This window comes from Neodiprion fabricii, chromosome 4 (assembly GCF_021155785.1).
Source record: "Neodiprion fabricii isolate iyNeoFabr1 chromosome 4, iyNeoFabr1.1, whole genome shotgun sequence".
NCBI lineage: Eukaryota > Metazoa > Arthropoda > Insecta > Hymenoptera > Diprionidae > Neodiprion > Neodiprion fabricii.
This window is the reverse complement of record NC_060242.1, coordinates 19938189-20009014: the sequence shown is the minus strand read 5'-3', so window position 1 is coordinate 20009014 and position 70826 is coordinate 19938189. Positions and strand designations below refer to the sequence as shown.

At 39.9% G+C, this 70826-nt stretch overlaps 4 protein-coding genes and 2 long non-coding RNA genes across 18 annotated transcripts; 2 read left to right on the top strand and 4 right to left on the bottom strand.

Moving 5' to 3' along the window:
* Nucleotides 1–13768: 13768 nt before the first annotated feature.
* LOC124180530 (pyridoxal kinase) lies at nucleotides 13769–17852 on the bottom strand. The gene is made up of 7 exons (XM_046566171.1): nucleotides 17493–17852; nucleotides 16873–16972; nucleotides 16436–16579; nucleotides 16228–16348; nucleotides 15975–16117; nucleotides 15698–15877; nucleotides 13769–15606 (listed from the first exon to the last, which is right to left on the bottom strand). The coding sequence occupies exons 1-7, from the start codon at nucleotides 17583–17585 to the stop codon at nucleotides 15497–15499; spliced, it is 891 nt and encodes a 296-aa protein (XP_046422127.1). The 5' UTR covers nucleotides 17586–17852; the 3' UTR covers nucleotides 13769–15496.
* Nucleotides 17853–21908: 4056 nt separating this feature from the next.
* LOC124180509 (protein still life, isoforms C/SIF type 2) lies at nucleotides 21909–42462 on the top strand. 7 transcript variants are annotated; one of them, XM_046566123.1, is made up of 30 exons: nucleotides 21909–21987; nucleotides 24938–25552; nucleotides 27566–27750; nucleotides 27847–27965; nucleotides 28044–28251; nucleotides 28391–28647; nucleotides 28722–29289; nucleotides 30149–30505; nucleotides 30645–30701; nucleotides 30835–31006; nucleotides 31598–31822; nucleotides 32895–33027; nucleotides 35920–36065; nucleotides 36173–36440; nucleotides 36555–36698; nucleotides 36797–36979; nucleotides 37056–37310; nucleotides 37376–37546; nucleotides 37630–37816; nucleotides 37889–38155; nucleotides 38239–38519; nucleotides 38597–38791; nucleotides 38880–38988; nucleotides 39061–39240; nucleotides 39321–39439; nucleotides 39510–39686; nucleotides 39754–39941; nucleotides 40113–40489; nucleotides 40609–40857; nucleotides 42196–42462. In XM_046566123.1, exons 2-30 carry the CDS (start codon nucleotides 25386–25388, stop codon nucleotides 42372–42374), a joined length of 6123 nt encoding a protein of 2040 aa, XP_046422079.1. In that variant the 5' UTR covers nucleotides 21909–21987; nucleotides 24938–25385; the 3' UTR covers nucleotides 42375–42462. The 7 variants fall into 7 exon arrangements, with proteins under 7 accessions (XP_046422079.1, XP_046422080.1, XP_046422081.1 ...); XM_046566124.1 differs by lacking the exon at nucleotides 21909–21987 and adding an exon at nucleotides 22017–22843 and having other exon boundaries at nucleotides 40636–40857; XM_046566125.1 differs by lacking the exon at nucleotides 21909–21987 and adding an exon at nucleotides 22018–22843 and having other exon boundaries at nucleotides 24938–25525.
* On the bottom strand, nucleotides 31641–32931 carry LOC124180539. 2 transcript variants are annotated; one of them, XR_006870279.1, is made up of 4 exons: nucleotides 32849–32931; nucleotides 32516–32642; nucleotides 32031–32451; nucleotides 31641–31772 (listed from the first exon to the last, which is right to left on the bottom strand). It is a non-coding gene; the product is annotated as an uncharacterized LOC124180539 (long non-coding RNA). The 2 variants fall into 2 exon arrangements; XR_006870278.1 differs by having other exon boundaries at nucleotides 32516–32902.
* LOC124180542 lies at nucleotides 35133–37716 on the bottom strand. The gene is made up of 4 exons (XR_006870282.1): nucleotides 37590–37716; nucleotides 35860–36093; nucleotides 35477–35700; nucleotides 35133–35420 (listed from the first exon to the last, which is right to left on the bottom strand). It is a non-coding gene; the product is annotated as an uncharacterized LOC124180542 (long non-coding RNA).
* A 7074-nt stretch (nucleotides 42463–49536) lies between the features above and the next one.
* Nucleotides 49537–56564, top strand: LOC124180514 (NPC intracellular cholesterol transporter 1 homolog 1b-like). The gene is made up of 24 exons (XM_046566137.1): nucleotides 49537–49715; nucleotides 49815–50032; nucleotides 50140–50363; nucleotides 50708–50838; nucleotides 51500–51638; nucleotides 51730–51922; nucleotides 51991–52080; nucleotides 52176–52393; nucleotides 52475–52573; nucleotides 52662–52864; nucleotides 52987–53187; nucleotides 53297–53498; nucleotides 53580–53696; nucleotides 53770–53950; nucleotides 54030–54157; nucleotides 54264–54518; nucleotides 54607–54770; nucleotides 54902–55017; nucleotides 55130–55278; nucleotides 55334–55530; nucleotides 55668–55899; nucleotides 55969–56082; nucleotides 56217–56379; nucleotides 56454–56564. Exons 2-24 carry the CDS (start codon nucleotides 49816–49818, stop codon nucleotides 56471–56473), a joined length of 3753 nt encoding a protein of 1250 aa, XP_046422093.1. The 5' UTR covers nucleotides 49537–49715; nucleotide 49815; the 3' UTR covers nucleotides 56474–56564.
* Nucleotides 56532–69951, bottom strand: LOC124180524 (sialin). 6 transcript variants are annotated; one of them, XM_046566162.1, is made up of 11 exons: nucleotides 69894–69951; nucleotides 65583–65662; nucleotides 64721–64776; nucleotides 63680–63863; nucleotides 59946–60179; nucleotides 58890–59192; nucleotides 58149–58272; nucleotides 57657–57790; nucleotides 57437–57579; nucleotides 57199–57319; nucleotides 56532–57032 (listed from the first exon to the last, which is right to left on the bottom strand). In XM_046566162.1, exons 3-11 carry the CDS (start codon nucleotides 64768–64770, stop codon nucleotides 56856–56858), a joined length of 1470 nt encoding a protein of 489 aa, XP_046422118.1. In that variant the 5' UTR covers nucleotides 64771–64776; nucleotides 65583–65662; nucleotides 69894–69951; the 3' UTR covers nucleotides 56532–56855. The 6 variants fall into 6 exon arrangements, with proteins under 6 accessions (XP_046422118.1, XP_046422116.1, XP_046422113.1 ...); XM_046566160.1 differs by lacking the exons at nucleotides 65583–65662; nucleotides 69894–69951 and adding an exon at nucleotides 69532–69665; XM_046566157.1 differs by lacking the exons at nucleotides 65583–65662; nucleotides 69894–69951 and adding an exon at nucleotides 67642–68108.
* Between the last annotated feature and the right edge of the window lie 875 nt (nucleotides 69952–70826).

Here is a 70826-nt window from a genome sequence, read left to right as displayed (position 1 = left end):
GTACTTTTATCGATTATAATTTGGAATCAATCAAAAACTATTCAATGTTGAATTTCTGAGTCGATCACAAAAATACTTCCACAGCGGTTCATTTCGGTAAATTTTGACTCATTTCAACGGTGTATTCGTTTGCATTCTCTTCCAGTCCATCACCGATCTCACGTCGTCGTGAGGTGTCAGTGCGACCGTGAAAAAGTGACACTGAAAATCGAATTTGAATCACGAGTGTTCAGTGCCGGCTAGTCGGACGAAATTCGGGCTGGTCCAGGCTCGGCGTCTGAGTTTTGTCGGCAGGCGGAAGGCGCTCATAGTGGCGAGTAGGTACTGTTAGCCGGTCGAAAAGTAGGCGCAGAGCGCGGTTCTATCCCCCGTGACAGACACTTCAGTGCTTATTACTGGGGGCCATGGTTACGGGTTTGGACTCGGGTACTCAGGGCCCTCGCTCGCCCTCGTTGGTGGGCCGGTGCCCCCGAGGGGGAAATGAAACGCTGCCCCTCTCACTCGGCGAGTCAGTCACCAGCAAGAGCCTAAGAAGACCTCGGGACAGCCTCTGCGACGTCCGAAGTGGCACGAAGTGTAAGAGTGTGAGAGTATTTTCAGGGGGCATCGACCGCTCTGCTTATCGGTACTCCGACGTCGACGGCGTTCCTGGTCCTCAACCGAGTTCCGGAATGACGGAGCGATTGGTTGAACGAAGGGAATCGGTCCACGACGATACGATATTGGTTCGATTTTCCCCTCCTGCGGGAGCAAAATCCGAGGTGTAATTTCGTCGACGGCGAACGGCTCGCGGGAGGAGTCGCCATAGTCATCGGTGCACGATGGGTCTTCTATTCCAGCGATGCGCGGACTTAGCCTAGTTTTAACTCGAGACGTACACCGTGTAACGCGGGACTAGGTCACGCGGTTCCTGCATGCAACGCGCATACGCAACTTATGCTGGTGCACACGTGGCCTCGCTGGTTCTTCTTACGTTGACCGTTACCATCACAATGGCGGACCCACCGAATAATCGGAATCCTATTTTACCGGGGGTCCGAAGGCCCCCGAGTTTCCGCAAAGTTTTTCGGTTTCACTTCGGCGGACGGTTCCGACGATCGCAAGTTGAGAACACCTAGTTACGGTTTCTTTCTACCTCTTCTGTATACATATTGACGAGCTTCATACGTGAGGCACGAGCTTCTAGGATCCAGGATTCTTCACCCGCAGCACAGAAACTTCTTCTCGACGATGAAACGCGAGTAAGAGTATACAGAGAACGCCGCGGTTCGATTGAGAACAGTTATGTTTGCGATTCATCGACACATCCGAGTCTTATGCCTGTAATTGCTCGCCGTGAGAAACTATGCTGTATGTAATACACGCCTAGACTTAATTACTCCTTGTACTAACTAACCAGGACGCCGGTTTCCACTTCTCGAGCCGTATACTCGACGGTCGTTTATCTATATACGGATCCGAAACGAGGGCTACAGGGAAGAAGGTTCGAGACGTCACCGCGGAGAATGGAAGAACGGGAGAAAGAAAGAAAGAAAGGGCGAGTAGTCTCGGAAGCTGAATAACCGAAGCGAGTTTGGGACCGCTCGTAGTACACACCGACGGGGATGGCAGCGAGCACACTTCGAAGCCCATGACCTAGCTGCATCGTGGCTGTGAATAATATTTCCGCGTGTCGGCGATCGTTGAACCCGGGTTGAAGAGAACAACAAAACTGTTTACCGTGATACTTTCTTGTAAAGCCGTGACGTTGCGGCAGGTAGCGAGTCAATCGGCAGCAGTTGATGCAGTGACGCACTGTTTTGCGGTGTGCGCTTTTCAACCTGACTCTTATTATCCTTTTCTCTTTGCCACCATCCGCCGTGGGTTCGAAATCCTTCGTCCGGACAAAGAGCGGAAATACCGAGAAGGGAGCATCGTGGTGCACACAGGCCCATCGACGAAAGGCCACAACTAGTATTTCTCTCTCTCTCTCTCTCTCTCTCTCTCACAAGGCCCGAGAGGATGCCCTCTTGGGTACTACGTCTGGTATGGTAAGTGTGTTATAAGAACGCAATCAGGGTGAACGCCCTGGGCAGACCTAGACCCGAACGAACCGCTTGCTGGACACTGGGTTAAGCCGGAGTTACGTGGCGTGACTTCGGTCGTCGAGCCTATTCGTTTGTGTGCAAGGGCCCTTGGTCCAACACGAGAGTCTGCCACCCCGTGTCGGTGCCGGATCCTCTCCAGAGTCCAAACTCGTCCGTAACTCGTAAGGACCGTTCTGTCCTTCTATCCTCCTATCCTCATTCCGCCCGACGAACGCCCGCAAAGCAACTAGTCTCGGATCACTTCTTGGAATGATAATAAATCCTCTGGGTCGCGAGGCCGTTCGGTTATGAGTTCAGGAATTACCATTCCAAGGACCAGTAGCTCAGTTCCTCGTAATCGTTGATCTTTCCGATAATGATGTGGATTTTTGATACCCTTGATGTAGAAGTGCACGACAGTTTTCACTGCAGCTGGACCTTGTTATACCCTTCGAGGTTCCGGAATAGTCTAGACTTCGGACCACCAATCGTGGATGCGTCAACTTCGCTGTCCTATATTTGAGAAACGGGACAGTTGGGTGTGAACACGTGACCTTGACGTGCCTAGAACCTTAAGTGACGCGAGAGGAACCAGAAAAGTCTGTCTTGAGTCTCGTACCGTGTTGCGTACGCTCCGTGGCCGTGGGTAGCGGCAACACGTTTATACTCTCCTTCTAGAGAGTGTATACTATGCGCGTTCATTTAACTGATAACGATTCTCCTCGGGAGTAGGTCAGGAAAATCGAATCCGGACACCTAACGGTCTCCTTGTTTGTTTGCTTCCTCTATACGAGCTGAGCATCGTTACCGTCTCGTTTTGCATTGTCGCAATTGCAGAATAGCAGTTGTCGCACACTGGGATTTGAGAAACGTCATAGTCTAGTTGTGGGTTCTTTGACCTCGTGGCAGAACGGATGTTGGAAAAAAGCCGATCGTTCTCATTCAGTGAAGAGGTCTCCATCCGAGATTCTCTTTTCTCGGTATCCATTAACGCTGTCCATATCTTGCACGGGAATCTAGAATTCGGAGTGGCTGTTCGGTTTTGTTGCGAAATTGTCTCCTCTTTCAATTTGGTCATGCAAGTTCGCTTGGCATTCCTTCAAACGCAATAAAATATTGGATGCACGGTTAAAAGCGCGCATCCAAAATTGAAATATCAGATTAGACTGTAGCTAAGGTTTCTCAAATTCAAACGTTATGTTCAATCACATAAATAGAAAATTACTTTCCAGACATCATAATTTCGTTCGGAAATATGAAAAAATCACCCTTAAATCTTATTTGGCGTTTAACGAAGTCCAAACTCTGTTCATTTCTAGTTCAACAACTCTGCAAATCAGATTTCAAGCCAATGGTTCCTTACATAAGTTTTTCCTTTGGGTTTTTATCTGCTTCGGTGTTCTACAAGAGTATATATATATACAAGCGATCCTGAAATGATGAAATTCCGTTTAGTTATACTTGATAATATTCGGTAATATTCGTAATCCACATTTCTTATCACTCTAAAAAGCGGCACGGGTAAATCGATTCAGCTACTATACAGTGTCCTCGCGGAGGAATTCACTTTTCATAGTTGACCGCGTTAAGTGAAGCCCAGGGTACCGTAAGCCAACTACACGTACACAGAAAAACACGCACACGCGTGCCAGCGGCTAGTGTGCACGAATATACCGAGTGTAAAGCTGGTTGTAAACAAGTCGGTGGAAACATACATGCACACACATGCAAACACATCTACGTACGTAGGATGTCAGAACTCTAGATTATTCTTACGCATTTGAATTCTAGCAACAGGGCCGAGTTGCGATTAGCTCTCTCTGACGTCACGATTCAGTTATTTTAGAAGTGGTCGCACCGCCGTTTCCCCCTCTCTCTTTCACCGGAAATAAGGAAACTGCAAAGTGTCACTCTCGACCGCAGCGATTCGCGATCATTGTGTGTGCTAGAAAGAGCTTAGGGATTAGGAGTATTAATTCCGTCAGGTTTCTTCGTGGTTCGTTCCACTCGAAATTTGTGTATCAGGTGTACCCGGTACAACGGTAAAGCGAATGGAAGTGGGAAAATCTGGATGAAATGCGTTATGATGGGACTTGCAGGAGTCACGATATCCCGTCGCGGGAAAATTCAGGCCTGTAACAGTGATTGGGGACGATGTTCTCTGACGGCAGTTGCCGCTTGCTGCTGGGAGCTCATGGAGTCCATCCTTGATGGAAGGTTACCTCAGGTCAATGTCCCACATCTTTCACCGACTCGCCACGAAGTCGCGCATCTTCGTTCGTTCGTTCGTTCGTTCGACTTGGCTCGCTTCGGAGTTCAGTTCTTCCTCCCATAATCCTCCCCCACCCCGTTCCTGTACACCGCGATACTTTTTTAATCCTTCTCGCTTCTCTTTACCGTCTCGCGTTCCTTGGTGTCTCCGAATTGCCTACGAGTTCGCCCTCACGATCAGCGTTTGTTCGCGAATCGACTCCATTTTTTCCAGAGGAGCTATGTACGGGTACGGGGTTGAAGAACTGGACAAGTTTTTGAGAATTTATATCTCGACAGCCAATCATTCAATTCAGAATTACGTAGACCGACCCTTGTGTACGTATTCATTTAATTGGAATTAACTTATTGCAAACACAGTTATTAATAATCAGGTCAACCATTCCCTTGGCGACGCGTTTTACGGTACCTAGGACATCACAAAAACGGTTCAACCAGTTAACTTAAAATTTGGAGCTAGTATTCTTGGATACTTCAGCTTATTTGACACGATCTCATTTTCCTTCAAATTAACTTATTTATTAGTCGGTTAAATATAAAAAGTCGTATATTTGGGACTAAAAAATCGATTGTCAACATCGAACGGTCGCACTTAGTTGTAAGAGAAGAAAAAAACATTTCAAATCGTGGCAAGGAGGATAAACTATCCGAAAATACTGTCTACAAATTTGACGTAAATCGGTTGAGCCGTTTTTGAGTTACCGTGGGTACGGCAAAACATGTAATCGAGCGAAATGGTTGATGTTATTATCGATAACGATACTTCTTACGTATTCATTATAATAAAAAAAAATAGGCAATCAAAGTTCGATCTACATACTTTGGAGTCAAAAAAACTCCAATCGAATCGAACGGTTGCTCGTCGAGATATAAATTCCCAAAACTTTTGCCAACGACTGAGTCTCTCTACCGGGGAGGGGGCGACAATTTTTTCGATATCCTTAATTTCGCATGAAAGATTGTGGAAATTATTCCACCGACTACCCAGCGGCAACCCGGATAGCCGACAGATACTCGCTCGTCCTTTGCTCGCCGGCGGTGTCTCAGGGTCAAGGCACTCTTGAAGTCCGTCGTCGCGTCGCGACGCTACGTTACTTTGATCACCGAAGTGTGCGTGCGCATCGCTGCGACCGAAGCGGTATAGAAGCCTCCTGACGCCGGTGGCGCCCTCGTCTCATCGTTACGATATGCGTGCGCATACATATACATGCATGTACTCCTTTTACTCAACCGGCGACGAGCTGCTCTCTGTTACAAAACGATATACAATGGGAAGTTACCGTTGCCCCTTTTTAGATCATCCAGGTTACACCGCATCGGCGATCCGCTTCTGTGTTGGTGTATCCACTGAAGAAATTTTAGAAATAGGTGGCTCACATCGCTCACCTTATACCTCTATATATTCTGACCTGCACACGTTACGGATTAAAATCTTAACGGAGGAATTATTTCAGCTTTTTGTAGAAAAAAAAAATAAATAAATAAATAAAAATAACTAATAAAAATAATCATTTCACTCGTTTCGTTCTAATGTTTCTTACTGTACATTTCTTCGGGAATATTCTTAAATTGATTCTATTTCTCATACGAATCGCCGAGTGCACTGGAAATAGTCAATCTTATATATACGTTTTCTATTCAATTGATAAGTAATGCGCGATAGTTCGGTTTGAAAAGATACGATTCTTACCAAGACTGTACGGACAAGGTGGCTGAAGAAATTGATATAAAATTAACAATATTCGCCTCATTAGCTGCGGCGATTGAGCGCCAAATTTTTTTTCCCCAAATACCGTAACTGAAACGCGAAGTGTGTAATTGTAGCGTGGAGGGAAAAAAAGGAAAGGAAAAAAAGTGCGCTTACTTTTGTACGGATACTTTTCTTTTTCTCATCCCCTCTCCTTCTGTCGAAAAAACGACCGCGTACCTAAATTCGTTTCGCAAATATCCGTTCTACCGCAACTTGCGTTCCTTCAAACTCGTAGGTTTATGGCCCGCATTGATTCCGTTAGTTGAACGAAAGCCTCTGTATATGTTCCAGAAATCCCGTAACGACGAACCGCCGCCTTTTGACCAGGTTATTTTTAGCCAGACTGCAGCGTTTCCCTATGACGAGAGAATTTAGCACGAGGCGGCAACCGATCAACCAGTATTTGGAAGTCGAAACAAAAATTTGAAATTTATCGACCTCGCAAACTGTTTTCAGGAATCGGAATTCCAATATCTTTTGAATGATATAACGGTAAGAATTGATCGGTAGTTGTAAAATAAATTAGGGGAGTTTAATGTTTCACAATTCCTAAGATCTTAGGTTTTCATATTTCTCGTTATTTATACTTTCATGAAGGTCAATAATATTTTACATTCCTGAAATGTCAAATTGGCCATGGCTGGATTCGGTTTGCAAAGTTTTCTTAGCCATGAAATTCTTTGATTGTTACAGACAATGAAAATCTCAAGTATAACCTTTTAAACAATTAGGGAGATTTATGACTGCAGAAAGTCATGAATTTACTGGAAATTTCGGTTTACAGTAAGTTATACAGGTGGTTATTTTAGTCAAAACCTGTTCACCGAGTCTGATCCCCAGTGAAAATTATGAATTTACGATACCGGTAATTCGCCTTTTGTTGTAGGTATACCTCGAGTAAACAGCTACCACGAGGGTTTCGGGTTAACGGACCGAAGATTTATACGCTTTTCAAACCTGGTCATAAACCGCTGGATAGGACAAGAAAGGAAGGGAAAGGAAAGGTAAAACCAGGGCTTGCTGTTCTTTTCTCTGGTAATAGGTGAAGCCTAACAGTCGCAGAATTTGTAGGGTCGTTCGTGTCTATTTTACTATACTGTGAAAAGGGAAAAGAAAGAAAAATGAATTGATAAATAGATAAAACCTTAAGCCAATGAAATAACCGTTGAATCAACGTTTCATTCAATAACACGAATGCAAATCGAGAGAAGCTCAAATTAACTCGATGAATTAATTTAGAATAAAATTTCAATCAATTCAAGTCCACGAAGTAATTTCGATTTGAATCAGCCTGGTTTTTTCTTGCCTCGAATTCTTTAGCTTGCCTAATATGCTTGATTAAATACAAGATAAGTTTGATTCATTAAAAAGTTTATGATTCGAGGTATGATGATTAATTTAAGAAACTATGGATTCGGAATGAAAATAAATTAGCGATATATAGTCGCCTAAAATTAGATGTACCTCATATAAAAATTGAAGACCTAATGATTCAACAAAATTTTTAGTTGTTCAGCGAAAATGCCTCATCAATTATGATTTCGAAATTCCATGACTCTTTTCCTTTTCCTAGTCATAAGTATAATCGCTTTTCTTTAGACCGAAGTGAAAAAGGGTACTGACATTGATGATATTGACTCAAGAATAATCCGAGATGCAAAATTAAATCATACAAAATTTCAGGTATAAGACATTACGTTTTATTCACTACATGAAATTCCGTGACTTTTTGACATCCAACAAAAATCCTTGACATTTAATGATTTCGCTTAAGGAAGTTACAACGTGACTGACTCACTCCATGAAAATAAAAACATTGAAAAATTAGTTAGAAACTGGTATTGACATTTCAATTTTTGCGTATCTCAAGTCTTACAGACTAATATATTCATCTCCTCTTTCGGTGATAATTTCAAAGTAAAAATTCTATTCAAAATGTGACGATTGCACTGATCTCTATTTTCGAAGGCTCCAAGGCGTCAATTATTTTGTTTTCTTCCAGTGTATCGCATCAAATTTAGTCACTAATTGTTTCGTACGGTTGGTCGAGTAATTACAGAATAACGATTTAAATAAATTTCGTAAAAGTCGACCAGTTGCTTTTCGTACAAATTTGAGTGGGAAGCTTGTGTTATTTCCCCTGTACACTGAGAAAGATTTCATTTGTTACAGTAACTCGAAAAATTCAGTAAAACAGGTATCGTTAAAAAAACAGTTTGAATATTTTCGGAATTACGAAAAACGAGGTACGCCTAACCATTTTGCGCTATTGTCGATCCTTTTTTGGTAATTGCAACGAAAAATCAATTTGTTAGGTTTACTCAAATTTTTTTTAGCTAAACAAGGCTTCAACATCAATTTATTGTTGCACAAGCATTAAATTTTCGCAATGAGAATCGTAATGAGAAAGAACAGTAACGTATACCAGACTTTCCGGTAACAATTAAAAAACTAATTTTCATTTTCTACCTAGAACTACATTTTTCAATTGTGGTAAGAAATGAAAATAGTCAAAGACCGAGCGGTAACCGTAACTAAAAATTTCTCTCAGTGTATAATTTCCCCCATCTTCTCCTCGTTCGCGATTGTCAATAATTTTTTCAAATCCTTCAAATTAGGAGGGAATCCTCCTGTTCCGTGGCTAATGTGTAATACAGCTACTCGTTTCGCATTCTCTCGTTGTGCATAGGCGCAAAAGTTCATCGTCCAAAACACGCAGGCATAACCGATCGGTATCGAGGACGACATACGAGGCAGTGCAAGTGAGCGGACGAGTCCCCCCCCCCCCCCCCCTCTTTTACGGCTACTACTGCATGTGTATATATGCATACACGCATGCACGTACATACTATACGACTTTGGATTCTCCCGAGCCCTTGAACGATAAGCCTAAGTCGGTCACGGGTGAGAATGACGTCACGGTCGTGGACTCGGGTCTGTCCCCTTTGACGAAGCTGCGTTGGCATGACCGCGATGTAGCGCGCGAGGGGATCGACCCCGGGTTCTTATGACGTAACGATGAGAATCCTCCTCCTTCCCCCTCCCCTAATTTCGGTACGGCACTCGCAAGTGTAGTGGCGAAATGCGAAATATTCGCAACGTGAAACGGAGCTGTGGAAATTAATTTAAAACGAATCGAATGTATCGCGATGTTTGAATTTTTACAAAAGTTTTTGTATAAGGAGGATTTCACACAGCTTCGCTCGATATGACGACGAAGTTTTCGAAAATACGAAACAAAGTTTAATGAAAAATGCTGATTGATTAGTTTTAAGAGGGATTTTCGAGGAGTCTGCGTGTATATCTAAAATCATTGTGCCACGTTCGAAGAAGCTACTTGATTGGAGACATCTTTTCGTCTGCTTAGATTGAATTTTTATTTCTTTTATTTTTAACCGAATGAATTGGAAGAGCAAGACACTTCGCAGATGACGAAGCCTTTTATCAACTACATCACGAGATAGTCCTACATTTTATCAGTTTAGTCCTTATATTTTCCAGAAGACCTGTTTGAAATTAAAAAAATATAAAATACTGGAATTATAAATAAGTTTGTATATCGATAAATGGTTTCAAATCATTTATAAATTTTTAAAAATCTCATCACAGATTCGCTCAATTCCTCTCTATGATAGCTCATTTTATTCCACACCCTGTTTCTTGTAAATTCATTGAAATAATTTTTATTATCATGCTGGCATCGTTAAATAATCAGTTTGATAACGCTACACCGATACTGATTATGATTAACAAAACTACAGTAAATATTGAATTTGACTTTGAGAAAAAAAAAAGAAAATGTGCTTCGGTAAATTTGCAAAAATATAGGCTTCTGAAGATAAAAAGACATCGTCGAGTAAAATCTAATGATTCTATTGGGGTTTTAGTAATTTTTGATAGATTTGAAATGAAGCATTTATGTCTGAGCTTCTGTTTATAAATCCGGCATTTTCTATTTTACTATTTTGAAAGAAATATTTGGAACTCAGGAATATAATAATTTAACTCTTCGTGGATCCCGTTTTTTTACTGCTTTCGCGAAATCCCTGGGTTTGTTATGTCCCGTTTGTTTTTCTTGTCATAGACTTTTTAAAATCTGAAAAAATTCATGGATAATTCCTAGGGTCTCTGCTGCATGCTCCAACCGTTTTTAGAATCAAATGTATTAGGATTTTTGCAATAATAGTCGGAATTTACACAATAATTGGCAAAAAAATTGAAATCCGTTAAAAAAATTTATATCTGCAGTAAATAAATATTAAGTAAAAATACTGTATGGTTTTAAAACTTCAGACAAAGACGTTTCACCTTCGAGGAAAATCTAGTCTTATTTGCCACGGCTCAAAAATGTGTATTTATTTGAAAATTTGAAGATGGGGTAATCTTTATCGGCATCCTGACTCTCGGAAATATACTCTTCAACTTCCATCCCGTCCTCTTCACTTTTAGAAGCCTTACCAAAGTTTTGAGGCTCTAGTTCACGTAAATAATAACGTACTTCCTTTGCGCTCCTTTCTGCCGTACCTTACATTTCGAAGTAAATGTTCATAAATGACACCGTATTTATATAAGTAAGTCGAGATATCTTCATATTATTGCAACAGACTTGAAAGTAGTCCAAAAAATGGAACGAATAAAATTTACTTACTGCTGCAAAACACTAACGCCGCCGAACTCCTGAGTCTTTCAGGGCACACAATCAATTTGCACTCTCTACTATTTACCAACAAATTACCGGACTTGGTCGTTTCTTGGCTTTTGAGTCCCCACTACCGATAAATTTTTTTAATGAGGGGTGCCAGGTTTCGCTCTTCCTGCGATTCGAAGATGTTTTAGGAGAAAATTTGGGTTGTGCCTCAAACGATACAGGGATACCGTGGGGGCTTAAATGTACTATTTCGTAATAAAATCCGCTTGGAAAAATTTTCAAACATTTTTTCTGCAGTATTCAAAATAAGAGGCGAGAAGCTTTGACTTGATGATAAAAAAAAGAAAGTCCGTAAAACAGTTTTTTACGATATTTTTCATCACCATGAAAAGGGAAGAGTCGTTTGGTCTGTTCGACAAACCTCCACCATGATTTCAAAAATGGCTGAGGGAAAAATTTGAAACTGATAGGACTTGGCAGTCAAATGAAAAAGTTTTTAAAAAACAAAAACCTGGAGAACAAAACACTAATAAAATTTTTGTAAAATAAATATACGAACTGGGAAAAACATAATTGTTTATTTGAAAAAGTAATAAGGAGGACGAAGTATAGGTTTATCGGTACAAGATTGAAAATCGATTTATTTTCGGTCGAACCGGAAGTTCAAATTGAACTGGACGTGGCAATTTTTTATGCCCATTATTTAATTGTAAAATTCAGTAAGTTTAAAAATTTTTCATCGAGCCGTTTCCGAAATCACCGCGGGAGTTTGTTCAGACCGACAGATTGACATTTTCGACAAATCCATGTTTCGGATTCTAGAAATTAAAAAAAGTAATTTTCGACCGAAACCAATAACTTTCTTATATCACCAAAGGTAATGAAAAGTAATAAAATTCCGTTAGTAATACCGAAGATACGATTCGATTTGATTCGACCACTCTTCGCGCACTCTTAAAATAAGGTACGGATATATTTTTTTTTTTTGTGAAAATACGTTTTGGTTCCCGAATCAGATCAAAATTTTGATAAATTTGTGGTAATCAGAACTACTCGGAGTTCTTCTACTAACTAAGTACTTCAGCTGTACTGTTGCCGTTATTCTCTTGTAGAAAAAAAAAAGAGAGAAACAATAAACGATGAAACGAAAATTTAAATTAATAATTATGGTGCATCTGTAGTCAAACGTGCTGAATTCTATTAAATTAAATTCTCAAAACTCATTAAAAAAACAAATTTTAATCATTATGTTCAATGAGTAATGCCCAATTATTGACAATTCGTGGGGGATCAAATTATCGGCGCGGTTTTTAAATCTTAAAATCGTATTCGAATTCGATGACTAACAACGTACACCACTCGTTTCGTTACTTAACCCTTTCGGTCATAGTGGGACCGCTACGGTCCCACCTTTTAAAAAATCACCTCAGAGCTCTAGTATTGAACCAAGGCCTCTGAAAATACGTATCTAGGGGTTTTTTGAGTCGCTGATCACGAATATGAGGTCAGATTTTGAAAATTAAAAATGGTGGATCCGCTATAGTCGATCCAATTGTGCAATGTGACAATAAAAATTTCAATCACGTAAAATCTTACTTTATCAGGAATATTCATTCAAATATACATTAGAAATAAATAATTTCACTCAATTTGAGATGAAATTTGAGATAATTAAAGTCCGTGGTTCCTTATCATTATCATTGATATGTTTATGTGCGTGCGTGCGTCATAATAGGGATATTGAAAAAAAAAAACAAGTAGAAGAAAAAAACAATAAAAAAAAACACAAAAAACAGAAAAAAGCAACAAAAAACACACAAAAAAACAAACAAAAAAGTGGAACTAGATGCTCTCCACATCCTCATCATTAGTTCCGGGTAGGGCTAAGAGAGAGACACGAATATAGACAAAGAAAGATAAGATGGCATTTGCCATCTTGGATTTAGAAATTATGAAGTTACGACTTCAGATTCGTGATCAGCCATTCCAAAATCCCCCAAATGACTAAATTCAGGCCAAAATATTGAGCAGAAAGATATAAGATATAAAACTTGACGTTCACCATATCGGATCCACCATTTTGAATTTTGAAAATCTAATGCTAGATTCGTAATCAGCGACCCCGAAAACCCCTGACTACAAAGTTTTAGAATAATTAATAAGTATTTGGAATTTCACGTCCGCCATTTTGAATTTTGAAAATCTAATGCCGGATTCGTAATCAGCGACCCCGAAAATCCCCGAGTACCAATTTTCATCGAAATCGGTGCAGATGAAAAATGCATGACTGAAAGGGTTAATGGTCGGAAAAGCATTTTCAATAACAACAATGATCTTCGTAATAAAGAACAAGTTTATCGTTTCGGATCCGAAAAACATCTGGAATGACTGGAAATATAAAGAAAAATGTCTTCTAATTACAGCGTTGTCGATTAATTCCTTGCGTACTTATAATCGGTCTGTTAACAAAAATTGTACGAAAAACGGATTTGCGAATATTGTTTCCATATCGAAAAATAAGAAAATAAAATCGAAGAAGGGGAATTTCGATCAATATAAATTTGATATAATTTCGATCTATAAGGACCCCTGTAAATTAATATTTGTAAAAAATTGAAACAAAATCGAATTTGAAAGTGTTTATTTCATTGACAGAAATGCATATTTCGTGGTTATGCGGAAACTTCCCGAACGTAGAAATTAAAAAACCGATCGATTAACTGAACTTACGGGACATACTAGAATATCGTTGAAAATTTCCCGGAACACGCGGTCACTAAGAAATTATTAGAGGAACGGGGTTGAAGTTTATTGCTCTTTAAACGCACCGCGGCGTTGTGCTATATGCGGTTTACAGTATTCACAGTTACTCGAAAGAAAAAACAGAGCCCCGCGCGTATAATACAGATATATACAGTAGATACATAGGTAGGTGGGTATGTACATATATATATATATATATACATATATATACATATATACGTACTTATATATATATATATATATATATATAACGGTAATACCGCGCACAAGCCTTTTTTCATCATTTTATTCATTTACTTCTCTCTCTCTCTCTCTCTCTCTCTGTCTTTCTGTTGCTCTCTTCAACATAATTTTACACTCAGATCACGTTTAGACTCTCGACCGACCTTTCAGCGTTTCGTGTACATACTTTTGTTTTCCGAATGAGAGGTCGGACGACGCGTATCGCACGATATAAGTAGTATTCGTATAGATGCCTGTCCTTGGCTTTCGATTTTGTCATTTATGTACGTTATTTCCGAAAATTGACAAACACTTTTGGAATTATACGATAAATTTTCACTTCATTCATTTATTTGTGACCTTCCTCATAGGAGACGATATATTATACATTCTATATTCTCTTAAAGACACGGAAAATGTGTACGCTTTGAGTGGTTTCGGCAAGTTAATGCGAATAAACAATCGTTATTCGGTGTTTTACATCTTTTATATTTCTGCGATCACAATGGGTTTTGTGAAATAAGTTCTTCAATTTTTATTTTCTTCTTTTAGGTAGGGTAATTCAAGGTGAAATGGCCATAGCCAAGATATGGTTAACAGTATAGTTTCTTTTGTACTTTACCGTATTGGACTCTACCGTGGACCATCTCAACGGGAATTACTCTACTTGTGAATAGAGTGAAGGACTGTTTTAAAAGATCCATTGTCTCCTCCGATTCGATTTTTACACCGTAAAATTTATCAGTCGTTAAAACTTAACGAAATATAAATATATATAATCTGGACAAAATAAAAAAAAAAAAAAATAAAAATAAAGATAAAAATATCACTATCAACGTCATTTGCTAACAATAATAAATAGAACCTATACCAAGAATCGAATGACGTCATTCGAAACAAGTTGGGAAAAACCCGCCCGAATATACATATATTTATAATCTATATACACATATGTATAGATATGTATATTTTAATTAAGGTATTATGGACCCTTATAGAAAGTTGAAACGCTTCTGAAATTGTAATGTATTGTCCCTCACACAAATATGTACTTCATTAAGTACTAAAAAATAATTTTTTTGTGCCCCGTAGCTAGTTGCAAAGAAGCGATTTATCTCTCGCGAATGGAAGACTGGTACGTTGGTCATTGTTCAGATCGATAGCGTATGTATATAACAATGAAATACAATTATTTTCTAAGACCTTAAAGAACACCAATACTTAGGCTACTACTACTGATAATACCCCTACCCTTGTTCTACTATCTCCATAAAATACGTAAGATGTAAATCTCTGCAGCGTGTTTGTTAATTTTTTTGTCAACCTGATAAACTCTGAATTAATTATCTGTTTGTTCACTCATCGTTTTCTCTTTGTTAAACATCAATTTTTACTATCTTTAGTGAGTCTTTATTGCGTGCGTTCCTACGGCAAATGAAATCACCTAATAATGACTTGAGCGACAAACAGTCACGATAAGATATAATAAACATTAAACGCTACGACGGTTCTACCTAAACGCGGTGATTACAATGCGCAAACACAACGATTTTATCAACATTATTATTGACGATTATATTGGATTTGAAAATCTTGGATTGTTTCGAGGGGGTAGAAGGCGGAAAAATTTTACGTGAAATTCGTTAAAACGCTTTGCAACGACCATGATTTAAATATTCACAGTAGCTGGAAATTAAGCAATGCCAAACACGTTGATGCGCTTACCATAGTTGTAATACGGCTTGCATAATTCTACCTAATTCAATTTTCGGGTGCTCATAAAATCTCAGCCACTAACTCGGTACCTGGATTTTCAATGACTTTTTTACTCTCGATCAAGCGCAGTTCAATCTTCTTAGCAGATTGCGCTGAATCCTCGTGTGGACCTGAATAAAAATCCCGGAAATAATCGAACGTTGAATCAGGTAAAAAAATTCATAGTCGACACCTGAGTACTGATGGCAAATTATTCTCTACCTTTGGAATATTCGTGAGTTTTCTTCAACACCTCGTACAAAGTATTGACTGTCTTTTCTAGGGCTGGTTTGATACTGCCTTGAAGATGAGAATGGGCCAGGAAAAGCGCAGCGAATAAATCACCAGACCCAGTAAAAGCTGCCGGTAGTCGTGGAATTTCCAGCTTTATCATGACTCCATCTGGAATCGCAAAGAATTTCAATTAGTATTAAGTACCAATTGAACGAACACTTTTATTTCAATAAGTATAATTAAGGTCTTGGAGAAGTTTAGTCACCTTTCAGTGTGCTGGCAACGGTGGTTAAATTCTTATCAATTTCTGTAGAAGAAATGACAACAGTTTGAGGTCCCTTTGCGTGCAATTCTTTTATCGCCTCTTGAACATTCGATATGTTATTAACTTTTCTTCCTGTCAAAAGTCTGAAATAGAGAATTATTGTGGTATAGATCAGCAAAAGACAGCGAGGCTTAGGACATGGGTGAATTAAGTGAGATCAAAACTGAGCCTTTTTACAGTCTCATCAACTAACTCTAATTCAAACTGATTCGGCGTGACAATATCAGCAAGCGGAATAATGTCGTCCCTGTAAATTTCCAGCAATTCGTTAGGCACATACATTTTGCCATTGTCGCCCATAACAGGATCGCAAACTGTTGACAATGATAAGAAAAGAATTGTTGTGTTAGGAATTATTCAAAAATAATTGAAGTAACTGTGCTTCTCTTAGTTTTTCTCACCGTATATCAGGCTTGGGTTCTTCTTTTTCAAATCTGTTACGAGTTTTGCTATTGTTTTTAGAAAAGATGCAGAGCCTGCATAGCCTGTCAGCAAATGACTGTAATGGTCTAGGTCATTCTCTCTCAGGCCAACCATCAACTCACCTGAAAGTTGATTGAATTAGGAAGTTGCTCGATACTGATTGAAAATATATTAAAAATTCACAGAGAATACAAAGTATGTAAATCTTATAGACTTCTACATGTATAATTATACACATATTCTTAGACTTAATGATTTGGGCAGACATTTTATGGTAGTTTAATGTTTTTATACAGTGCTAGTCTTTCAAAAATAATCTTTTTAATGTAAACTAAAAAAATCTCATTTACTTGCCGACAAATAAACTTCGAACAGTAAAAATTATTCGTTCCAAATGTACGTGACATTAACAAACCTAAATCGTTTGAGTCCAATACTTGACCCTTGACACATTTGTATCCGGTATGATTGGTCAACTGGACAGAATTGATCGGATCAACTTCAAAGCCCAGTAACTGTAACAGAAAAATGACACAAATATGTATAGTTCAAGACAATTGTACATTACACATTAATTGATTCATGTAACTTGAATTTTTATTTGACAATTCCCCTAACAATTGCCTGATTTTCCTTCGTTCCTTCAATTTAAGTCAGGTCGTCATACACTGCGATAACAAAGAAAAAAATATATGTATATAACGTTGATTCGATCGAAGGTACAAAGTGGGGTACTTTCTTCCAAATTACATGGTAGTTATAAAGGATGATTCTTTTCTCCGATGCTTATTAATCGTACGAGGAGCTGTCATGAGCTGTGTTTTATCAGTGGCACCGACTTCAGGTGAGTAAATATTTGACAGATAGCGTCGATGACATTTACAACTATCAGTTAACGATGCACCAGAAAATTGTGCCATCGAATATTTCGTAGAGATTGCGAAACTTTTACAGTGAAGGTACGACATTGGAACAATTGTTGACGCGACGTAAAAACTGATGTGAGTAATTAAAAGAGTGCAGATTCGTACATACCTGTAGTGGAAAAGTTGCACTTTTGTTACCGACGTATCCCGAAACAACGTGGCTTTGAACGGATAGAACGTGGGGTGGTTGTTTAACATTCATTTTTGCACAAACTAACCGAACGCTCTGTCGTATCGAACTGGAAATGATGCTTTCTTCGTGGGTTACTCGCGAATCGAGCGTTGTTTATCTCGTGTACGGAGCAATTGACCAGCCAGTTATCAAATGCACCTCGTTTATTTTATCCACTTCTTATCTACTCCGTGCATCCAATACGCTGAGATTCGATCCACTTCGACTCAGGTCTCAGCGTAGGACGCAGGTTACGGTAGGTTATCTAATCAGTATGAGGTTAATTCTCATCTTGACTTGGTTAGCACATGTGCACGACTTTCGCGCATGCGCAGCTTAACTGTAAACGTCAAATGTTCAACACAGGTTGTCGGTACCACGGAGGGGTAAAATGATTACACGAAAGTATGTCCAGTTGCCTGCTCACTAGGCGGTTTACGTCTCGTCTATCAACCGGAATGTATCATATTACGGCGAATGATACGTTCAGACATGTGTGTTGCAATATGTTAAAGTTTTTATGACAACATGCTATTGGTGCAAGAGCTTGAACACTATTGGTAAATCGATACCCGATTGAGCTGGAGTTCGGAAGTTTGTATATCAACGCCGTTGCATTTGGCAAGTTAGATGTGGGAAAGTATGTTTGTTGTCTGAAATTTCGTAACGATGGTGGATCATGGGTAACGGAAAGCCCCGTTTCGACACTACCTGGTAAGACATCAAGATTATTGGGTACCAAAAAGATCACAAGCTGTACTAGACATGAGATAAATTGGACACAGAGCCATTCGACGTAGAGATTTATAGGACACAGCCCGATTGGACACCAAGATTTATTTGATACAGCCCGATTGGTTACCGAGATTTGAAACGATTTCAAGAAACTTGATTCTACACCAGCGATTTTGCACACAACCCGATTGGACACCGAACATTAAATAAACTTGGACAGATTAAGAAATTAAATAAGTATTCGAGCACGTGATTGAAACCAAAATATGTCAAGTGTGGAAAAGTAATGCTGAAGTCCCATTTCCAGAACGATTGCGGCAAACGGAAGATGATTCAGTATGTATATTTATACGGCAGTACGCGGTCAAATTGAAGAAGGTGGGATGTTGTAATTCCAGGTGGAGTGGCATTACTTTTCCACATCTGACAAATTTGGTTTCAATCCAGTGCTCGAAGATTTATTTAATTTCTTCGTCCGTCGGTGCTTATTCAGTATTTGGTGTTTAATCGAGCTGCGTTCAAAGTCGCTGGTGTTCAATTTCTGGTGTGCAGCCGAATTTTTTGAAATCGTTTCTATTCTTGGTATCCAATCGGGCTGCCTCGAATAAATATTGCCGTCCAATAATGCTGGTGTCCTGATAGGTGGTGTTCAAACGGGGTTCACTCATAACATTCAGTCAACGCTTATGCGGATGCGCAAACTTCCTGTACGTCAGGTTATCGTCAGGCACTGCGTTAAGCGCAGGAGTTGCAAACCTCTAAATGTTTTCAGCCATAGTTTATAGGATTCACGAACTACTTATTGTGCAGCATGAATTTGATTACTCGTTACAAAATAAGAAGTACGCAACAAATAAATCATTTTGACTTATTTCATACCTGGCATCAAAAATCTATACTCCAAATTCATGTACTTTCGATTGGTCGAAGCTTCAATTCTACGTGTATCAAATTGCTTGCGCTTACGCGCTTTGCCGTCTGTTTTGATTTGCTCTGGATGGAGAAAAGACATTAACAACAGCTTTTTTTTACTATACATCGTAATCCATTTTCAGGTACTTTCTGCGTAACACCGTATGTAGAAAACGCGAGCGAACTTCTGTGATGGTCAGTACTACCAGGCAGAGTTTTACCTTTATATTGGACTGTTTGTTATAATATTAAGTTCCTTCTCAATACCAACTTAGCTGTTGGAGTTGATCAGTTATTATTTCACGTTAATTCAGTCATTAAAAAATTATTCAGAACAACAAACAGGTAAGACGATTTTTGTAGACCGATACGGAACTCTTCTCTCGTCCTCAACTTTGTGGCTTATACCTATATTGAAGGCATTTGAAAAAATCAGTCTCAGCAATGGATCCTGGATTACCTTTTAGCGCGTCGCACATTCTCCATTACTGATATCACGGTATCAGGTGTTCTCAATTCAGTCGAGTCTTAGAGGTTCTCAACCGGCTCTACGTATGAGCTTATTGATTCTACTCTGTGTATATAACGATTCGTAAAACACACTATCAAAGATATATATACTCCTCGTAGGGTACATAAGTTGATTGCAAGTATATTACACACGCCAAGCTTACTCAAGTATGGGTACTGTAAGTGTGCGCACAATCGGATGGTCACACTTAAAGACTCTTCTTTCACTCCAGCGACATCAAAAAAGAAGAAAATATGAAAAGAAATTTTTCTCCGTGGCTAATGGACGAAGGGGGGGGATGAGATTGGGTTAACATCAACTATGAATGGAGCTTGAAGCATTTGTATTGTCGCCACGCACGTATAACGCTCGTTAAATATAAAAATAGCATATTTGAAACGCGGTAGAAACTGCTGAGCTGCACTTGCCTTCCTGTAGAACGAAGGGCATGGTTCACGGATTCCCATTCTCCACATTGCCCTGCACATGATCGCGATAATCTGTCTAACCACTCGGACGCTCTATTCTCCGGATAGATCATTTTCAGATTGTGGAAATAGAAGCGGCTCGTCACGGGGCCAAAAATAAATCGATCCAAGTTACTCTTGCCCAACTCCAAGCTGCTCTCAGAGTCGGAGTCTATCCAATCAACGAGGCCGCATGTTCTCGACTACAAATCAACCGCGAATTCAGTTTGCCCAGCTGTTTAGAAAAGAATTAAGTAAATAAATAACGTTTCATGGTATCGGTGATAAGAAGAAAAGAAAAGAAATTACTAAACTCAAAATTAGATGGATCAACGATTGAACAAACTGTTACAAAATATTAACCCCGATGGATGCAGAGGATCTTAATCACTGGCAGAGCCAACCGTAAATCGTTACTGTGGAAATAGTGGTATTAAAATTGAGTGAATATAAAAGATAAGAAATAAAAGGATAATTCAAAAGTTGTTTCTATTGCAATTTTTTCAGTTGCTCTTAAACTGGCCGATTGTTGTTGTAATTTAAAATTCGCAATGCCCGATGCCAATTTTTCGTCATATTATTGTTCTTGTGAACGTCCGAGCATTGTTTACAAACATAGAAAGTGTTTACGAACTTGAATTTGTACAATTGCGAATAGAGAAATGAGTGGTCGAAAGAAATCAAAGACGCGTTCAGAACATCGGGAGACGTGGGATCGACGAGAAACGCATAAAGATGCAGTTGCATCAAATTTAAAACTTGTTCCGCTACTGAAACCTATTTGTGCAGACGTAAAAATATTTAGTGTTTAGAAATCGACAAGTATTCAGAGCTGATTTCGTACGCTCTGTATGTGTGCGTGTGAATTTATTAAATTGCTGTTGTGTAAAACAGTGAAATCGTGGGAAATCTGTAGATCTTGACTCCATTACAGTGAAAAATGTCGATTTTCTGTCATTCCACTGATATATTAGTACACAACATAATTTGCGATTGGTATGACGACCAACCGCTAGATGTCACTGAGCGTCGTACATTCTCGCGGTAAGAGAAGGTAGAAGGTGTGTTGCTGTATTTTTTGAATCAGTTCCTAAAATTTAATCAGAACTTCACTCACAATCAGTATGCTTTGTTTTACCGTTGAGCAATGTATTATTTTCAAATAAAATTTTCATTTCCTTGAACTGAAGTTATCTTTAAATTACTGACAGTTCAATTGACTTAATAATTTCGTTTATTCGATCGAAAAACATGATTCTGAGTCTATTATTCATCAGATTTTAATTTAATAAAGTTTCGAACCCGATGCGCATGCGTTAAATGGACGCGATATTTTGTTTGAATTTTGTTTGTTACGTTCTTGTATACTGAAGTTGAAAAAGAATACGTGACCATAATTTTTGCGCAACAGACTGCACTACGAGGTGCGTTTTGCAGCGTAGAATCCGCATCTTATACACTATAAATAAATGAGATAATTTCAAAAATTTGTCAAAGTTCTTAGGTACGCCGAGGTTCCGCGGGGGTGTGGGGTGTGTGTGTGTGGGAGGGGAGTCGTATGGGCGGATTTGCCCAGAGACGATCAGGGGCAACCGTAGGAAAACCGTAGGAGGCAGCGGAACCATCGGCAGCAGCGTCAGGGGCGGCAGGCCAGGAGCGACGTCGGCGCTTATGCAGCAGACGGTGGGGTGAAAGCTCTGAGGAGGGCGGGTGGCGGGTATAAGGCGGGAGAGCGCAAGCCCAGAATCGACCGGTGATCGCCATGGCAACGGCTGGAATATAGGAAGACCACCCCATCTGCCTGACGGTAAGTCAAAAGACGTAGATATCTTTTTCCCCGCATTAAAAAAATCCCATTCCAAATAATACTCGGCTCGGTTTGCGGGGTAATTAGAGGGTACCGCATCGGTACCCTGAGGAGGCGGGCCTCTTCGCACCGCGTTATAACGTTACTCCGGAACGGCACCCGTCGCGACTGGGCTGCCTGCATAAGCGCAGCGGGGCGCAGCACCCTTATCGACATTTTCGGCGAGCGGCGCACTCCGCAGGCGAGGCCCTCTCTGATCCTTCACCGATCTGCAGCATCCGTGCAGGCCGCGTCTTTCTCCGCGAGCACCAAGAGGATTTTCATTTAGGATAAATAAACACGAGATTAAAAACAAAAAAAATAAAATAAAATGAATAAATAAAGAATAGAAAACAAGCCAAATTCAACAAGCCAGCTAGCGATAAACCGAGTCTGTAAATTAAACGGGTAGACATATAATTGAAGTAAAATGCAGTGTGAAACAGCGCGGGGTGAACCGTGATGAAGTATTTATTTTACTTGTGCCAACTACTGGGGTGGAGAATTCATCGAGTTTATTCCTACACCTGCAGTTATTCTTCCTTCGAGATGTACGCCAATTAGTGATCGCTGTCATTTTTCACATTTTTTTCTCAGTCTATCTCTCTCTCTCTCTCTCTTTCTCTCTTTCTCTCTCTCTCTCTCTCTCTCTCTCTATACGTATACATTTTCCTCTCGAGGGGTGCCGGGTAATGTTGTGATTGTCGCGAAGGGTGGAACCCCCAAGGGTGTTGTTCTGTTATTGTGCATCGCTCGGTCAGTGATATGGACCACGGCTGATTGTACTTCCACAAATGTCCACTTACGGATATCCAAAGTAAGTCTTCGTCCCCGAGATCAATTTTCAGCCACCCCTTCCCCCACTAATCAAAATCCGTCGTTATAAATCTCTTTGAAACAGTAGTTCCAACAATTCAGGTCCGCATTTTCCTCTACAGTATTTCAGTTACCAGTTGCATGGAATGGGTGTAACGATTCAGTTTCGGAAACATCATCGCTGTTGTCACTTCAGTGTTTTCTGTAATTTATGAAACAAGACGAAATGTCGTTTGCACAATTGACGGCAATTAGCCCCGTATACGAAAGTCAGTAATCAAAAAAGAATTGGAGTAGATAAAAATTAAAAAAAAAAAAAAGATTCTAACAAACCATCGAGTAGCGTTGTTTTTTATTTGCCCGTGTAGTTTGTCCGTTGAAATACGCGTCGGCCACCCGATAGAGGCGCAATTTTCGGCTTCAGCTGCGGTGTATAAGGTGATAGGTAACCGGCGTGCCCCCGAAATCGATATGGTGTTTAGGGAAGCTGTGACACATTTTTAACCCCGCAGACGCCCATGCCGTTGGAAAATCGCAAGATCACCTTTTGCGTACTTGGCCCCGCACCCGTCACCTATACCTGTCTGTAATCAGAGCCACCCTCCTGCTGTTCGCCTTCATTCATCCCCGCCCGCCGCCGCCCTTTCCCGTGCCCCGGGACTAAATTGGGGATAGATCCGGAGGATGAAGCACGGAATTGCTCGTCAGTGAATTTGCGATATCTGTGGTCGAGGAGCCGTGAAGAGAATATCGGAGAGTTGCCGGAGGCAGAAGAGCTGCAACGATCGGTGCAACGGGTGAACTGACGTCGTTAATTCCGGGGCGTAAGGGAGTTGGAGTTTGTTTTCAACCCTGAGCTGATATTACCGTCCGCGAGAAACGCGCAACGTCGAATTTAAGGAGAAAATTGAGTTATTGGGACTCTGGGATTGAAATCTGGCACGGGTCATCGACCTGGCCGATTGGGTGCGACGATACGGGGTGCAGCGCTGACGGTTCGGGGGCATGGCACATCCCCAGTTTTCGGGATACTACAACGGGACATTTTTCGTAAGGTGACAAACCCAAGAGGCCTCGATTTAATCCTGGGAATACGGTGTACGCGGCCAAGAAACTGCCAGTGACAACCTCCGGGGTCGAGCAATGTCGTTAATGCAATTAGCCACAAACCGACGTGGAAAGGTGTGTCGAATACCAATCGCACACCAGGCCTACCTACATATACCTACCCTATAACAAGAGGACAGTCAGCAGTGAAGACCGTGATGTGTCAAATTAAGCGTCATTATAACGGCAACGTAACGCAGCGAGTAACCTGTTCATGTTCAACGCAATCATTCACGTTCGCATCATGTAGCTGTCGACCGTATTTAACATTTTCTTATAACTCAGGGTTTTCAAAAAAAAAAAAAAAAAAAGAAAAAAAACACGTTAGGCAGTACTGTTCAATTCGGAAAAAAAATTCCTGCGTCGCAGGGATGGAAGAAATTTTAATAATGCTTTACTTACGTATCTTATCTTATTACCAAAATCTAAATGTCCTCGCCAGAAATTTGCTCATCAACATTTTGTTATATTCCTTATAATCAATTCAGTTCGGATGGATTTCACTTTCCAGTTCAAACAATATCCATGCGATTAGACACAGCTTGCAGTAAATTCAGGTGAACTGATATCGTTTATTCGTTTATTCAAGGTTAGGCTGGGACTAATTCATTTATTCGGATTGATCAATTCCTATTTAATTCAATTACATCTTGGGTTCAGTCAACGAAATAATTAGCGCATCCAGAATACTTAATAAGTAACTCATCTTCCAGTTTTGATCCAATTTAACTTTCCGTCCTCCCAGATTGCCATTAATTTTTAAATCGATTTGACCGATGATTTGTTCGACGAAGAAGAAAATTTAGCGGGTTGAAAAAATTGTTGAATTATTCTCTGTCGACAACATGTTTAGATGCAGATAAATACGTTTTTATTATACTGTAACGAAGATCATACAGATTGTACTAACTTTTTTGACGATAGACTGGAAAAAATGTTTCAGGATAGTGTTCAAGTACTAAAACGTTTTCAATTTTCATTGTTTCAGCGATCATGCCAGGTAGAAGCTGATAAACCGGAAACCAGCAATGATGTGACAATAAAAAATATATCTTCTTCTACATTTCGATCCGGGGATAGTCTTGGATCCCTGGTATTGTGCTTCCTGTATAACTTAAATACGCAAAGAGAAACACGAAGCTAGAGAAAAGGAAATAACAGAAGAGAAAAAAAAAACAAGAAAATAACATAGAAAGAGAGAAACCGAGAGTGGTGATAAAACTGGTGCCAAATTAATAAGAAGAAACAGAGAACAAAACTGATAACCGAAGGAACAACAGTATGTAAAAATAAAACTGCAATATACAGAGAATTATAATCGTTGATAAGAGGAAGTAATAAACACAACCTGAGCAAAACGACCCGATTCGGTGCAAGAAAGACGAATAGAAAAGGGGGGTAAACGTAAAGGGTAAAGGAAGGTATAAGGTGATAAAATGGGCAACAAGCTATCGTGCAGTTGCGCGCCCTTAATAAGGAAGGCTTACCGGTACGAGGACTCCCCGTGGCAGGCTGGAGCCAGGGGTGGAGTTGGCACCGGGGGAGGACGAAGGGCGGACACTGGTCACTTGCTCAGGTGCGGAAGCTTAAGAGAGAGGAAGAGGTGCGCATACCATAAAACCATTTCATAACAACCATACTCTCTCTCTCATTTATGGTCTTTAACGATATCTTGTATCCCTCTTTACTTGTGCCTTTTTGACGATATACTATACTATACTTTTCGTTCGCACTTTTTTTTTTACGGGGCATATTATACATCTCTAGTTGGAACGGTGTGTCTTTCGATGATTGGCGTGTCGGAAATTTTTTTATTACTCTCGTTCTCTAATTTGGCGAATTAGGTTTAATAATATGCTTGTATTACCCACAGTCTTTATGGCCAACGTTACATTGTGCCAGACTTCCTCCGAACTCACCAGGACCGTATCCGAGGTGTAACGTCACCGATATTCTTCATTCTGTGACATGTTGTAGCACAAGAAAAAAATGTTTGACGTATATTAGTTTACGCCTTAATTCTGCCGTTTAAGTGGTGAAAACGAACCCCGGAGCTTACTTCTGAAAAACAAAGGATAAAACTCCTGAAGGTAAACACACTGTGCTTATTACTGGCCGGTGATAGGGAATAATGGGCTGAAAAATTTAATTTTGGGGATGAAGTTTAGTAGTGGTTTTAACATTATAAACGGCCGAATTCCCATGTTAAAAAAAGACGGGTATGATATTTTTTGATGTACTAAAACACATCACAGAATAAGTCGAATTGGTGAAGTACACCTCGGGTACTTTCCTCGTAGGTTCGGGATTTTAATTCGACTCTGCATATATTTGTCTTCATGAGTGAATCATTTTTGCGCGTCGTCGAGTCATGAATATGGTATGGTCGAAAAAACCTCAAAGGAAAATAGCAAAGTTGAGATCAACTTCTAAAAGGTAAACCTCAAGTCAGTCTAGTTGAATTTGATCTTAACTCACTAAGAATGAAGCTACCGAGAGACATCGATTCCTTCTTCGGGAACTAAGTAGATATTTTGAATAATAAATTTCTAAGACTAGCAGGCGAAAATTAAAAATTTTATTAAAAGAATATCAGCGAGTGTGAAAAACCTTTGATTTGACGAAGAATTCAAGGCATCGTACGATGTCTTTTGCAAGAGACTCTTTTACTTTGACTAATAAACTAGGCATGAAAGCTGGTGTGACTGTAACCTGATTAAACCTCAAAAGAGCGGAAAACTGGTAAGGTAATGAAAAAGAAAAGGGAAAAAAAAAGATATAGGAAAAAGTGTAAAATTTTCTTTAGACACAGGCCAGTACTTGAAAAATGCTCCCTTTCAACGTGTGCGTATCAACCTACTCTGTTAATTACTGTACCTTCCTTAACTCTCACGTTTGAAATGTGGTAATGCGTTATTATTTCATTTGTTTACACTGTACACGTCTGTTACTACTTGACGTTTATTCATACTATGGTCGTGTTTTATTTGTAAACGATTCGGGCATATGAATATGAAAAGACTTGACTAACAACGGAGAAAATGTGCAACCAACCTCTCAGTGCTAAAGAAATTCACACTCCTCGACGCGACGTTACGGTCAATATTAAAATAAATATTCAGAAATCAGAGAGTAAATTTTTACACATCCGAATGGGATTTCGGAACGTTACGATGCACACTCGTTGAATTATCTCTCCCCGATTCATTCTCACAAATTTTACAGATTACTCGTTTTCTTTCTATCTCTCTCTATAGCTCTCCCTCTCTCTTCTCTCTCATTTCATCATGGCATCTATGCTTCGCATGCATCTTAGACTATATTAATACAACGGTAAAAACACGCTCCGCCGCTTTCAAAGTGTCAATATACATATACCTAGCGAACCGAGGCTGAAAATCAACAAGCTTGGTACACCGTCGAGGAAGTATGATGAATTCCTTGAAAGTATCACGAGGAATTCACTCTACTTGTACCTCGAGACATCAGTTCAACTGAACGCGATTATAGCTTTTGTTCCGCTGCAGCTCTCCAGCTTCTGACGAATACACGCTGGCTATATTTGGGTCCAGGAGAACCACCTGGGTGCACTAAAAGTAATTACGAGTGGTTTCAGGCTCTGGGCAGAGGTCTTCCACGTCAGCGCAAGCGGTGCCGGCACTGTCAAGTGGCAGCAGGTCTCCGAGGATCTCGTTCCCGTTAACATCACCTGTGTCCAGGACTCTCCCGAGTGCATTTTTCATATCACTGCTTACAACAGCCAAGTCGACAAGATCCTCGATGTGCGGCTCGTTCAGCCAGGTATGGAGATGAATGATTGAACTTACCTAGCACGGTGATTTTTGACGTCTTGGACAATCTCCTCTTAACGACTGACACACCTGATCAATTTTAAAGGTACGAGGATCGGTCAGGCGTCCGAATGCTTCGTTTACTGGAAGGATACCATGACCAACGATACTTGGGGTCTGAACTTCACCTCACCAATAGATGCCAAACAATTCCGAGAGTGCTGCGTGAGTATATTTTTCTGGTTTATCGACTTTCCTAGACTTCGGTGAACCGTGTGCAATAATGCTTGTTTGTTCTTGCAGTCACCTTCTTTTAAATTCTCGAGAAAAGCTTCATCCTCGTATTCGCTGAAACTAGAACCACCGAATAAACAGAAGATAAAAACCCGGAGAAAGCCACTCTCCACACCTGCGTCGCCAAGCCGGTCACGAGAACCACAATGCACCTGCATGACGCCCGAACAGTTCGCCAGACTCAGAACCCAAGATCCGAGATACAGAAACATTTGCGGTGAGGAATACAAGTCAAGCCCATGCTTCGTCTTGAAACTTCTTTGCAGTAGGGTGTGGTGCTTTTACATGTTTTTAACCTCGTTCGTCCCATTGACTCACTTGTGGCGCTTATTAAAATTTCTGTCTTCCAATTTCAGGGGCGTCCACGTTGCCGAGAACCTTAGGGAGGTCAACAGAGATGGAAATGATCCAAGGGCGAGGAGACAAAATAGCGGCGGCGACGTCAAGTGCGTCGCTCTACGACAACGTGAACAACACGAATAGCACACCAGGGAAAACGCCGAAGTCCGGGGACTCGATCAAGCTGAAGGAAAAGCAGCAGCATAACGAGACCTGTCAAACGACACCGAAGACAGCGAACGTTGCCACGGGAACGGCTAACGTTGGATCTCAGGTGAGATGCTAGGCCAGTTTTCAGGGTCGCTAACAGCTTGGACTGTACTGATCGGGTTTGTTATGCTTTCACAGATCGGAAGCCCCGAGGAGAAGTGTTCCTTGGTATCGCCGAAAAAGGCGTCCAAACAGAGCCAGGAGACGTCGACGCAGCCGAATGAGACTGAGCGAGAAACTCTCAAGTCCGAGGGAACTCAGGCGGGTGGTACTCTTCAGAATAAATCGATGCGCAAGGAGCAGCTCCACCATACGAAGTCAGCCGACTATACCGAGCTCGAGATGCACAATGGTAACATGTTCAACAATGTCAACAATAACAACCATGGCTCCCGACACTCCAAGAGCAAAAGCACCGACGACATGCGGATCGAAAATGCTCACAACGGTGGCATTAGTCTCGATTCGAACACCCTGAAGAGAATGCTCAAACCCATGTCCAGCATCGACAGCCCTGTAACCTCACCCGAGATGACCAGGAAGAGGCACAACCATCACAGTTATCATTATCATCCTAATAACAATAACCAAAAGTACTCAATGTCCGAAGCGGAGAATGAAAACTACTCGAATCCATACAGGAGCTCTCACAATAACAAGTTTCAAGGATCTAGGAGTTCTCACGATATGTGCAGACAGTATACCGGTAAGTTTGAAAGGACGGGTACACAGATCATGGTTACGAAAAGATTCCAACTGTTTTATGGGATTTCACACATTACACGATTACTCGTGAAATATTCATGAATTCCATCTCCTGTGCCACATTTCAAAAATTGAAAAACAGTTTGCATCATTACTAAATATTTCAATTAGCGAACATGTTATTCATCAGCACGAACGGTATTTCGAAGAGAGTAAATTACTCCGTCAAAAACGTACCACATGCTCATTACTTACCGTTAAATAGACCGCGTGCAAATTTCTTCAAGCATCATTTTGACGATTTTTATCAGTGGCCACATACCGTAGTGCTTTCAATAGTTGCAGATAGTTCGGAGTCCATAAGAAGTGTTATGCATACCCTCTATGGGATTTAGAATTCTTTGTTTTCTTTTTTTACTTGAACTTTCGCTAGTCGATTCTTAGTTCCCATGCAATGGCGACTAGCGCAATCATTCAGGATTGCACTTCAGCGCACGACATCGTTTCAGGCTCTCGCTACAAAAAAAAATGCTTTGTTTAATTGAACACCACTTATGTAGTGGCATTTTATTTATTCACAGAGATGGTAAAAAGTAATTCTTCTGTAGTTCACCCTGTTTGAAGTCGGATACAGGGTTGCTCGGTGTCAGTTGTTGACACGATGCGAATACCTGAAAAGTGTGATTCTCTGTGACGTTAAACGACCAGGAGTGCCACACTTGTGACTAAACATGGTGAACTACTGGACGGTATTACAGTAGCGTTGCAGATCGAACATCATGGAATTTGTTTGCCGTGCATTGCGTACAACTAGTATCTGTTAGTACCTGAAAAGCACGCATCCTGTCTGTCCCATATAGGCGGCAGAGAGAGGATGTACTTAGATTTGGAACATAATCGGTGCGCAGGTGACATATCGCCGCCCTCGGACAATGTCATATTTGACAACCAGTGCTACGCGACCACACCAAGTTCGTCAAATGGCAATTCTGACATGGAACAGCAGCCGAACCACTGCAACTCGAGGCGGTGTAACGGAGGTCAAACATATCAGCAGCAGAACATGACTTCCGTATCAACGCCGGGGAGTCCGACCAGCCGATTGCTCTTGGAGTACGAAATGCACCTAAGGAACACTCTCGCCAAGGGCATGGACGCCGAGAGCTACAGCCTCCACACCTTCGAGGCCCTTCTCACCCAGAGCATGGAAAATTTAGGTAATCATCATTGCCGGTAGTAGCCGCTTTTCTATTCACGCAGCGGCTAGGCTGAGGTTCATGAATAACTCAGGATGCTCTGTTCTTCTGGTCACAGACGTCGCAATTAACCTTAGTGTTATTTCTACCGAAATTTCAGAATTCGCTGAAAATATACCGCTGAACGTTCAACGCACACCGCACATTTCCAGGAGACGTAAGTAAATGAATTTTCACCTCTTTTATTTATTAAAGCTGGTGGCTAGTCACTTCCCCAAGTGAAAAAGCCACTTTTCTGTAACAGAAACGTTATTTGTTGACAGTATATTGAGCTTCTTTCGAAATTCCAGGATCGAACTCGAACAAGTCTTCCACCCTCCCTCTGTCATACCGATACTGCAACGAGCGTCAGAACAGCAAAGACCGCGACGGATATTACAGTGACAGGAACGAAATTATAAGAGAAAAAAGAGAACGGGATGCTGACAGGGACCGAGGCAATCTCAGCGATTATAATTCAAGGTGATTTTTTGCTTCAGGCCAGTAGCTAATGAATCTCCACGTACTGTCTGTTCCTGTTTTTGTTCTAGTTGAAATCGTGGAACCTGAATGTTCACTTGAATGGTGACCAACTATTCGAATGTTGGTTTTTTGAAAATACTTCTCTCACATGCCTCGAAGTAACGAGTACAATTATTTTCTCGTGACAAGTACTATTTGGCTTGATGTTTCACAGCTCGCATCCATACTTAATTAACAAGCTTTGATGTGACGTTCAATATTCAATTAAATGCACTGCAATTCTGAATCTGTTGGAAATAGATCTAGAACATTATTGTACAACTCTGCAAAAAGTATCTAAGTATCATCCGTAGTCGGTCATTGATTTCTATCAAGCACGAAGTATTTATTTTTTCGACAACGGAACTAGGCAAAATAAGATTCTCAGGCTACAGTCTAAATTCAAAATTATAAGCTGAGTCATACGATCATTGTGCAAAAACGATTTACGTATCCAGTTAAAAGAAATTTCAAATTATTGTTTTGCAAAGAATATCTTAACATCAATCAGCACCAAACTTCTCAACTGGTGAAATTACTGCTATGTTTCAGATGCTCTACCTGCATCGATGAGTCAGCACGGGCTCACTGGTTCCGTCATTCGGATGGTTGGCAATCGGGAAGTTCAACTTTGGGTTCCGCAGCTTCGAATTCGGGAAATCCTTCTTACACAGGGCACAAAAGGTCGCCGTGGGATTCATTGCCATCGCTGAGACATGAGGGAAGCCTAAATGATAGCGGGTACAAATCCAACAGGACTGATTCCATGGAACAGAGGTAAGTTCGATGGAAAATCTCTCATCCAGGCCTCGCCCTGGCAGTAAAAACACTTTCACGACAATGAAAAAATGCTTGATTGTGGAATTGGGAACTTGAAGGTACTTTAGGCAACCTATAGATTTTTTTAGACTCTGGCACAGACCATGCTTTCGCAGTTTTTTTTTTTGACAGCATTTGAATTCTTGTAAGACGTTTTTATAGGTACCTTGTTTTGAATTTTGACAACTTTTAAGGATCCTTCTAAGCTCTTATTCACTTTCGTCGCATACTGAAACATTCCTCTGATAATCTTCTGAAGAATTCAATAAACTTCCAAGATTTTTTCCACATCTTTTGAATCCCCGTACCTCTCCTGTGGGCTTCGTCGCAGGATCTAGCACTGTCTTTTGCGTCCACAATAGGCACTCGAGTTCAAGCCTTGCTGTTATTTCTTCCAGCGTTTTTAACTTCGAGAAAACTCCACCTTCGTCATTCATCCTCGGCTATTGTTTTCATTGTCTTTCAACTCCCATTGTGCGCCGAACCTCCCTCTCTCAGCATCGCCTCTTCTCCATCTTTCTGTACTCCTTTTTTCCTCCAGCAGTCGAACAATCTTGAGAAACTTCATCGTTATTATTTTCTCGGTACTGAAAACAGCTTGAATGAAATAACAGCAGAAACTCAAATTTCATAATGTTTTGTTTAATTTACTGTTTGACATGCATTGAAGAGAAATGCAGTTACTTTCGCAAAAATAGTCTTACACAGTGTTGTAAGATAAACTTATAAAAGTTACCGTCTACCCCATTGCTCTCTGTGGTCTTGTGGAAAGTAATCCCTGCAAAATGTACATCGAGTCATGAAATAAGTATATCAGTCAATACGGATCAGACACAAGGGTCGCCCTTTGGGTCGGGAGTCAAGCGTCTACTTCACCCTCTCTGACCTATACCTGTTATGTGTAGAATACCAGACACTCGATATCAGCTCTGTATTCTTGACATGAGGCCTCCCCGCGCTCGCGGATAAGGGAGGCCAAGTTACCTGATCAATGTTTCACCCGCCTACTATGACTTCGTTGCTATTTTAGGGGGACTTTCGACAGACAGGACAGCGTGAGGTCGGACTACATGTCGGACAGGGACGGAAGATACGGAGGCATCGTTCAACAGGCATCCGTTGAGAGCACCGATTCGAGACTGTGCTACCTCACGTCCTCCGAGGTGAGTGAAACCTTGCTTAGCGCCTTCGTTTGGCTGGATTTCGACACCTGTGTAGCTAGTGCTTCTGACGCGTCAGCTCGCATCTTGGTACCTCCGGGTTTTCAACAACTACAGAGTCCACAATGAAAAGGAGTGTACAAGCAAGTGCAACCTCTATTCACTGGTGCAGGTGGTTCAATGGGCTCGTCTAGCGTGGAGAACAATGCGGAACCTCGAGGGGTGCGAATACTGTAAATGGTTTTACTTCCTAGCAGCGCCGTAGCTCGCGAGAATGCCTACAAAGCTCGTGTTCCGTGTTCGGCTCCTATTCTCATGTAATTTGAAAACGAATGGTTTGATTGTTTGGAAATTTACATATCATGTGAGATTGTTTCTGAGCATGGAAAATGCTGTGCGCGATCAATTCCTAAAGTCATTAGGGTGAGCTTGAGGTGAGCTGAGTGGTGGAATGTATGATCGTAAAGTTTCTTGAGATTCTGAAAAATACAGAAAGTCTCGAATGAACTTTAGCACTTCTACACTATGACTCTAGAAACGTTTACCTGAAAACGTTTCCACGTTCATTTCAAGCGTGGAATTTTATGGACACTCTGTAGAGTATGAGGCGGATTACCACGAACACTTGTCACAATTGTTGAGAACAAGAAAACAATAGTAGGTTTGTAATGCCTAGAAGTTGCCTTAAAATGTCGGAGCGTATGAAAGCACCTCAACAATGTTGCTGTTGTTGATTTTCATAGAGGGGGTTAGGTCAGTACAGAGATGTTGAAAACATTAGGAAGTGTTACATTGCCCGGGGGTGCATTTAGCCGGGGATCATTTGACGAAAGCGGAATGGGAGAGGTAGTTGTTGTTTTGTTTTGTTTTGTTTTGCTGGGAAGTAGTTGGCGGGCACCAACAGGTGCATGCGCAAACGCATATCCTTGCCCCCAGAGGTCTTCCCCACCCTTGTTGGTAACTCTTCCACCCCCTAGCACCCCCGCAAAAGCCCGATCCCTACAGGGACCAGGTATTGATTCAACGCGGAAGACTCTTCCCCGCTCGCCAACAGTCTTGAGCAAAGCTCGCGCGCGGCTCGAGCTGCAAGGTGCAGAAGCGATTAAAAGCCCCTGCATTCCCCCGTCGTGCGTGGTTGACAGTGCGGGATAAGATGTGGCTATTACGACCGTAATCGTCTCGGATAATGCGTTTCCCTTACCGCGAATCTCTCGGCCGATGTGGTGGGGGTTGAAAAATACGCGAATACGTTCATGACCACTTACGCACTGACCTCTGTCGCGTTTGCTACGCTGAATCGACGGTTAATGAAGAGTGATGGGAGGCGATGGATGGAGAGCCTTGACCACGTCACCTGGTCCTCGAAATTGCGTGGTATTTGGTTAAACTCGAAAGTGTCGAGAGTCACAGTCAGAAAAGATGTAACCTCACTCGATCAAGCTCGATGGTTTCACGACCTTGGAATCTTCAAACTTCAAGCTTCCTCCAGTTCCTGCTGACCCACTTTCTGTGGAATTATAACTTTTTAAACAAGATGTGCAAAGACGATCTGAACTAAATGCCAGTTCCTACGAAAGATGAGTAGAGCTGGTAAGATGTTCTTGTTTTACTTTACCTGCACGATAATAATATCCACCTTGAAAGTGATATTTAAACTCGCTGTTCCCGTTTACACTGGATTTCTCAAATCCTCAATTGGATTCAGATAAACGGAACACTAACAACTGCTGTTGATCATTGTAGCATTTGGCAGTATCCTCAAACGTGGAATCAATGACTATCATTGAATGTTATAAGTGAGAGCAAAAATGTAGAGGATGATGATTACACCCATTTAAACATAAGTGCTGGAAGCACTGAGTGCTGAACTGAAGTGTGATTAACTGAAAACGGTCATCACCATGGGGACATTTGTCGTTCACGCATTCTGCAGCTGCATTAATCAAATGTCTTAAACGAAGTACCATACTGATAAAAATAATGGTAGAACCAACATGGCCACCGCTGCAGCGCAATAGTTCCCTCGAATTACTGAATCCTAGTAGCAGTTACACGGACCTGCGCACCCTGCACAAAAAGCATTGCAAGAAGTATTTTTGCCTGTGTAAACGTCACACGGTGAGCGTGATCTGCATAAATGAGACGAAAAAGTTGTATTGGTTCAACTGCAAGAGCGTCGAAGAGAAGATTAACCCCGGTCTCGGCGAGGGGTACTATTACAAGCTTCTTAAGATCATAAACGGGGCGTTAAACACGTGGGCACACAGGTACATCGACGGGCTGAAATTCGCCAAGGAGGAAATCATGTTCAAGATAAACGGTACGGCCAAAAGGAACATGAAGCTGCTGAAGGAGGGCTGCTACTGCCACTACCATCCCCACACGACGGCGGACTCCTGCAATGCGGCATTTTTGAAACGAGTTGTAAGTTGCCAGAGTGTTGAGTACTCACCAGATCAAAGGGACGAAGAGCAACGTCCCTCTGATTAGCGCAAGCTTCACTGAAGTTAGCTGTCTGAGTGGGTTGCCTTTCTCCCTATCTCGCGTGACCGAGTTCAGAAGCTTGTCACGGAATGTCGTGTCGATCGTGAGGCGGGGTGATTAATGGAAGGAAGTTGAGCGTCCAGTGTTGAAAGCGACTTCTTCCACAAAGTAGGAAAAATCCGACGAGGGTAGCTATCGATTTTAGTTTCCACGCCAATTAACATCTTGACAAAATTCGGGCACTTGTGACAAAGAGAACTTCGTCCTGGCTTTGTAACGAGTTCCTCACATGTCGCTCAGCTGCTTAGTCGATATATAATTTCTATAAATGTTCCAATAAGTTTGACTCACCACACTCTTCTCTCAAAAACTCCCCTATTTTCCGTAGTGATGATATGTTTTTCATTTCAGATGTCCGACGACGACCGGATGTCACTGACGACAGCAGTGAGCGACGATGACGATGGTGAGAGTGTGATAAATTCACCATACCGAGGCAAGCAGACGGGCACAGCTGCAGCGTCGTTTAATTGCACCGGTGCTGTCCGAAAAGCGGGGTAAATATTTCCGGCCAATGAGCCTACCCTAAAACAGTTTTTGGGTTAGAATTACGACCAGTTTCATCACGTCATGCTGTCTTTTACCTGTCACGATCTGCAACTAGGTTTCTAAGCGTAAAAAAATGGCTGCTGCGCAAAAAGCACCAGATCGAGCTGGCCAGGAAACGCGGCTGGAAGGGATACTGGGTTTGCCTCAAGGGTACGACTCTTCTTTTCTACCCCTGTGACTCCCATGAAAGCAGGTCCGTCGAGGCGGCACCGAAGCATCTGATTATCGTCGACGGTGCGATAATGCAACCGATACCAGAACACCCGAAGAGGGATTACATCTTCTGCCTGAGCACGGCTTTCGGCGACGCTTATCTATTCCAGGTTATTTTTCGTTTTGTTTCTTTCGAACCTCTTGAACACCGTATTCTATCGGGTGAGGTCCGAATCAGCGGGCCGTGTGAATAGGTAGCTATAAATATGCCATCCCTATTTCAGGCTCCGTGTCAAGTGGAGTTGGAAAACTGGGTGAACAGTATTCACTCGGCATGCGCAGCGGCATTCGCGCGCCATCGCGGAAAGACTGGAACACTTCATCTTCTTCAGGAGGAAATATTCCGGCTGGAGAAGGCGATCGAGTCGGTGAGTTTCAGCTTGTAATCCGAAAGCTCATTTTGTTCTTACATCGTTGCGCTAAAATGTGAGGAAAGTGACTTCTGAACGGGGCATTTTCACCGCAGGATCACAAGTTAAAACACATGGCGGATTTACAGCAATCCGTGGTTTCCGACGCCGAGACGAAGCAGCAAATAAACAACCAGATCGTACAGTGGGAGGAGAACCTCGAGCGTCTTCATTGCGAACAGTTTCGGTTGAGGTGCTACATGGCGAGCTTGCAGAGCGGGGAGTTGCCAAATCCAAAGGTAAACCAATGGCTTGGAATCTGGACAGTTACAGCACAATTACTTCAGGAATGCGTACTAATCGCTTCTTTTGCAGAGTCTCCTGACGCATGTATCCCGAGCAACCAAGCAGACCCTCAACAAACTGGGAGTGTTCACCGTCTCTTCGTTTCACGCGTTCATTTGCGCCCGGAGTCCATCGCTCCTGAACAATTTACTCGCTGGTCGCGGGGCGACAAAGAGAAGGCCACCATTATTGTCCAGGTCTAATAGTGGCTCGAGCAAACGATCCCTGCAGATATCCTCCAGGGACGAGGAAAAGACTGTCAAGGTTTCGGTGCCGGAGAACCAGGTGATTAAAATAGTCTTCCAACGGTGAACCATTGACACTCGTGATTTACTCTCAATGTTACACAGCTGGTCTCGGTTTTCCTGCGCGACGCCATGTCGGTTGAAGAATTTCTGGCCAGCGCTTGCAGCCGCAAGAGTTTGAACCCCATGGAGCACTTTGTTAGAGTGAAGAAACGGCGCGACATGGAAGATCACAACTACTTCGTACCGCACAGAACTGACCTGATAGAGACTTACGTGAGTAAACTGTAAACCACTTTGGTATTGGGGTGATACTCACATGGTTCAGTGAATTGGTGAAAATTATCCTTTCTCTGCAGCTCCACACGCACGAGATCGTTGAAGTGTGCGCCAAGATTTTATACCAAGTCGAGCTGCAGCGGAACACCTTGGATCAAATGTGGGGCTTCTCCGTTGAGGCTGAGCTGATCGAAAATTCGGACAGGCAGGATGAGCTCTGCTGTTACGTCAGCCGGGTCGAAGATAAGAGTGTCGCTATGCAGAACGGTAATTAGCCTGCTGTCCTGTGATGATCGTACTGCAGTAGCTCCAACAAAACCTCGACAAATATGGTTTCAGGTATAATTAAAAGCGACGAGATAATGGTGATAAATGGGGCGATCGTCAGTGACTTGGATATGATGTACCTGGAGAGTGTTTTGCAAGAGGAATTAGCCTTGTGCATGATGATGAGGTCATCGAGGACGGAACCTCCGGATTTATCGGGGATCATGCGAGTGACCGATGACATAATCGAGAGTTTGGTCTGCCCGCCACCACCTTCGGATCCACCAGTTATCAGCGAGGAGATGATAACTGGCCTGATTGTCCCCGCGCCGGGATGGAGTGAGTAGAATCATGAGCATGAGTTTCCCACTTCCGTGTGTCTAGAAAATAATTTGATTATTCGCAATTTTCGTCTATCACAGGTAAAGAAGGTATGCTACAGGAATGCTCCTCTATGTCTCACATGGAGAACGGAAAACAGACGTCAAGAACGAATTCATTCGAGATAGAAAATCTGTTGAAAACAGCCGAGCAAGTCACCGGGTTTTGCCGATCGCCTGGAGAGACCAGGAAGTCCAGTCCCACCGGAAGCGTAATAAGCTCACATTCTCAGGCACACACGCCTAGCAGGCAACTCAGCGATGCTGAGAAACTAAAAAAAGTCATATTGGAATTGATAGAAACTGAACGGACTTATGTAAAGGTGTGGGAATTAATTTCAATGATATTACAGCAACGCAGCAGATGATGAATATTATATCTGTTCGTTTTGCTTTACAGAATTTAAATAATTTGCTGGAAAACTATCTAGAACCCCTGAAGCGTGAGACATTTTTATCGAATGCAGAAATAAACGCGCTGTTTGGAAACATACAAGAAATCGTCACGTTTCAACGGCAATTTTTGCAAAATTTGGATCACGCCATCGAAATGGAATCGGATTTCAACAATTTCGATCACCCGAGTCAATTCAAGGTTCGAATCACCATCAACCCCTTAATTTTGCACTCAAAAATCGTCATTCCATAGGAATACAAATGCTAATTTCAACTTCTTTGTTTAGGGGGTCCTGTTTTCCATCGGAAGTGCCTTTTTGTATTATGTAAACCACTTCAAATTGTACAGTTCATTTTGCGCTAGTCATTCAAAGGCTCAGAAGGTTTTACACCCCAGTAAGTAAAGTGTGTTGAAATGAACGGGGCTGAATTCCAATTCTGACCACGTTCTTTTTATCGAAATTGCAGACGAAGGCAATCAAGCGCTGCAAGAATTTCTATCCGCGAGAAATCCACGCCAACAACACTCGTCGACCCTTGAGTCTTACCTGATCAAACCAATCCAGAGAATTCTCAAATATCCTCTCCTGCTTCAGCAGTTGAGAAACTTGACCGACGAGCACAGTGAGGAACACGAGCACTTGATCGGTTCGTAACAGTTTAAATCCGACTCCTCGAACCATTTCTGTATCAGTCACATTTCACTATCAAAACACTTTTAATTCCAGAGGCGCTCAAGGGAATGGAAAAGGTAGCTGAACACATTAACGAAATGCAACGAATTCACGAGGAGTACGGAGCAATATTCGATCACCTATTCAGACAGCATCAAAAGTCTTGCAAACAAGTGAGTGTACTCTTTTTAGTACCCTTGAAACTGTCCAAAAGACCTCGAGCTGCAATTATCCTCTTTTCAGCCAATCGACCTGAGTCCAGGAGACCTCCTGTACTATGGTGGCGTGGAGTGGCTCAACATCTCGGACTTTTTGGGAAAAATAAAAAAAGGCTTGGAGCTGCACGCGATGTGCTTTGTGTTTAAATCAGCGGTGGTCTTCCTGTGCAAGGAGAGACTGAGACAGAAGAAAAAGCTAATGGTAAGTCGTTATGTTGTAAAACACTTTTAAAAATACCTTCAAACACACTTCAAACACCATTGTCTAGGGCGTATCGACAAAGGCGAACTCCAGCGAGGTGGAAATCATTCGTTACCAAGTGCTCATCCCTGTCACCGAGGTCCAGGTTCGAGCAAGCTCAGCAAAAGACATGGAATCACACTTCCTGTGGGAATTGATCCATCTAAGAAGCCAACTTCAGCGACGCTCTGAGAAAGTTTACGTACTGTCGAACAGGTATGTCATTTCTATCTGTTTTCCATCTCTTCAGGTATCAGTTATTTAAGAATGGAGTGAATTTGACCCTGAAAAACTTTAAATGATTTCACGCAAGGCGACTTTTGTTTGCGATCTAAAATGATTGCAAATTATTGACGCACTTTTTAAACTATTCCTTTCCCTGCGCAGCACGACCGACTTCCGCAACGCGTTCCTGAAGACGATACGTCAGATAATCCGTGAGTCGGTGAGAAACATGAGCATTCCGTCGACGAAGCAGAACATGTCCCAACCGTCGATATCGATATCGCCTCGTATGTCAACGGGCCACGTTGAGAAGTTCGAGAAGCCAGTGAGCCAGGGTCAGGTTCAAAATGGGAATGGCACCGTATCGAAGAAGAGCGCCAAGCAACAGATGCTGGCCAACCAGCACAACGTCAAGCGAAAGTACAGCCAGTCTAAGCACACCGTTGACCACGAAAGCTCGGAGGACAAGGAGTTTGAGGAACCGTCAGCGAACCCAACGACATTCCGATCGAGGAGCAAAACCATCAGCGACAGCTCGGGTGAGTCGATCATTACACAAAGCTCACTGGCACAGAATTTCTCTGTCGTTCACTCCATTACTCATTCATCGTCGCTACTTTCACTCGTCTGTAATGCGCCTGTCGATCCGTCGATGCAGGAGTAGCGGGGACTGTCTTGATTGCAGGTGAAGTTAAGGTGGACATGGATTCGGGAACAAAGTCAGAGGGGGAAGAGGACTCCCAGGCTTTCATAGGGGAGAAGAAAACAACGCTAGGTCGAACCCCGAACCACTTGACTTTGAGCACAACGTCGACAATTTCAGCGGGTAGCACCGGCAGTCAAGCAAGACTGATTCAGTCCTCTCATCAGCCCGAGAACTACCAGCCGATTACCGTCAAGGAACTCGGTAAGAATCGTATTCGATCGAAGTCTCGTCACACTGACAACAGATTCTAGTATTCTAATGCTGATGTCCTATAAACATACATTCTGGACGAGGTTTTTTCACTAGGATCCTGGGTCAGGGTGTTTCAAGGAGAGGCATATTAATTCTTACCGATATCTTCGACACTTTCTTCTTGTGGTCTCGCTCTGCGCCTGTTTGATTCGTGTTTTCTGTTCCAAGACCGGCCCTCCGATTCTGATTTACAAGGAAAAGAAAGAACGGTGTAAATTTCAGTTTTGTAAAAAAAATTTCTTATTTATTAGCAAAAACATTGGATAAAGAATAGTTACGTACATGACTTTCTTTCCTCGGAACATCCTGACACATTTTCAATTATGTTTTGCGTTTTTGATTCTTCAATATGTCTTCCTCACACTTGGTAAAATGAAAAATATGCCCGGTACTAGGAACAAAAAGATGAAGATTTTTCTGAGATCTTGTGGCTCCAAGTTTTGAATTTGTTGACTCAGCGCGTTGTCCTTGAAAATTAAGAATTTGTTGTTACTGGAACATTGATCTATTTCGAATATTCGGGAAATATTCGGGAACATTATACTCGAGCATATTGTATACGACCGTATTTGGACAAAATAGACCATTTTCAAAATCTAGATATCGTTGAAAAAAATAGAATAAAACTGAATAAAACCGTTTAGCTGGAAGATGAAGAAAGTCTTCAGAAACATAGAATTTCAGTTCACAGAAATATCTTCATTACCACTGCAATGTAATTATATAGAATTAAACTAAAAAAGATTTGCACATTGAATCGTTACACGGTATAAATAACGATATCATATACGTACGGTGTTAATATTGGATTTGTGCAAGAAAAGCGATCAGTTTGTAATGCGTGTGACAAATCACAGTCTCCATGATCCGTTTCTTACTGCTCTCTTCTCCGATGTATTAAATGGAGACTAGAATACCGAATAGAATTTTAAGTCAAGTAGGTAAAAAAATAAAATTTGCAGGCTGGCTATGAAAAAAATAAAGAAACAACCAACTTTTGTGTATCGATACGATTATACACATATAAAAATATCAGCTGGTGCACAATGTTTTTGAGAAATGGTGTTTTGTGCAACTTTTTTTTTTCTCATCTCTCGGAATTGAAAATAATTGTTCACATGTTCGCTCTCGAAGAAGCGGAATGTAGGTATAAGAGATTCGCGGGTGTAAAGATGGTGGGTAAATTGTATATGTTCGGCCCGATAGGACCTAATATCCGCGGTATTAATACCTAATTGGGAATCGAGTGAAATTAGTCGGGATTAACCTAAAATGAGTTTGAAATAGGTTCGCCGATATGGAAGCCGAGAGAGCTGCCGTCGATGGGCGAAGCCACCACTTTGCCACGGAAGGGTAAGTCGGCTGGAGAGTTCGCGGAAATCTCCTCCGCTCACAGCGCGTCCCGCAAATCTTTAGTAGAAATCAATAATTGTGCTCAACAATCTAACTTTAATAATCACGTTTAAGTTATATACACAATTAAAATTACGTATATATTATATTATACATTATAAATTATATATTATACATACATACATGATGCATACGTATAATAATAATAATAATAATAATAATAATAATAATAATAATAATAATAATAATAACAATAATAATAATAATAATAATAATAATAATAATAATAATAATAATAATGATAATGATGATAATTTTAATAATAACGATGATGATGATAACAACAACAACAACAACAACAACAAAAACAACATCAATAATAACAATAATATACATGCCTGCGCATACACCACGTACATATACATTATATATACATATGTATATATATATATACATGAATGCATATAAATATATATATGTACATATATATCGTTCAGTAAACTGTAGTAAAGATAAGATATATTAGGTATTAGTATCGAGATCATTAAAATTAATAATATTACCGTATTCAAATACTCGTAATACACTGATTAATTTTTAGCCAATGTTATTATTATACCGTTGCTGACCGAGAGAAAAAGAACAAGAATAGCAAATAAATGTAGAAAATGAAAGAGAGAGGAAAAGAGAGAAATAATACATTAATGTTAATAAAGAAGGGAAAAGAAAAAAAAAAAAAAAACAAACAAATAAAGAACAGAGAAAAAGAATAGGAAAGCTGCAGATTGGTAATTTGAGTGATGAAAATACTAATATAATTTATTTATCGAGTTTTTTTATACTGGTTCTTAATTTTAATCCACGTGACTTTATTCGGAATATTAATTTCTTGCCGACATAGAAAAACGACGTAACGCAATTTATAATCAGGATACAATAACTGCTGTTCTATAGTATGCACATTTTTTTGCAGTTAGATTCCATCGATTTCGAAAATTTTGTTTGTTGTTTGTGATAGTTGATTTGACACATCATCTCCCGGAAAAAGTACACGGCGTCTTATGATAGATAATTAGGTATGCAAACTTCGCTTTCGGAGGGTGCAACGAGTTACGGGTTTTTACAATACAGGGTCCTAATATTTGGTAGGTATGATTATATACAATTATGTATAGGCGAATTTTTCCTCGCGAAGAAATATAGTTCTGTATACTCGACGAAGATTGGCCGCGATTAAAGAAAATGGCGTTTTTTCGCTCAGAGACGTTCGTATATTAGAAACAAATTATCCATTCTTCATAAAATAGCGTAATTTTTTTTTTTTATTCCGTTTTACTCAATGTTTCTTCTTTTCTCATTTTACAATTATATGTTCAATGTGTATATACGTCATGTAAAATACACAATATTTATCATTCTTTTGTTCAGTTAATTTCTTTCAAACGTTTGATTATTCGTCATGTTTCATAATTAGATAATTTTCCTCGGTCAGCAATTTATTTGGTATATACATATGTGCCGATAGCAAAACGTAATCTCAATTCTGTGCATACACATGATGTAACACACGATTGTATTTATTACTACGATAAAAGAAGAAGTGGGGCAAAATGAAAAAAAAAATTTACGAAAACCAAAAACCTAATGATCCAAAAAAAAATGCGTAAAAAAATGACAATGACAAGAAAAGAGGTAATTGAAATTGACGTGAAAGCTTAATCGTAACGATTATGATATAAACGTAGCGATTAATATTAGTTAAGAATCGTAAGTGAAATTGAAATGAAAAAAAGAAGAAATTAAGTAATCACTAGACTATATGAATATTACTGAATAACCGCTGTTGTTTTTTTTTTTCTTTTTCTTTTTCTTAGCCCCAGTCTAAATTACTTTATTTTTCCGCCCGTTATTTCTCTCGATTTTTAAATCAATCCGTTTTCTCTTTCTTCGGTCTTTTCTACCGCGTAACCTGTAACAGTTTACGAAAAATAATTTCGAAAATCTCGCGCTGAGATGAACATTTTCAACATAGCTATTTTATTTTCGACATTACTTAATGTATGACCTCGAAAATGTTTAAACTGATCTGACGTATGGGAATTGGTGAAAGCGCGAGAAGAGAATTTGACGGAAAAGGAGATAAGCGAAAGAGAGAACGTGCTCTTCGTATCAAAAGTAACTAAACAATAAAAAAAAAAAAACTAGTCGTAGATGCAAGTTCAAACTTTAAGAACTGAAAAAGTTAGAAAAGAAAAACAACAAAGTACATAGAATCAATGGGAATCACATGAAGGATATATTATGTATGTATAAGCTAAGTAGTTTAAATATTGAATCGACACAGGAACAAACGTGGTGTGTTCGATTGAATACGTTACACAATTGATATGAGATTATTATATACGATAACTTAAATATAGTAATATGTAATATGATCGATATTGAAGGATATTAATTAATTCGTGTAAATTAGAAAACAGAAAGTATCCAACTATATAAATATACACAGCCATACATATATATACTTATATTTATGGCATAAATATTCAAAGGATGATTTACAATTAGTAAAACCACACCATCAGATTGAATATATAAATAAGTATGTATATATATATGTATGTAGAAAAATACCAAAATATATACTCTCAAAAATTAAAACGAAAATAAGAAAAATGGATTGAAAATATTAATTGGTCTTCTTTGGACACGTACGACAATGAGACTGGCATTGATAGTTGTTACGACAATTGTATGAAAGAGATTTCCATGCTCCCTTTTTGAAAACAGTGCGCTTTTTGTAAATATTAAATCTTCAATCGTTTTTCTCTGGCAATGGTCAATTTCATTAAATCCGAGCATTCGTGCACTTCGACGTTTGGGATTCAAAGTAACAAAAGATGGCGTTTGGTGGCTACTGGGTCGTATTTAAATTAAAAAAAAAAAAACTAATTCTCCCGACGTATGTTCTGCTCTGTGCAAACACAATCCAACGAAATGAAAGTCTGACAGCTTGCGTGAAGAGTTCGGTGATTTTATAACCATAAAATTTGGCCAAAATGATCAGCTGATCAACGTCTACGACGCCATATTGCCATAACAACGTGCATACTTTGAATCTTGCCGGAGATAAACGAACGTGTCACTGAATGATAATTAAGAATCATTAATACACTTTGCAACTCAACTCGAAACTTCATGCGTCAATCGACCAGTTTTATTAGTAAGTTTTCCATTTTACAATTTATATTTATAAGGGATGCAAATTATTGAACCGGGAACGATGATCGATTGAGAGCATGGTAAGAAGTGAAAGTACAAAAAATGTGAGGGTTAAAATAAATTTCAAGGTTTGCATATTGCATGTATGCAGCGAGGGAGTCGTGCGTGGCAAAAAGTAGCGGGAAATTTATTACTGCAGTTTTCGCAATAACGAATTAAATCGTTGTATTAGGTATCCCGATAAATCGGAAGAGGTGATTTTTCCGTATAAATCAATTGCTGTTTCCTATATATATATTATACATGCATAAATAAGTTAAACAATGATAGTTATATAGCGAAATATCCAAGTTCGACGATGAAATACGTATTTTCTTCACTCGTTGGCAAAGAACATGCGTGCATCCGTGTGTGTGTGTGTGTGTCTGTATATACATTACACCCGATATACATATACATATATATTTCGCAGGTAATCGACTCGATATTAAATTACAAGGATATTGAGCACCTCGGAACGAGAATACCTAAATATGTACATAATTATATGTAATAAGTAAATACATACATATGTATACATATACATGTATATCTGTATATATGTATACAATATGTCTGTATGTATACATACACACGCACCTACATAATTCTCACGATGCAAAGCTCGATGAGTAGGAGATTAAAGATAAAAAATAATTAAATAAATTATTAAAATAAAATAACGAGATTAAAATATTGAAGAAAATATAAAACATATATATCTATATATATATATATATATAGATATATATCGATTACTGAGATCTGACAGCGAAGAATAATATTATACCCTAATATGTATCTTCAACCCGATCCCCCTACGCTCCATTAAACAATAAATATACAATATACAATTATATATATATATACACGATATAATATAAATAAAAATATTGCGAAAACTTTTTGTTGCTAAAAGTGATGAAAAAAACAAAAAAAAAAAAAAGAGAAGAAAACTATAACGATTAAGATATTATCACGACTAATATTATTATTGTTATTATTATTATCATTATTATTCTTATTATTATTATTATTCTTATTCTTCTTATTATTATTTTTATTATTATTATTACCGTTGTTGTTATGATTATTATCTGTTATAGATTTTATTGTCACAAAGAAGAGAGTGAGAGAGAAAGAGATAAAATAATGAAAATATAGAATAAAAAAAAGAGGGAAATTTTTTTCGGCAAGATCGTATTTGATCGAGAGTCTTTCATCTTGATTTTTCATTATTCCACAATACGTTGGTTAAAATTTTGAACCGATATTATATTCACCTATTAGGTATATGAAAAATGTCCCGTTCCGTATACATATATGTACATGGGGATGCAACTATTTCACGTAGGTTATAATACTATCGAGCAATTTTGTGGCAAGGACATTACTTAATCAGCCGGGTATCTTGATTACTGACGTTAATCCTTATTTACAATCTGATTAAATACGAAGCGGAGCGATTATACTTTGATTAAATAAATCCAGAACAGGTGCATTATATTGTAGTAGAGGTGTACAAGTTTCGCGTCGTCGCAGAGTTTATAATAATTATACAGGTGCGTATAAATTCAGCATTAAATTCCTTAATATGACGTGATAATTATTACGAAACTTTGACGTGTATCAAGAACGAAATCCTCAATCTCCTTCAGCACAGATACATTGAATAGATAATTAGTGTGTAAATTATTGTTGTACATGTGGGTATATTGACGAAATGAACGGATGGATGAACTGAAATTTATGAAAAGAGACCAAAGAATACGAGGGAAAAAAGAGAATAAAGTAAAAATAAAAATTATTAAATAAATAGAGAAAAACAACCAATCAAGAAAGAAAGAAGGAAAAGACTTTCGAGCAAAGACGGTCCAAATAGTTGGCCTAGTTACGATTAAAAATCAATCATCTTTTGAATCCCCCCCCCCCCCCCCGTCGATTGCGTATTATTATATATTCGACCATAAAGATTTTTCGAATGTATATAAATATATAGAAAATATATAGATATAAATATACATAAATTTTCATTGCTATTATTATTGTCGTTATTATTATTATTCTTATTATTATTATTATCCTTATCGAATTATTATTAATTATTGTGCCGTTTCATAGTGAAAATTTATCGCTAAAGTTGAATTATGTGTATTATCGACGAATACGAACATACATTATAAATGCAATACGTACACACGAAGTATTTGAGATAAGGGCGTATATATATATATATATATATACATATATTATATATATATATTTATTTCAGGTTTTTTCTTGCCTTCTTTTCGTAGGTTGTCTCACGGTTATTTATTCTTCCTTGTTCTTCTTTTAGAATCCTTATTTCATCTGCATATAACTTTGTCTCACGTACATAACTATATAGGTACGTTTCCGAGTGAAATGATACGAGTTTAATTGTTTATCTTGTATTATCAGCTGAACTGAGAACTATACATATATAATGTATGTATGTAACACATGCCTACAAACATGCGAAAGACATACTTGACAGGGCTAATTGACACGCAAAAATTCGTCAGGGCGTAAATGGTTTTCGCTCATAAATGTTATGAACCCAGTACGAATTTTTACGTTTCCAAGTCTTCAAATACACACACGTACGAACATAGAGACATATATAAGAATGTATGATAAGAGGAAATAATGTCTTTCCAATATCTTCCGTTTACATTGTAATCAAATCGTAAGAACTTTAATTTCTGTTGTTAAGACGCCCCTTTCCATTGTATGGTTGCTATTATTACTCTAATTATATATTATAATATACTATACATATATTATTATTCATAGAAGATGTAATAATATTTATTTGTTGTTGCTGTTATTGTTATTATTATTGTTGTTATTGTTTTTACTGTCGATATTATCATTATCATTGTTATGATTTATATTATTTGTATTATTATGATTAATATTATTCTATCATTTTAATTCTCATCCTGCGACGAGACAATTGTTCATTTGTAAAAGAATCATTTGTACGATCATTGTGTCATTAAAATATGATTAATCATTACGAAAATATCCGATGTGTGTTCAATCCTATTTCTTTCCTCTCACCGGTACCTCAGAAATCACACTGCTTTCACTATCATTTTTTAAAACGAGGAAGCGTCGGCGCGTGCTTACGGAAGTTAAAGGACAAGTCGCTTAAAATTCAACCGGAATTAATTCTGGAACCTAGCAATTCCACGAGTAAGAAAAGTTAGAAAATATAATAAAATCACAGATACTTCTCGTTAATGTGTTCCGAAACACTCAAGTTGTCAGGTGGAGGAAAGAAAATAAAATAACGGTACGAACCTATATTCGAGGTTTTTTCAAATAAGTTCAGTTCACCAAGCTCATAAACAATTTCACTTTCTTCGTGAATACCTCTGGTAAAAATCAATTTACGGATTTCATTGATTTTGAAACTGTGATTAGTTTCAGAAGGTGTTAAGCTAATTCTCTTATACAACTGATCGTATCTTTGATTCGATGAAAAATGGGTTTCTTTGAAGAAGTGATTGCGACGTAACTGAAAACGAGACTTTTAGGTCTTTTCCTATTTCGAAAGCGTGACTGATACAGAGCAACAATTATTCACAATTAAAACTGTCATCGGACTCTTATCTGCACTCTGCACAGATGTGTATGAGTTATATATGTCAATGTCACACCTTGCAGGTGTCTCGGTTGTAACGTTCGAGGAAAAAAACAATTAAAAAAAAAAAAAAGTAGTTACCGTACTTTAGACAAACCGTCATTGATAAGAAAATCGACATTTTACTCTCTATACAAACACCTGTAATAGGTGGTTAAACGGGCCAGCTGCATGAGTAAACGGATTGGGTTGAAAAATCGCTCAACAATGTAAGTACGTGTGTAGAAAATAGATAATCTATCTGGTGATCAGAAACAAGTCTCTCAGCTGCGCGATAAGATGAAAACGTTTGGACGATAAAGAATCAAGATTTTTACCGGGATTTCACACCGGCTTCGATTTGGCTGGCCAGTCTTCGCTGGGATTCAGCCGACCTCAATCCCGTTACAAGTTCGGGTGTGTATGATGAGTCAGTAAGGTGTCAGATCCGTCAAAAATCATTAAATTTTCGCCGAACCGTTAGGTGAACGGTGATCTCGTTTAATCTGAGAACGGAAAAGGCAAACACCAAATACTCGAGGTGAGAATTTAATCGGAAAATAGTCAACCGGCGGCAATCCGTCTGCCTTTACTTTACAAATCAAAGTTCAGGAACTTCGATAAGGGCGTTCATTTTCAGAATGAAGAATTTTTCTCTCACCGTCTTTCTGGTTTCACTTATCCTCGCCTCGTCAATCGGCGACGATGAATATACCTGCGTGTGGTACGGCCAGTGCTACACGTCTGGGGCATCGACCTACAACTGTCCATCATCGACGACTGGTCAGCTGATCAACAACTCAACGGCAGAAGCTATCCTCTACAACAGATGTCCGCACTTTTTTGAGAATGAAACTGGTTAGTCGTCGGGATAAACTTTGAGCGTATTTTGAAAATCGATCAGGCTAAAAACAAGACAGGTAAAAATACTGGTGTAATTACATGGTCTGTGAACCAATGTTCAGATACTCCTCTCGTGTGCTGCGATGCTCAGCAGATCATCGACATGGACTCGAGCATGTCGATGGCTGAAGGTGTCTTCGGGAGGTGTGCTACATGTGCGAAGAACATGTTCAGATCCATTTGTGACTTCAGCTGTGCTCCAGATCAGAGCAGATTCATGTATAACGTTGAAATCCTGAACGCCACTGTGGACGACGAAGTTGTCCAGTACATAAACGAAGTTCAGGTGCGATAGAAAATCCTAAGTTATAAATGCAGTAGAAATGTTGCTCATAATGATAACAATCCATCGATGAATGAATGAAATTTCAGTGAACACTAATATCGATAATAATTCGCAGAAAGATTAGTATAATTGATCAGTTGCATTTTCATCACGAGCGATTACTGTTACAACTGCCATCAACATCGTCATTGATCTATAACCGCACATACTGAGCTTTCATCAGTTGTCACTCGATACCTAGAGAGTCATCATAAATTTGAACAGTGTATTTCTTGTATGAGTAATTCTGGTTCCTGCACACTAATAAAAGCGCGATTCAAGTTTTTGACACTTTCTCTTCGCAGATCTATTTAGGGGAAGAATATGCCGAAGGTACCTACAACTCGTGTTCAGGTGTTCTTCACCCGGCTAGTGGAAATTTGGCTATGGATTTGGCATGCGGACCTTACGGAGCCAGCAGATGCACGTATAAATTGTGAGTTTTGCAGATTTACCGAGTCATTAGAAATCCTGTTTAATTCGAGTTGTTCGGAAATTGGAAAACGAATTTCTACAATCGTGAGTGTATACGTGTGATTAGGCATGTGTAAACGGCAGCGTCATGCGGTGTTTAATTAGCTCATTATTGTGGTCGATAAAGCGTTTTGGGTTGATTGACAAGGCACCTGCTGAATTTGTTCGTCAGCTACAGGGTGTTACGGCATAAAATTCCCCTGGTTAGATAGCTACGAGATTGACACCGATGCCTCGATGCCTTATTACAATCTATGCACAGAGTATCTGCCCTGCTTCTTGAGCCAAGCAAGATTGCCACGATAGACTTAGCTTAGCATGCACGTGTGCTCAAATCTTCCAGTTAATCGCTAATCAGCTACGAGATTATTATTATTACTATTCTCACTTATTATTTCGACTTTAATAGGATACTCTGAATGTACAGTAATTAATCGACGATCACGAAACCACCTGGCGATGTTGACTGATAACTTGTATGATTCGCGGGATTCATCAGAAGTCATTATTGCGTGATTGATAATATGTATAATCCAAACGATGTTTTCCTATCATCCTTTGAAGGAAAACGTCTATCTTGTTGCACGATGTCGTTGACGTTAATGATGCTAAAATTCTCGAAGGTGGTACGAGTACATGGGAACAGCGAGCGACGACGGTCTCGTCCCTTTCCAAATGACCTACGTATGGGACGCCGATGACTCTCTGTCGTCGAACAGTTCCTTAAACCCCGAGACAAAGACCTGTGACGAAGCTTACGACGTGAGTAACTCACCACATATGGTCTGACAAGTATCAAATCTTTTCTGACCTGAATTGCCTCAGTTTGTAGACTTGAATCTCCTGCTTTCAGAACTCTTCACTGGCCTGCAGCTGCGTCGATTGCGATGATAGTTGTCCCGTAACCGAACTAGATCTGAGCACGAGCACTTTTCTGTTATTTGGCATCAGCGGATGGGGTATCATCGCTGGAATAATCGTCATTGTCTTGAGTGCGGGGTCCACCACGACGGTGACGTTGATGAGGAGGAAATACCCCGCTTCCGGTGAGCTCTTGTTCTTTTTTGCGCTGTTGATATCAGGATTTTGCATGTGACAAAATACTCTGTTTTAGGTAAACCTTCTTCTTTTGGATCAAAATACCACAACGCTGGTGAAGCGTTCAACAGATATTTGGAAACGCTCTTCAGGGCCTTAGGATATGGTGAGAAAATACATTCATTAACGGGGCACCCTCTTCGACGTACTTGTTTGATGAACTTGACCTTTGAAGATATTCATCGAAACTTTTTCTAACAGGATTCGCAAGGCAGCCGGTACTTGTCCTCTGCGCCTGGACTTATTTAATAATTCTTATGTGCTACGGCATAAAATATCTGTCGATAACCACGAATCCCATTGAAATTTGGGCAGCGCCAACAAGCCAGTCGAGAATCGAGAAGGACTTCTTCGACGAGCATTTTCAACCGTTCTACCGAACTGAGCAGGTCTTCATAAAGCCCGTAGGACTCGACACGGTACGGCGATTTGTCCATAGAGATTGGCCTGAAAATTACCAATTTGTTCTTTACTGTTTGCATGTTTACCGGGTTTTATAGATATTGCACAACACCACCACTGATGAGCTGGAATTTGGTCCAGTTTTCAACAGGGAGTTCTTGTTGACCATATACGACCTTCATCAACAAATTATAGATGTGAGTAACACTACACGAAATGTAACAGTGGCGAACGGATGAAAATTCTCACATCTGTCATTTGCGTTTAATTGATGAAAATTCACAGATTGGCCAGGACACTGACGAAGGTTTGGAAAAAATCTGTTATGCTCCAGTCCAAAACGAGTTCAGTGGTGGAGTAACGCTGTCACTCTGCACGATCCAGAATATCTGGGGTTACTTTCAGTACAGTCTTGATACTTTCAACGAGACGTCAACATCCGGTGGATATGAAACCAACTATCTCGATCATCTCTACAAATGCCTACAGTATGATAGATATTCCGCTTCATTTCGACGGATTATTGTCTCTGTTGTGAACCGACAATCATCATTGTCGTTCAATAAGTCAAATTATAGATGAGTTAACCGGGATCGTTTTTTGACCCTAGGAACGCTTATAATACCGATTGCATATCTACGTACAAAGGGCCGATCATTCCTGCAGTAGCTTTGGGTGGTTTCCTTGTGGACGGCCAAGAGAGCTACGATTCCTCAGACTACATAAAGGCGACTGGGCTTGCACTCACGTACATGGTAAACAATTATTTGGACGAAGAATCTCTGGCACCAGCTCTGGCTTGGGAATCGAAGTAAGCATTCAGCATTTTCTTCCACTTCTTATTTGAAAAGCGTTGGTCATCGGTTACTTCCGTTGCTCGAAAATTGAGGTCACGCATAATACTCTCTGTCGATGACTAGGTTCATAGCTTTCATGGAGAACTGGGATGTTAACGAACGACCGGACACGATGGAGATTGCCTATTCGAGCGAACGGTCAATTGAGGACGAGATCGCTAGAACCTCAGAAGCGGAAGTATCGACAGTGGTGATCAGCTATTGTGTTATGTTCGTGTACATTGTTCTAGCCTTGGGAAAGTTCAGTGCTTCGATGAATTGCTTTGTGAGTTGGGGAAAATCTTGAGGCGTATCCTTCCAGCTATTCATTCCAATGGAAAAAAATCCAGCTCCTTCAATTTTTCAGGTGCACAGTAGAATAACGCTCAGCGTCAGCGGAATCGTTATCGTTTTGCTCTCGGTCGCATGCTCCATCGGAATATTCGGGTACTTGGAAGTTTCAACGTCGTTGTTGGTTATTGAGGTAAACCAGACTGTCCCGTCATCGAATTTCGTCGCTTGTTTGGCCGTGTAATTCAACTGCTTCTTTCCACCAGGTAATTCCGTTCTTGGTGCTCGCCGTCGGAGTCGACAACATTTTTATCATGGTTCAGAATTATCAGAGGAACCCTAGGCAGCCGGGAGAGTCAGTGCCTGAGCATATTGGCCGCATTGTTGGATCGGTTGGGCCTTCCATGTTATTGACGAGCACTTCGGAATGTCTTTGCTTCCTGATCGGTAAGTTGATGGTGGCTTTAAAACAGCAGAAAAGTACCGTCTGTATTACAATCTTGGCTTTTATATCCGCCGATTATAGGTGGATTGTCTACCATGCCCGCTGTGCAAACGTTCGCCTGGTACGCCTCAGTCGCTATCGCGTTGAACTTCTGTCTTCAAATCACCGCCTTCGTTAGCCTTCTGGCCTTGGACGCTGAACGAATCGAGGTGAGTCTAGTAGCCGAATGAGAATGAGGAACGTCCCGGTTGTGAAAAACATACTAACAGTTTCAAATGGAAATTCTTTTCCTTAACTCACCAAACATGCTTTCAGTCCAACCGGTGGGATGTCTGCTGTTGCTTTTCCCTCAATACGGATGAGAAACAAGTGCCGGGCAAGGGGCTAGTGTACTCGGTTTTCAAACGGTACTACACTCCTTGTCTCTTGCTCAAACCCGTCAGGATCATTGTCCTGGTTTTATTCACCTGCTTCCTTGTCATCAGTATTGTTGTATGGCCGAACGTTGAAGTGGGCTTGGATCAGCAGTTGGCTATGCCTGACGACTCATACGTCCTCAAGTATTTCCAGGTGAGATGATTACTCTTTCTCTCAGGCATGGAGAGTGAAACCACTTACAGATAACGATATCACCGTGGTTTTTCTTTTCGTTTCATAGTACATGCAGGAATTGCTTTCGATGGGTCCGCCCGTTTATTTCGTCGTAAAAGAAGGACTTAATTATTCCCTCGATGGTGTTCAAGATATAATATGCGGTGGGCAGGGCTGCAACGTTGATTCTTTGAGCACGCAACTATACTCGGCGTCAAAACAGTCCTCAGAGTGAGTTTTCACATTTATTGAAACTGTACTATGAAAATATAAAGTTGTTCATCACTGTTTTATCTCTGAACATCATTTCAAAGACAGGTTTTTCGTGTGTACAACGTGACATAAAAATTATTTCTCTCCAGATCGTTTATTCAAAATGCAGCGTCATCCTGGCTTGACGATTACTTTGATTGGTCAACCATTGACGGATGCTGCAAATATTACTACAGTAATAGTTCCTACTGTCCACACTCCATCGGTAAGTGAATCGATTTCTATTGCTACTGGGCTGAAGATTCGCAAAGCGAATCGACTCAGACATAGAGAAAAGTAGACAAAATGCAAATGAGAAATCGATTTCAAATCCACAGTATCAAGTATTTGCGGCACGTGCTCTATCGGTACTGACGATTTGGGAATCAGACCGGATGTCGAAAGCTTCAGGACGTACCTTGATTACTTTTTAACCGATATCCCCGACGAGGATTGCGCAAAGAGTGGTTTAGCTTCGTATGCAGACGTAAGTAGCAATTGCCGATTCAATTTACCAGGCAACTAAACATGTTTCAATGTAGGCGGTAAATTACTACACGGACCAATATGGGAAAATGGATGTCGGTGACAGCTACTTCGGCACTTACCACACGCCATTGAAAGACTCGGCGGACTGGTACGAGTCGTTGAGAGCTGCAAGATCCATTGCTGCTAACATAACGACCATGATCAACAACGCTGGCGTCACTGATACGGAGATCGAGGTCTTCCCTTACAGGTCTGATACTTGTGTCACTGAACTACTTTGCTCTGACACTACTTCGATGCATCAATTCGCTTTTACCAAATCATAGTTTTGATGTACTTCATGTTCTTCGGATCTATGGACTGATGCACAATACTCATGTTTCACAGCGTGTTCTACGTCTTTTACGAGCAGTACCTCACGATCTGGACAGAAGCCTTGACCTCCCTGAGTTTGTCGGTGGTTGTGATATTTTGCGCCACCTTCATACTGACCGGACTTTCCCTCTTCTCAGCCTTCGTCGTTGCCTTGAACGTTGTCATGATCGTGATAAATCTGGGAGGAGTGATGTACTGGTGGAGCATATCGCTGAATGCTGTATCATTGGTCAATCTGGTTGTGGTAAGTTTCTTCCAATCTCAAACAACTCGCAATGACCTCGTCTGATTCTTTCGTTTTATCCCTCATCAGGCAATGGGAATATCCGTCGAGTTCTGCAGCCACATCGTCCATTCGTATTTAAAACACAAAGGCTCAACTAGGATGGAAAGAGTCTCCGAGACTTTGACTGGAATGGGAAGCTCTGTGAGTAATTTATTTGTTAAAGACGTGCTGCGGATCTTTTGTTCTTGTTCTGTTGACAATAAATTTGAAAAACCTGTCCACGCAGTGAAGGAGATTAATAGCGATGATCGTAACGGTGCTTTACACCTTTGCAGGTGTTCTCCGGCATAACGCTGACGAAGTTCGCTGGTATCGTGGTATTGGCGTTTGCCAAATCTCAAATATTCCAAGTATTCTACTTTCGGATGTACCTCGGCATAGTTTTGATCGGCGCAGCGCATGGTCTCATATTTTTGCCGGTTCTACTCAGCTTCATAGGTAACTGAATGGACAAATGCGTTAGAAATTTCGTTGATTGTGTCTAATTGTATGCTTATTCATCTCACTTTTAGGTCCAGAGAATGCTGGTTGAAACGTACTCAGATTTTGTACAAGTAAATACTTTCGTCGGGAATAAGAAAACTCAAAACTGTAACAAAAATAAAGTGCTTTATTTTAAGTCATTTGCGAGGTTTAATTCACCATTCATACACGTATACACTATGACCTGCAATTTGATACCTACACAATCGTCCGAATCACGACCGTAATACATGTAATCGTGAAAATCATGGAAATTTGCGTTTACTTCGTGCACAGCCGCACATTGAAAACACCGTCTTTCGACTTCAGCGTGACACGCATCGTTGACATTTCCCAATGTGCTGCTTCAGAGTGAAGATTACGATTTACTGGTCTCTCTGGTACGGAAGACGAATGCGGAAATTACGCAGTTTCTGAAACCGCTGACCTATTCACTTAGTGAACGTCTCCACTTCGAGGGCCGGATTGTCGTACCCCGTCTCGTTTCTGTTCTTCGACTTCATTGCCCAGGGCTGCACTTCCCCGGAGGCAAATATTCCATATATTACGGCACCTGCTATGTAGATCGTCGCCGCGATGATGAAGACTATCCTCCATTCGGCAGCAGACTGAAAGTGAACGTAAACTTATCACGAAAGCAAAGATTGAACGTCGAGCTCTTCAACTCGGGACGAGAAAGAAGTTCGGGACTTCAGCTTCGTTTCAGCAGGGAACCTTGACGTGATGACGATTCCACGAAGATTGTACCCACCCGTTCGATTTACCATTACTCACCTTATTTTGAACAATGTATCCGGTGATGATGGGACTGACGATACCAGGTACGGTGGCAATGGTGTTTCCAAATCCCATGAGAACGCTCGCATGTTGCGGTGCAATATCGAGATGATTAACGCTGCGAGAAATATCGAAGGGTATAAAGAAAAAGAAACGATTTAAGTTCGGATTTTCATCCGTTTTCAACAACGAGTTGGACTGGTTAATTTTGGCGAGGAAAAAGTATCCAATTCACCTGAAGCCAACCCAGGATAAACCCCCCAAGCCAATGGCGATCGTGATGCAGAGGATGACGCTGACCGGAGTCATTATGAAAGCTGCGCACATCATGAATATCGTTTGGCTGACGAAGCCCAGACAATTGAAGGTCTTGCGGACCTGAGTGAAAAAACGAATGGCCGTAAATTTCAGGACACTGTGGCAGACAACCATGCAAGCCGCAAGATAATGGCTACCTGAGTTGTCGTCAGTATCTTATGCTCTCGTAAATAATCTGCAACGTATCCTCCAGCCTGAAGCATTATGGCCATTGCCAGGTAGGGTAACGCAGACACAAATCCGCTTTTCTCAAGTTTGTAGTCCAGTGTATCTGCAACGATAAATTATACGCTAATTACCCCTTAATTGCTACCATGGGGCCTCCATTAGTACGGAGGAAAGAGAGATATCTCGATAAATTTTCGGCGGAAGCAACGCGTCCCTTTCTGCTGAATACCGCATTCTGCCTAAAAAGCATTTTCAGCAGACATTCGATCTAATTTCATTGCATCATTTTTATTCATCTCTGCGGTGAATAATTCAACCATATTCGTCACTGTGTTATACGTAACGAGCCGCTATCAGAGCGATGATCAGTATCAATTACGTACTTTATAATTCTATCTCACTTCTGTAGATGGGGAAAAATTACTTGATTTCTCTTGATTTCTTACGACTCCCACACTTACCCGATAAAAATGTAGGCAGCTGAGTCAGCATCGTGTAAAATCCCCAATTCTCACTGAAGTGAGCTGCAACTATTGCCCAGACTGGCATCGAGGTTACGATGTCTTTCCAAGGATGAACAACTTTCTGCAACATGGTAAGAATAATTATAAATTCAGCGTGAACACATTGTTCCGAGTTTTCGTAATCAGAGACGATCATTTGCTTCTTCTGTTTCCGTCTCCATAGGTTCCAAAATTTTCTCAGGTAGCATATATGTCGAGATGTCAACTATCATTTCACTGTCTTGAAAGATGAAAAATTTGATTGATGAAATTGTCAGATAATACGGTAAATATTCACCTTAGACATGATAATGACTGTCAAAAAAAGCCTGAATTCAAAGCTGTATCGATCCTATGTTCGATTCATTCGTTGTCCTTGAAAAATGTTGGCATCAAAACGAAGTCAAAACAGAAACTAGACATCATTTCTAGAACTCACCACAAGGAATGTAGTAACAGGATGAACAAAATCTGGTAATTATGGAAACTCCGATGTTGCGTTTGACTGTTTCTTGATGATGACTAGTTAGTTCTTACACCGTTGACTGTAAGCTGACAATCTATCGGGCATTCGTGAACATCTGTTCGACATGTAGTCATACTTTTATTTTAGAATACACCCGTTTCAACGGTCTTCGATTGGTTGACCTCATTTTCCTTTGGTACCAAGTCAAATATGAACTAAATCGATCTACTGACCTCGTTGTCAACCTGGTTAAGCGACCCCTTTATGTGTCTGAGCTCCGCTTTCGAGATGTAGGGGTCGTCCTCCGGGTCGTCGGTGACGAAAATCGTCCACACGATGTACCAGATGATGCCGAATGCTCCGAAGGAGTAGAAAATCGACGCCCATCCCAGGCGATCAGCCATGATACCGCTGACGGGCATCGCGACGACGGTTCCTATGAAACTTCCGGAAAACGCCAGGGTGCCCAGTTTCGATCTTTCCAACGGCGGTGCCCACTTCGCCCATATCGCGTGAATGCATGGATATGTGACACCCTGAAAACTCAAGGTTTCAATGAGCAACAAGAACAAGTGTAAAGAATGCACGTAATTGTGTTACAAAAAAGTCAACATTTCCCGTTACTCCCACATAAATGCCATGTAGATTATCATGTATCATTCGCAGTAGTTCAGAAATTTGGAATTATGGTTTGAGGTCAAAGTAAAAACTGTCTTTAATCCTTGAGATTCGGAAAGGTGCGTTCAACGAGTTCCTCGATTCTCATAAAAAGCAGTTTTCTGATGTTTTATAGGTAGCTAATTTCAATTTTTAATTGAGATTGTTGTGTAAGAGTCTTATATGGACGAATTGAAACTAGCTGCTCCAAGTAACCACTTTTTAGGAACGAAATAAGATCGGGGATTTCAGGACTAAGACTTTTCGGTTCCAATTCGTCGTTACCTCAAAATAATTGAGGAACAGAGTAAATCATTTGTTAAATGATTTGATAAAAAATGAAAATAGTCAAGGACTGAGCGGTAACCGGAACTAAAAATTTCTCTCAGTGTTCTATACGAACAATGTGACAATGAATCCCAATCTTTCTCGTCGGCTGCATCGCCAGTCATTGTCACATAATTCTTATAGAAGCGAAGAGCATTTGGTTTCGGAAGGCAAACAAGTTAGCCGGAAGTCCAAGGCATTAACGAACATTACTGTACATGTAGTTTGTGTGTACAAAAATACCACGGGAAAAATTCTTTTGCCGTGTTTCGAACAACTCAGCATCCAATGGTGGTTCTACTTACCTCGAAGACACCTTCGATGATTCGCAGAGCAACGAGAATGTAAACATTGACTCGCACCAGGGGCGGTGTGATGACGGTTAGAAGGGCCGTCACGGCTATGCCACCACCGAAAACTCTTTTTCCCCCAATTTTCGATGCCAGCAATCCACCGAACAGTTGCGTCGTGATGTAGCCGTAAAAAAAGGAGCTCAGTATCAACCCCTGGAGTTTTGAGTCCCAGTTGAATTCTTGCTCCTGAAAAATAAAACGGGATTGTACCCTCACGACGGCAATTTATGCTCGATTGAAACTGTATACAGGGTTGGGTTTTCTACAAATTGGAAAACGAAATTGATACATCAGGGCCCCGTATTCGTTTCCGTGTACGGTCGTTTCGTCTGTCTCGGAAGAAAAATTGTCTTTCAAGACATTATATGATCGTCTGTGTTGACTGTAATTGAATAAGAAGATAAAAAAAAAAACTTCTGCAACCTATCGAATTAGCTTTCTTCATTTTCGGATGTCTGAAATCCGAAAAAGGTTTTATATTCTTTATCATTCCTACCGGAAACTTGAGATTATTTTCACGATTTCTTACTGTACCGCTAAATTTCGTCAAACAACATTCGCTCGTATTTGCAGAGTGTAGTCAATAATGTACGAACGTTTAACAGCTGGTAATTATCTTTAAGTCGTTTACAGTACATTGAAATCTAATTGTCCATGAAAAATTATGTAGAAGCAGAAGAAAAATTAAGTGTTCAAATGGTTAAAAAAATGTATAAACCGAGAGGTAAGTGGTTGAACGAATAGTCGAAGTGAATGAATATGCGAATGAAGGATATTAAATTGTCCATGTGCCAATAATTAATGTCAAGAAGATTTGGTCCTTTATCGTGTACATCTTCGTCAGATTTAATTTCATGAGAATATTAGACGAAGCATCATAGTTCAAATTCCTTTTTCGCTTACATAAACTTGTTTGCGAGACTTTTAAAAGGATCCAGTAGTGATTAATATTCATAGCGAAGCAACCAACGTCAAAAATTCACGGAAAAATATTTCTGAGCGATTTTTCCTGTGCATATTATTCTGTAATAAAATATTGAGATACCAGGAAATTTTGCGGATCAGGTTTTTGCCTTATGCATTCGACGAACCGTGCCTTCATTCGCGAATTATTTGTGAACAAGTGGATAATGACCCTGACATTACAAAACGTTCAACGAGGACGCCGATTCAGCTTATCAAATATGCCGCAATAGGAATTTGTCGTACGTATTTATGTGCATGCACGTACATAACGAATACATTCCAGCAGAAAGAAGTTTATTACACCGTGCCGCTATCTCGCATCGAAGAACCAACTGCCTTAAATATAACTCGTACCATACCCGCTTATTCTAATGCAGGAATTAGCTCTAAACTACCATCAATGCTTTATTGTACCTAGATAACGAGATAGACGTACGTAAATGTATACTCGCGTACAGCCAACCCGACTGATCTCGTCAATGATGGCTCCGCATTCATATTTTCAAAGCGTAATAAGGGTAACATTTTTCCGTTGCATTTACCACTTTGAAGGAAGACTTGCAGGTTCAAATTATTTGTAAAAGTTGGAAGAAAAAATCGTTCGAATTACGTTACGATCGATGGTGATTATTGTTGATTTCTTTTTTTTAATTTAATTTTTAATACATTCTTCTTTTTTTTAACGTTGACAAGGTTGACAAGTAACAACTACCATTCGGGTCAGAATTTATACATCAATTTCCGTGCCAGCAATCGAATGTTGTCCAGCTTCACAGTGTGGGAATCAACTTAGTAGACTGTACCGAACGCTGTTTCATCAACATTTACCTTATTGTGCTCCAAACAGTGATTACACCTTTATTGTAAATGTGTAACGGCCTTCAAGTAAGCCTGAAGTTTTACTCACGCGGCGTAGTCTTCAAGTCGACATCGCGTGCACGGATATTCAGTCCGTAAAATTCAGCAAACAAGTCGTGAAAAGAAGTTGAGAACAGAAACCGCAGAATAGAGTATTGAGAAAAACAATCATGTGAAGAATGGTCAGACAGCATTCAAGGAAAGGATGTTTAAACGACGTAGAAGAGTCGTATTGTTGATTAGAAATAAAAAAATACGTATGAAGGGAAGAAATATATTTACAATTTAAATAATCCTTACCGGGTCGTAAAAACATTCTTTCAACAAGATGAAGATAAGTTTATTTAACATAAGTTTGTTTTATTGTAGAAATAAATGAGTATTATTAACAATTGAATATGTTTCAAGGACCATCAGAATTAACATTCGTTGAATACTTTTAGTATAAAAAGATGTTTCTATTTTTGTTATGATATATCATTGTGATAAGACATTTTTTTTGATTATTCAACGGAATGGATCGAGTTGATTTGTCGAATTTTTCTGCAATGTACAACTAAAGTTATTTATTTTCACGTTGTTTCACGTATAAATTACCGTATTTCAAGACATTGAGAATGTTTAAATATGGAATATTTTGCTCTGGCTTAATAAGAAAACGGTGAGTGCTTGAGTGCTTGCATGTGTGTATATATTTACGATAATGAAAATTTATCAATCGCACCGTAAAACTGGTCGCGATAACGCTATTGTGATGAAAAAAATAAATATCGTATACGACTTTGTATTTCGCGGAGTTAATAATCCTGCACTAGCGACCAGCGCTTAAGTAATCTTCAACCTATATAGAAATTCATAAATTATATTATTCCTTTCAAAGAGATCATGCGACCTTTTTGCTTCTCATTATTGGGAAATATACAATAGTTTTTCATGTTACGAAATTTTTCAAAGCTCGATGAATACATTAATTTATGTTATTCGCGAGATAAGGAATTTTCAGATATAGGTTTGTGAATGTTCATATTCTGCAAATATCAATCGTGAAGATGGGTCATTTTTTTTAAGAAAATTACGTTTGGCATTTCCTTATACAAATTTATAAGTGAGATTTTATCCGCTTCTTGGCTGTAATTAATCCATGCATCCGAATTATTCGAAGAATGACTTTATCGGGTCTTTTTGTTTCAATGTTGTTGCGCTTTCATTTTCTAGGACAAAACGTTGAATTGTCCCTTCAATGAGAATTCACTGGCTTGACCAAATTGCATAACTCAATCCGAAAAAAACTTATTTGTGTCGTTTGACATGTAAGTAAATCAAACAGAACAGGCATCGTTAGCTCTGATAATAAATATCTGGAAAAATTACCAGACGCTTTGAAAAAAGGAATCTAAAATTTCGCAGAGCACGAAGAAACCGGACGAACGGGAAAGAATGGACATAAAAATTGTTAAATCACTTTAAATTTCGACGAAGAATCGTAAAAAAAAATGTAGCACAAGCCGAAGGTACTCAGAAAACGAGAGGACTCTTTGTAAAAATAACCAACTGCCTGATTCGTTTGAGAAATCGTGAAATTCTTTGCGAGAAAAAAAAAATTCCTCACACTCGATAGTTTGCTACAGAGAAATCTTTGTACACAGATGTGAAAAGTAAAACCACCAGAATGTGAATATAGATTATAAGCGCAAGTAAATGTGAATAAAATCGGTGAAAGGCGGAGTGAACTTTTTGCACTTACGATTAAAAGTATTTCACCGGCTAAGCGTCACGTTCATTCTTCTTGTGGTGTTATTTAGTGGTTTCGAAATGCGCTGGCTTCAACATCGTATAGTATTGTAACAGATTCGCATACTTACGTAGTAAGTATTGCCGTCATCGTCGGTTTTGGTGTTGTTCGCGGTCATGGCGACGATGGCGATGCTCAAATTCACCCGAAGAATATAGCTCGTGAAAAAGCCGAAGAAGGCCAATATTGCCAGGACGTAACGCCTCTTCTTCCAAAACATCCAGCTGGGTGGCTCGGTCTCCTCATATTGCACCCTGCAAGGTTCACACTATTGAGGTTTCATTTACAACTGCTTTTGATCCGCTGTTTTCCTTTATCAACTATCAGAAACGGATATAACCCGACATTAGATATTTGCAAAAATATTTGACATTTATTTTCTATAAGGCACTGAAAACAGCATCAACTAAGCCTTATTTTTAGGTAACATGTATGTATAATAATTGACATATTCTCAATAGATTTAGCAAGTGATGCCAATTTCTGAATTATTGATCTGAAAATACACCGCGGTAATATTTGGAAATTGGGACCAATCGGTCAGGCATCTGTAGTCTTTTATTCCGCATGACGATCATTAACGCAGTGACGACACTAATGGTAATAATGTAATTTTTACTCGAGAAAGAACTAAAAGGAAATATGATGTTAATTCGATGTTGTCGTAAAAAAAAAAAAAAAAAAACAAGGGCATAACCTTAAGATAATTGATTGCGAGTATTAAACCCTTCCAAAGTACAGTCATAGGTCTGTTTTAGACGTTACATATCAAAATATGTTACATTTATAGGCCATTCAGCCTTGAATTTTTTTTCTGTACGCTGCCGAATGTGAATAATGAATATTGATGAAATTTTTTTCTAACGGAATAATACGTGGCCTCACAAATTTCATCGGAAAAGTTGGCAAGCTTGGCAAATGATGTAAAAAAATGATACAGTTACGTTACAATTGGGTTATTAAAATCATGTCTTTGGTAATAACGATAAAAATCAGCGTTTCTTACAAATTCTACAGTTTTTTCGAATCCTATTTTGAAAAATTACCGGCATCAAAAATCCTCGATCAATGGACACATGGAAAGTTTGAGAAATTATTAAACAACACTCACGTTCCATACTCGGTGTCTCGCGGTTCACGTCCGTCGATTTTCCCGTCCATAATCACCTGAGAAACGAGATAAGCGAACTGTTTAATCGACAATTCGAAGAAATGCAGGCGATACCAGCATCGCAGATGTCGCGTGAATGCAGCGAATAAATTATACACCTGAAAATATTTCAGGCTACTCCACAGGTATGCGAAAGTTGTGAACGGCGTAGCAATGACCCAGATTTAAAACTGGCATCGATACACGAAACGTAAGACTTTAAACAAATTAACGAAAAGTTTTTATCAAAATCCGCCAATTAAAAGCGTCCCGTTGACAGCTTGTCGATCTGGCGATAAACGACAATTGTCAAACGAAATCGCAGAACCGACATCGAAAAGATTTTTATTTCGGACTCACTTGCGTCTGGATAAAGGCTGCGGAAAAAATGTTGGATCAGTATTCCGAAATACGCGGATGGTAAAGAAGAGGAATTTAGTATCGCCACATCGCCAGCTGCATTTCGAAAATCACTGAACACCGACGATACTGGCTGTAACTTTTCCACGGTATGACCGCCGCCGCCGCCGCGTTGATATTGATCGGCGTCGCGACGCTGCTGATTACCGTGCACACGCGGCAAACTTCGTGACGACACTTCGGAACCTGTTGCTCGAACCGCACAGACTGAGGCGGTGTAATTGCAGGATAATGAAGTTTGGCAGATGGCACGGGGCACGAGGAACACGTGGCTCACTCCCACGAACAAATTGCAATTGGGGGGGCCGCTGTTGCGGTGAACGATACGGAGGCGAATGCGCGGAGACTCGGACTCTGCGCACCCAGGGCTCGATGACATTTAAGACTAGGAAATTATTCGTACTTTCGCTTTTCGCGGTGGGCACCGCCTTCCGCGTTCCCCTCCCTTCAGGTCGAGCGTCGTGTCCTCGAGTTTCAGCCACGCTAGCGATCGAGGAACTTATTTTCAAAAAGAACCACGATGGCTACATTCGACGCCCTTCTTTTGCAAGATTGCAGTACAGATCACGTGACGTCAGGTATGCGGAATCGGTAAGAAATCGGTTGGAATCGGTAAGAAATCGGTGGGGATCGGTAAGAAATCGTTCGAGATATTGACGAGACACGAACTTGCCCGACAATTTTTTAATCGTTTGGTAGAAAATTATCGCGCTACTGCTCCTGAGAACAGATTTCACAATCTATGCAACTCGGAATTTTATACTCGTACAAAAAAATTCTATACGCACTTTTGCCACGCGATTGTCTCGTGCAATTATTTTAGCTCTCACCCAGGGCATTGATCGTCAAAAGTAGTAACGAAAATTTTTCGACCATTATTGATGAGAAATCGTTCAAAGACTTTTTACATCATAAATATCGATATCGATTTTTTTACCGATTCCCAAACGATCTTTACTGATTTATTGCCGAGTTTCATCGGTCTATGTAACTAATCTGTAGCGATTTTTTTTTTTGGCAATACCGATTGATACCGATTTTCAAAGATTACGATGGACGAGCTTGTACAAAAGTGCGAATTGTCAATAACAGGAGCATGAATTTTCTTATGTCTTATTACTATATATCTCTTAAAATTTCAACGATTCTTTCGATCTAGTTTGTTTTTTTTTTGCGATTGCGCAGTATTAATTTTAATTTTTTTTTCAATACAAACACTCCAATTCCAGTAAGTTGATCTTGTTGAGAGATTACCAGTAAGGCGAATGTTCTTGGTGCAGTGTTCGTAATGTTAATATTGTGTGAAAAACTAACGAGTTAGAATTGATCCTGAACACCACATGAGTTACCAAATTCCTTGTTTTACCTTGTACAAATGTAACATTGGTAGTGTGCAATACGTGTTAACGAGCTGTTTTCGATCTCGGTTTGACATATTTTTGCCATCAGGTATGCAGTAAACAAATTATCCGGCTCGTGCGTGTGATAAAGACCGATAACCTCATATAGAATCTACGGGTAAGTATCAATGCGGAATAATGTTATAGAAACAGAGTGAAAAACTAGACCAAGCGGAAAAAAAATTAATCATTTTAATCGAACGTTAGAAGCCTTTCGAACGCTATCCTTGCCCATTCAGGAACGCTGGCGACTGTTTGTATGAATACACGTGTATACATGCTTACACATGCATGCGTGTGTGTAAAATTCACCGTTAATCCACTCGATTCTGTGCTACTTCTTGTACAATAATTGTGCACGTACGTCATGTAAAGAGGTATAACGATTTCAGAAGTGGCGTCGTTGTACTCATTGTTAGATTATACGAACATAACTTATATGGTAATTTTAGTCTGGTCTTAATCGTTAAACACCATGCGTCGTTTTTTTTTTTTTTTTTTTTTGTTACAAAGCAATGAATGAAATGTGTTTTTTCGAATTTATGAAAATTAGAAAATAACATTTTTATCTATCTACAGACGATGGCACGTTTTTAAAACATTCTTTCGTCGTGTATAAAAATAAAAAAAACCTTTTTTCTGGACTTTGAAAAGCTCGCAGAGTCGAATTACATTGTCAATTTGTACAGTATCAGCGGAGAATAAAATTCCATATCGGAAATAAAATTAATGCTTTTTTCAGAGGAAAAATAAAAACTATCGTGGGAAACCCTAAAGCCTATAATTTACCCAATTTTGACGAGTCATAGATAATTTAAATTCGAAATGAATATAATAAAAACTGAAACTGAAACATTCAGTCATTGTTTCATCATCCGATTTCTCGATTCTTTGAATCGAAGAAACGAACATAACTAATCTATCTTCTTGGCATTGTAGAGACTGCACGTCGATCTGCCGATTGTAATATTTTAATATAACTAATTGTATTGAACGATTTCAGACACGATACAGTCTATATTTTTAATAGTTAACGTTTTTTTTTTATTATTATTGTCTTACCTAACTCAGCCAGCAGGAGAGCTCGAATCGTTCGAGTTGGTCGGAGATGCAATTTGCGAGAACGGTTGCCGGAAGCACGTCACTCTTATTACACGTTGCGTGATTTCGTGATGAATTTATTTCACGAGTTACGTTCAAGAGCGTTGTAGTAACGGCTGCGTTGCACAATACCGACATTGCAGGTACGGAAACGGTTATAACCCGGTTATTCATTCTCCGTATTGAAGCGGCCTTCGCAAATGAAATACGTAGTAGGTACCCGAGTACCGCATATCCACGTACATAACGTAATTGATTTGGCTCACGACGATAACAACACACTGCGGTAATAAATAGGATCTAGTTTCGATAGTTAAAAATAATTATTGACAGGAAAAATTTTAAAACGAAGGTTGTTGAAAGTGGAATTTTTGTTTTGTACAGAGGTAAATCGAGATACGAACAATTGATAATATTTTCAATGACAAATTTTTGTGTAGATTTGTTCAATTTTAATTAACCGTATCTAATTTTTTTTCTTGTTTTTTTTATAAATGAATTCTTGACAGATCATTCAATACGATTTTTTTTCTACTGCTTTGTTACAAAGACGCACGGTTTGTCACAGAGCGACATTAGAAGTGGTGAACGATAAATCTAGGCCTTTTTTTTTTGAAGCACGGTTATTCGTGTTACCAAAAATCTATTTTTAACGATTTATGAAACGCTCACTCTCTCATTTATTTTTCGAATCCGGGCTATCAACACACTTTTGGTATTTAGAAATACTTGGCTAATATGATTTCTCCGGAGTTGTTGATAACTGGATTTCCTCAATTATAATTTGGAATTTCTCCACTTGTTTCTCAATATCGCAAGATGTTTTTCAATCTAGTTCATCGTGGTTGTCTTCGGTTTCACGTTTGGAAAATTTGGTCGAAGAATAACATTTCGTGCCAAGAAATCAACCTTCGTTTAATCATAAAACACGTTTGAATGCGAAGTGATAAATTTTGTATAAATTTTTTGTAGGTACCGGCTCCATTTCATTACTGTAATTGAAAGTAACGACTTATTGTTAGTAAATTAACGTACATGGCAAATATTGCCTTATAATTTTTATGGTCGGAATGAGGCGCACTGTATTTAAGGAATTCAATGCCAATCAACAAGCACAATCACTGTTCCAACACTAAAATCCACATGTTTATGTGGATGGGAATAACACATTTGTTAATTCGTTAGGATTCGATTTTGGAAAATCTGTTTAATTTTACATATTCACCCAAGCTGCTTCCATGAATTTTATGTACGAATCGTAGTATCGGAATTCGGATTATTAATAACTATACCACTAGAGTAACACGAATATATATAATCGCACGGTTGTATAAATTGCGCAGCGCGATGTGCTCGAGAAGAGAGCTCGAAACGGACTAATTTCATCTGCGTACCTATTCTACACACAATACGATACACCTGTGAAACGGTCAACGGTCAAAACAAGTTTCTTCAAATTGATGAGCACAACAGTTAATGCTGCTCGAGTAGTCAGTTATTCCGTATATTATTCGACTGTCTTAATTCGGTGCAAAAATCAAGTACTTTCATCGAATATCGACCTATAAATGATCTATTTGACTCTCGAATGATTGATACAGTTATACGTTAAAATCGGAAAATTTGAATCTATTTAAATAACGCTTGCCTGTGAAAAATTAACTCGAGTAGACAAAAAGTAAGTGAAAAAAATTAGTTACAATATACGAGCCGGCATAACAATTTTGCAAATTCATTCGGAAAATCACTTTTCAAATCAAAATTTTTTTCGTCATGTCACATGTTGCAATATAGCAAACAAGATTCGTCACGTATTTTTTTTAAGTGTTAGTTTATTTCAAGGCTAAATACCAGCCCTAAAGTTTTCCTCGAGCCAAATCTCCGTTGGCGTTTACCGCGTTCCTTTTGTTAGGATAGCCTGATGGATCCTCAATCTCGGGAGATATTGCATCTGATAAACTCGTGCAGCACTTTGTCGATTTATGAACCGCAGATTGCATACTGTGCGTTTACTGCAGTTTACAGTTATATAGGTAAAACTTGTTCAAGTGCAAGTGCAACATCATGAGATAAGAAAGAGACACAAGGTATTGGAACAGTTATGGTAATTATGCGTGTTCAGACCGACTGGCGCCTTGGAAGTCTCGACGCTTTGGTGGCAAAAGCAGCGAGTGACTCGAGAAAGAGCAGAAAACCACGTATGGTCAGTTTACAATGTTTGGAGAAAGAGAACTCTGCATTCCTCGCTAAGCTAGCTAGAAAATTCCACGAACGAAAACTGAAGACTTGTGTAAAGCAAACTCGCTAGTGTCTCTTCCCCGGAAAAAGGCGAACCAATGGGAGTCAAAATTACCCTCTCTCTTACCTATTTGTGTCCGTAACCGGGGGCCTGTATACCGCTTATTTAAAAAAATCTAGTGTCACTTAGAACCAAACTAGTATCAGTTCAACATCAGTTATCCACAGCGAATACGTCACGAATTATGTACTTTATACATATTCTACGTAATTTCCAATCGAATTGAGACAGGTACTCATCAAACATCGAAACTTTAAGAACTCATTGCGCTTATGTAAGTAGCAAAATATCTGTCAATTATAAACACTATTCAGTACAATGTCGTTTCAAAGTTGTTGAAAACTAAACCTCAGAAGCTGTGACTGAAACTAGAGTTTTACTGATGTCTGCGTACTTTGAAATGTAATCCCGGAATTCACGCTGTTCACTGAAAATCATATTTTCAAGCACTGTCGATTCAAGCGTTCCGTAATTTTATTCTTCTTCAACTAAATTCAACTCGATGAACTTCATTTGCGTTTTCCAATCCTTGTTGAATAATATTTCTGTATTGAGAGCTCTAATTTGACTCGACTATATGTTTGTACACCCTTGATGATCCACCGTGATTTTTCGATGATCTATTACCGTGTAATTACCAGTGTGTTGTGAAATTTTTGGTGCGGTTTTAGAAAAATGAAGGCACTGTTCAGTTCACCCAAATTATTGCAAGCGATCTATAAGATCGGATAACTTGATCGATTGCGATGAATCGTGAAATAAATCGTTAAAACTATGTATGAAAATGTCGCTTAATGGTTGGAACGGAAATTTAGGGAATGGACTCAAACATGTTCTTTTCGTAGAT

Bases quoted from the DNA above. Each gene is read 5' to 3' on its own strand.
- LOC124180530 (XM_046566171.1), bottom strand. From the start codon at position 17,585: ATGAATGTTAAACAACCACCCCACGTTCTATCCGTTCAAAGCCACGTT. The intron at 16,973-17,492 runs GTATGTACGAAT...TTTCTGTTACAG, and splicing joins GTGCAACTTTTCCACTACAG to TTACTGGGCTTTGAAGTTGA. The intron at 16,118-16,227 runs GTTAGTTGATGA...TCTCTATTTCAG, and splicing joins CCGAATCAGTTTGAATTAGA to ACTTTTGACAGGAAGAAAAG.
- LOC124180509 (XM_046566123.1), top strand. From the start codon at position 25,386: ATGGGCAACAAGCTATCGTGCAGTTGCGCGCCCTTAATAAGGAAGGCT. The intron at 30,506-30,644 runs GTAATCATCATT...CCGAAATTTCAG, and splicing joins CCAGAGCATGGAAAATTTAG to AATTCGCTGAAAATATACCG. The intron at 38,792-38,879 runs GTTCGAATCACC...TTCTTTGTTTAG, and splicing joins ATCACCCGAGTCAATTCAAG to GGGGTCCTGTTTTCCATCGG.
- LOC124180514 (XM_046566137.1), top strand. From the start codon at position 49,816: ATGAAGAATTTTTCTCTCACCGTCTTTCTGGTTTCACTTATCCTCGCC. The intron at 55,018-55,129 runs GTAAGTGAATCG...TCAAATCCACAG, and splicing joins CTACTGTCCACACTCCATCG to TATCAAGTATTTGCGGCACG. The intron at 55,900-55,968 runs GTAAGTTTCTTC...ATCCCTCATCAG, and splicing joins CATTGGTCAATCTGGTTGTG to GCAATGGGAATATCCGTCGA.
- LOC124180524 (XM_046566162.1), bottom strand. From the start codon at position 64,770: ATGGACGGGAAAATCGACGGACGTGAACCGCGAGACACCGAGTATGGA. The intron at 60,180-63,679 runs GTAAGTATGCGA...TTTATTTTTCAG, and splicing joins ATGACGGCAATACTTACTAC to GAGCAAGAATTCAACTGGGA. The intron at 58,273-58,889 runs GTCAGTAGATCG...ACCATGTTGCAG, and splicing joins TTAACCAGGTTGACAACGAG to AAAGTTGTTCATCCTTGGAA.